At 40.9% G+C, this 72,089-nt stretch overlaps 1 protein-coding gene across 1 annotated transcript; it reads right to left on the bottom strand.

The window, feature by feature from the left end:
• Positions 1–3,907: 3,907 nt before the first annotated feature.
• Positions 3,908–28,753, bottom strand: GLDN (gliomedin). Its single transcript, XM_075855222.1, has 10 exons — positions 28,338–28,753; positions 24,351–24,402; positions 21,806–21,823; positions 18,039–18,155; positions 13,793–13,939; positions 13,442–13,570; positions 7,908–7,991; positions 7,705–7,833; positions 7,296–7,446; positions 3,908–4,462 (listed from the first exon to the last, which is right to left on the bottom strand). The coding sequence occupies exons 1-10, from the start codon at positions 28,710–28,712 to the stop codon at positions 3,997–3,999; spliced, it is 1,668 nt and encodes a 555-aa protein (XP_075711337.1). The 5' UTR covers positions 28,713–28,753; the 3' UTR covers positions 3,908–3,996.
• Positions 28,754–72,089: the final 43,336 nt, after the last annotated feature.

Consider the following 72,089-nt stretch of genomic DNA (forward strand, 5'->3'; position numbering starts at 1 on the left):
ACAGGGACACAACTATACAATACAGTCTATACTATGTTTGCACTTACCTAATTTAGATTTTTCAGCGGGTCTGGCACTACTCCACGGTGTTGTAAATAAAGTTTTCGGCTACGGCCTCCCACGCATTGTCTTTACGGTGACGGTCGTGGTATTCCTCCGACCTCGTGTCCCAGAGCTCATGCCTCTCCTGCACCAAGGTGATCAGCTTCTCTACATCCATGGGGCGAGGCATTGTAGCTGGCTGCGCACAGGACTGGATTCCAGTTTATACTGTACTTGCTGTATCTGGCCACGCTGCTGTGCTCTGCAAACACTTCCTGTTTTTTTACCCAACAGCCTTTGCTACTCTGCGTGAATTACGCACAGCTCACGCAAGTGCAAGTGTTCTGTGCTCTGTTTTCACGCACCCATTAACTTCAATGGGCGTGTAGGTGCGTGAACTGCTCATCAATATAGGACACGCCGTGAGTTTTACGCAATGGACTCACGCTGCGTGAAAAACAACTCATGTGTGAATGGCCCCATTGAAATGAATGGGTCCGTGTGCTGTGCGTAACTTTCACGCACAGCACACGGACGAGTTTAACACTCATCTGAATGAGCCCTAAGTGTCTAGCACACAAGTAACATCAGAAACTTAAAATGGAAATAACATAAAATAACAATGTGACATAAAAAATAACAGAACTAGAGTATCTACGTGTAGAAAGATAAAGTCCAAAAAATATACATGATCCGTATTGCTGCAGGTGAGACCAACTCCTCATGCGCATCGCTGCCTTCCAGTGCAGCTTCGTCAGTTTCTAGTGCAGTTCACCGCTGACAAAGCTGCACTAGGAGGCAACAATATGTGTGAGGAGTTGGTCTCACCTGCAGCAATACGGATCATGTATGTTATTTTGACCTGGTCTTTCTAGATGTAGATTGTCTTGTTCTGGGTTTTTTCATGTCACATTGCTATTATACATTATTTACATTTGACGTTACTTATGCACTAGACACTTTATTATCACAGCGCCGTGTGGTTTGTATATTTTCACTATATATAATTGGGTATAGTTCATATATTGATTATTGATTGTAGTAAGAGTATTCTTGCTATCTCTTGACCCCCATACATTGTGTATCCTATTATGGATTTATATTGTAGTGTTTAATTTTGATTTGTTATGGATATTGATATCATATTGTTTTTTTTAATGTTTTTAATGGTCTGTGGAATTACGTATCTGTACAATAAAATTTATACAATTTCTTAAGAAGGTACGTAGGGTGTGCTCATTTCTCTGGATATGTTTCTTTTCTTGTTGGCATCAATTTATTGGTTTTCTACATTCATTGCTTGACCCCCAGACTTTATAGCATACAAGCGGTGCCCGTTCACTGTCATTCTATTATATGGTATAAAAGGCACAATATACACAAAATAAATCTTAAATATGTGTGTACACCAATCAGCCATAACCACCTGCCTAATAATATGTAGGACCCCCTCGTGCCACCTGAAACAGCTCTGACTCATTGTGGCATAAACTCCACAAGACCTTTATAGGTGTCCTGTGGTATCTGGCACCAAGACATCAGCAGCAGATCCTTTAAGTCCTGTAAGTTGTGAGGTGAGGCCTCCATGGATGGAACTTGTTTTTCCAGCACATCCCACAGATGCTCGATCGGATTGAGATAAAGGAAATTTGGTACAAGTCAAATCTACTCCAGCTGCGGGCTGGAGTAGTTTTGTACTGTACTGTACATCTGGCCTAAATTATAGTAAATTTGTCGGTATGTGGAAGGAGATAGAAATAATAACAAATTCCCTCCTGCACCCTGTACTTGTTTGGTACCTCTCTAAAGAAAACATGTTGTAGAATATAGGGTGAAAATAAAGCAGAGCTTCTCAAACTGTGAGGCACCCCATGTACTGGAGATGGTGAGGTGCAGCTGGGGAGGCAGTTTTGATAGAAGTGGTTATAATCTGCACAATCCTTTATCTGGCTGCACCAATCTTTTCTTTAGAAATGTAACGGACTCCTTTTGTGCTGAATATGATAATATAGTTTGTTCAGGAGACAAATGAAAGGAAAATGTAGCAATATTTTTAATTTTGGCATCAACTTCGACCACGGATGGTGAGAAAAAGAATTGAGAAGTCCTGCAATAGAGCAAAACAGTTCTTTCTAAACACCTTAATGCGTTTTGAGAAGTTTTATAACACAGGTTATACATTTCTTCGTCTCCAAGAGTCTAAAAATGTTGAATATATAACCCACACATGCAGCAGCTAGTGTCGATGTTAGGAAAACACCTGTTCGATTTACACTGCACAATAGATGTTGTGCCGGTATTGCTAAATGTACGTTCACCTAATTCATGAAAGTATATCACTGCCTTAAAGAACGTTTAAAACTTGATTTTTATTATAGATATCAACACTAAAATTGGGCTATAACAGCCAAAGTTGAACTAATAAAGGCGTAAGCAGAAGGACCAGTAAGGAATGCAGTACTGCATGTAGCACAGCCTGCGTGTGTGTAAACAGTCCCTTAAATTTATATTATAAACCTGGTATTTCCTGCCACTAAGTCTGTGTCCCTTGTGTCTGCGTCCCAACGCGTTTCTGCTATCCTCAGTTTATGGGGTGCATCATCAGGTGTCACAGTGGTTTAATGTATAAACAGATACACAGATCGGCCGGGTGACTAGTGTCGTGCACGAGCCGGGTGAATGTGAAAGTTTAATGGCACGCAACATGTGTTAACCGGCCGATCTGTGTATCTGTTTATACCTTAAACCACTGTGACCCCTGATGATGCACCACATAAACTGAGGGAGCAGAAAAGCGTTGGGACGCAGACACAAGGGACACAGACTTAGTGGCAGGAAGTACCAGGTTTATAATATAAATTTAAGGGACTGTTTACACACACGCAGGCTGTGCTACATGCAGTACTGCATTCCTTACTGAAAACACCTGTTCCCTTAAGATAACCATAACTACTGTTCTAGCTTCTCGGCGGTTCTGGTTTTACTTTGAGCCTATCCCTATTATCTGTCCTTCTGTCTATCAGGTGTAGGGTTAGTATTTATACCTGGTTCCTCCACCAGTTCTTTGCATGTGATTTTCCTGTTTGCATGTGTTTTGATCAAGCTACTTACCTACACCCTCTATCTCTGACTTCTGGACTTCTTGGAAATTGAACTTGGCGTGTATTTGAATAACCCTTTTTTTATTTACCGATTTTGACTATCTGCGCCCGGCTGGTTCTGAGCCGTTTTTCATTGACTCCAATGAAGAACAGCTCCAAATTACGTCCGTAAAAGACGACCCGAAAACGCGAGTACGAGCAATTACGTCTGAAATTCAGGAGCTGTTTTCTCCTGACAAGAGCTCCGTAATTTCAGACGTAATTGCAGTTATCGTGTGCACATACCCTTACAGCCAAAAGGACCTTTAGACGTCTATGTACACAATGGAACACATTTTATATGTATGCAGCACAGTCATAGCTACACACCCCTACAGCACTACCTCCCCAAATGTTGGCTCAGGTATTGAATTTGCAGGGGAACGTAAATAAGAAGGTTTTGAAGCTTTCCTTGCTGAATCTACTTACAATAGTTTTGGGGGACTGTCTTTCCCTTTAACTACCTTTACAAACCTGTTTACTCTACTTTGTTCATGCTTCATGTAGCATAACCCTGTGCTTCAATTCCTACACCATTGATTGATACTGACAGCAAAATTACTGTATACTTTATTCTGTCTACAAAGGTATTACGTGCCAAATCAAACACTTGCATCAAGGCAGAAAGAAGTAAACAGTATTTCTCATCAATTGTATATTTTTATTAAAAATATTTTCTACAAACGTAAACTGATGATTTGAATTCCAGAACTATAAACCAGAGCTGAATTCATCATGAAACATCTATATAAATGTGAGATGTGAACACATTTAGTTATTATTGTAGGTACTATAGCTGCTTGTAGGTCCCCCACTAAGTGCTAGATACAAAGCGCACAGGATATAACATCAGATATCCATCTTCCCATGCATATAATTGCTGATCTTTAGGGTTGTAGGACAGCATAGAAAGAACTGATGTTGATGACCTAAGGTCAAAGCTAGCATCAACCTGCTTATGTTTCAAGAGGTCATATGCAAAGGTCACCCTCAAATCTTTGGTGTCTGTAACATAAAGAATTCCACATGCAATAAATGCATTGCCTGCTTTGGACTTTGGGTATGTTGTGTTGATGTTCTGGGTGACAGAGAAGGTTTTGTCATCCAAGTGAGCAACCATGATACTTTTATCCGTGTCAGAGGAGTAGATTATCCAGATATCCTTCTCATCAGATGCCAGTTTAAAGTAGGATTTGGAATTTGAGAAGAGGTAGCTGCGATTGTGATACGCTGCATTGTCAATGCTGAGAGTCTGGAAAGTTTCAGTGTCAAGTTCATACCTGAAAGATATAAAACAATCAATATTATTCCCAAAGTTAATATAATTTAGTTTTTGGCATTGTTTCGACCAGGGGCAACACCAGCTTAGGCAGTTCTCCTGGTTTGCGTTGGTTTCCTCCGAGCACTAAAGTTTTGTGCCACACTCCAAAAACATACGCATAGGTTCATTGGTCTCCTATGAAATTGGCCCAAATGTGTGTATGAAATAGGGAAATTGGATTGTGAGCCTCATTGATGTGAGTGATGACAGTCTCTGAACAGCGCTGTGGAATATGTTGACACCATATAAGCAACAGGAAATAAATAAATTGTTCCTAGTAAATACCAGATTCGTTTCTCAACAGTTGTAGACCCCTGGTATAATGTATGCACGGTATGACCTGGCATTAGCTGCCCAACAGTATTTTAGAGTAGAATATATTGCCCAGTGTTTATAAATTATGGTCCACATTTACCAAAAGTGGCATCATTTTAGCAAATTCCTAAATTAAAGCTAGACCGTTTTATTGACATATGTTGCAACTATTTTTTTTAACTGCATTTGTCACTTTTGGTAGATCTGTCACAACATACGTCACTGCGATTAACATTCACACTGGCTAAAATGAGAGCACATCTTCTATGATAGAGTCTGTGTGGAGTGGAGATGCAACTTTTTTTTTCTTATTTGCCAATGTGTCAAAATACAAGCAGTAAGCCACACCCACTTTTTAGTCAACTTTTAGAAACTGACGTGCATGATGCAAATGGCTCTAAATGCACTTGCAAAAGGTTAATAAATATGTCACAAAGCATATGTGCCGTGCATGATGCAAATTTAAAGTAAAATGTGTCAAAAAATTGCACAAATACATTAATAAATTAGGTCGATGAGTAGGTCTATGACATTTTTTATACCTCCCAACCGTCCCGGATTCATCCGAACAGTCCTAGATTCCATGCGCTGTCCCGCTGTCCTGGGCGGCCGGTGGTATGTCCCACTGTCAACAGTATCTGCGTCCTCCGGACGCATATACAGTTGAGTCTAACACTGAAGCAAGGAACCGTCAGCTCCCTGCTTCAGCATTCATTGTCCAGTCGTCGAGGACTCCCCAGGCACAGCGCTACTTTAAGCGCTGAGCCCGGGGAAGCCCTTGATGTCACAGTCCATATATGGACAGTGATATCAGGATTTCAACTATGGAGTTCCCGGCCAGAGCAATGCAAGCTCTGTGGCCGGGGACTCCTGTCTTGGGAATGCCCTTATATGGACAGTGACGTCAGTGGCTCCTCTTGGAGCAGAATCCCTGGCCATGGTGTTGCTGACATCTCAAAGCCCCTAACATCAATGTTTATACATGGACAGTAACTTTGGTGGCTACTCCTGCAGCGGAATCCCCAGCAAGAGCTTCGGCAACGCTCTGGCCGGGGATTCTGCTCCTGGAAAAGTCCCTGGTGTCACTATTCATTTATGGTCAGTGACACCAGGGGCTACTCCTGGAGCAGAATCCTCTGGCCAGAGCATTGCCTAAGCTCTGGCTGGAAATACCGCACCAAGAGGGAGCCCCTGACGTCACTGTCCATATATGGACGCGCGTTTCGGCTTCCGCCTTCATCTAGACCCCCAGACAAAGGCTGAAGCCGAAACGCATGTCCGTGCAGGACGCCAATCTTGAGATCTAGCAACATGGGTTAGTGTTTCACTCTCCATTCCAGATTTCTCTTGAATTATTTGCACTTTGCACTTTATATTAAGTATACGGAACTTATTGGAGTAGTGGCACATGCATTATGCTGGATCCCCTGTGGGGACTGTTAACAGCCCTGGTTAAATATCTTTTTAATAGGATGCATAAACGTCCGATATTTAATCTGCACTACGTACTTTCTTATTGTGTTTTCTATAACATGTATTCTGTTATATATTGATATTGAATATTTATGCAATACTCTCTCTTGCTTGGCGATCCTTTTTTCATCTGTGGAGATACATTTTTAATCTTTTGTGCATGTAATTTTTTAGAATTGATGAAATAAAAATTTCTATTTTATATTTGACTTATAGACTCTGCGGTCTCACTTATTGGTATTATATTATATATATGGAGTACAGTCGTGTTACTTGGGGTATTTACTATGTAGAATGGTGCATGTGTATGCCCTGTGTATAGCTTCTATTGAATCTATGGAATCGCCTACCGCAGGAGCTGGTCACAGTAGCTACAGCAGATGGCTTTAAAAAAGGATTAGATAATTTCCTAGAACAAAAAAATATTAGCTCCTATGTGTAGAAATGTTTCCCTTCCCTTTTCCCATATCTTGGTTGAACTTGATGGACATGTGTCTTTTTTCAACCGTACTAACTATGTAACTGTGTGGGGGGCAGCTATAGGGGCATTAATACTGTGTGGAGGGTTCTATGGGGGCATTATACTGCTGGGAGGCACTATGGGAGAATGATATTGTGTGGGCTGAAACGGGTGTATATGGGCGGGGTTAGAAGTGGGGCTTAAATCTTAAAATATTTGCAGTGCCGCGCTACTCGTGCCACATCGGTTTGACCCTTTTTGCGATTCTTGAAAGTCGGGAGGTATGCATTTTTGACCATAACCACAAATAGAAAACTCTAGGCTATGAGAAAAAAAAAAAAGAGTAAAAAGTGATGGCCAGGCGGTATGTATAGATATGGCACATATACACTTGTCATTTTATGCCCTCCATTTCTACTCCGAAATATTAGTGATTTTCTATCATAGTAATTATGTTGAATATTACTACTTAGTGTAGAATAGGTGTAATGATTGGTTGTATTGTATGAAAAATTCTTATAATGTGGGTGAAGAAAATCCCTACCTTACAATTTTATTGGATCCTCCCTTGTGGTAATACAGTGAATTGTCATAGACTAGATGACCGCATCCATGGTAGAACCAGCGTAGTTTTGTGGTCTTGTAATTATCACTCAGCAAGGTAGTTATATTTTCATATTCCTTTACTATTAATCCTGCAGGAAAAATCCATGTACAATTAATTACCAGACATAGGGCAAAATTGTTCACAAAAGCTTGTCATTTTCTGCCAACAGAATTGCAGTACAGTTTTAATAGGAGAATCCTATTTCATTTTTTGTGAAGCTGAATATAACCATAGATTTTTATTTTTGGCTCCTTCCCCCACATCTCGTTTAGCAATTATTAAAATATTTCTAGTATTGATTCAAGAGATTAGCATGATTGGATTTCATTATTATTATTTTTTGTACCTGAAAAATGAGCCACAATCCAAATTCTTTCATCACTGGTTCGGTTTGAGAAATCCATCATCCAAGCTCCAAAAGTCTCTTTTACTTTTGCAATGTGAATTGGATTCTCTATGGCCTTTATGGTGCAGTCTAGTTAAGAAACACTTGTTATTAGATAAGAGCAGGATATTAATGGCAATGATTAACATAGGAAGATTATTTACCATCTTTCTTCAGGGGAACGACATTGGTCTTCTCACCAGATTTACCAGCCATGGTGTCATCATTAGGGACGGCACAGCTTTCGCCTTATAATTTAACATTATATCAGTTTAGCACATATCACAAAACTAAGCTTTGTCATATCTTTCTTATTAAGAAAAAAAAAGGCCCAATCATAATTAACTAGGGCGGTAAGTTTATTTGAAAGTAATAACTTGTCTGGGAGGTAGATGGAATTATACAGTAATACTCTTCTACACACACTTCTACAATACTCTTTTGTATTTCAAGGGCCTGCCGACACAGTTTGTTAGCGCCTTAGAATCCATCCATGAATTGGTTTTCACCTTAAACGGGTTTTCCCATCTTGGACATTTATGGCATATCCACAGGATTCGATAGAAGTGAATAGGAACTATGGAAACAGCATAGCACGGGGAACTACCCTGTTTCCGTAGCTCCCGAGTTTCGGAAACAGCGCAGTTCGCCGTGCTACGCTTTTTACATACCTCCCATTCACTTTTATGGGAGTTCTGGAAACAGCGTAGCTCAGCAAGCTTGGCTATTTCTAGAACTCCCGACCACCTAATCAGGAAGTGGCCATGAGGCAGTGGGAGCCGAACAAGATAGAACGGGATTTAGGGGACCCGTTCTAGAGATAGGTGCGGGGGACCCACATGTATCAGACATTTATGGCATATCCTATGGATATGCCATAAATGTCCAAGATGGGAAAACCCCTTTAAGTCATGTATGGCTTTAAAATGTCTGTCTGAACTTACAAAAAAAGCTGAATATTGCGGTGTACTTCTCGCAACATCTAGCACTCTCTGCTGCCTTTCCTTATCCCTCCCTGGGTGTCTTCCCATCATTCCCACAGCACAGCGAGTATCTACTTTACTTATAAACGTTTGTCTATTAATATGCTCTGTTCAGTGGATTCATATGTAGAAGTCACCTTCAGCAGGTGCCTTCCCTTCCCTCACGGTGACTACTGTGCCTATATGTAAATCTAGCCCTCTACTTACATATTAGCACTACCAAGCATGTACATATCAATTTACATAGATAGCAATTCTTTAATAAAATTATATTGCTACTATTTTGCTCTATAGGACAATGATAGGTGCTGCCCCCTCCCCTGCATTATTGAAAACATACCTGCTGTTTTTGTTAACTCTTCAATTGCTACTTATATTAAACTTTGCGCTCACTAAAAGTATAAATAGGCCAAACAGATTGAAGTCCACATGATGACTCGAGTTTACTGACCCCAATTTACTACAGCCTTGCTGATACTCCGCAGCAGCAGGTGACCCTGCTACAAACATCCACCTGTTGTTCTGGAGTATCCTGCCTATGGCATTGCAGTCAAGTTGCCCTAAGATTAACATTTATTACCTATCCATAAAAAAGGTGATAAATGTTCCATTGCTGGGTGCCCCACTACTCGGGCCCCCACTTATCATTAGAACGGGGTCCCAAACCCCCGTTCCTCCCCACTGTACCCCCGCAGTGAGGGGTAGCTTGAATGGAGCGATAGTCTAGTATACGCCCACCACTCCATTCATTGTCTATGGGGCTGACGTAAGCAGCCAAGCGCTGTACTCGGCTATCTCCGTCAGTCACAAAAACTTTGAATGGAGTGGCACCGAGTATGCTTGTCCACCGCTCTATTTAAAGATTACCGCACTGCAGTCATGCAGTGAGGAGGAACCCTTTCTGGGCATCCGCTATAATTATCAGTGGGGGTCCCAGCAATCGAACCTTTTGCATTTATCCTATGGATAGGTGATAAATATTAATCTGGGGACAACCCCTTTAAATGGAACTTGACTATGGCAGAGAGTTGGGGCCACATTGCGAAGCGCACATTGTGTGTGGCTCAATGCAGACCTATTTTTTATTCTCCTGGAAGCTAATACATAATAATATCTAGCTGACGATACATAAATGCTGTCTTAATTAATAACGTACACATTAACATTGGAAGTAATCAAAAATTGCTCTCTCGAGACGTTATCTGTCCCAGCAAAAGTGTCAAGGACAACGACAGCAGCACATCTAAAGTCATCAGTGCATATTTGGGTTTCAATGAATAAATCACAAGTTTTCAAAATAAACATAAATACTGTAGTAGTAATGTTAACTCTATGTGCGAGCTGTTACATAGTGATAAATATTGTGTATGTGACAAACAGTCAAAAAAATAGGATTGATTTCAAATATCTCAATAAATGTTTATGAGAAAACCAAATCTGCAGAGATCTATAATATATATTCAGGCGATCTCTGGGAGTAAAACATTAAATTGATAGGGAAATGGTAACACTAAAAAATTATTTTAATATAAAGTAGCTGGTTCTACAGGCGCATCTACAGTGAAGGAAATAAGTATTTGATCCCTTGCTGATTTTGTAAGTTTGCCCACTGTCAAAGTCATGAACAGTCTAGAATTTTTAGGCTAGGTTAATTTTACCAGTGAGAGATAGATTATATATATTTAAAAAAAAAGAAAATCACATAGTCAAAAATTATATATATTTATTTGCATTGTGCACAGAGAAATAAGTATTTGATCCCCTACCAACCATTAAGAGTTCAGCCTCCTCCAGACCAGTTACACGCTCCAAATCAACTTGGTGCCTGCATTAAAGACAGCTTTCTTAAATGGTCACCTGTATAAAAGACTCCTGTCCACAGTCTCAATTAATCAGTCTGACTCTAACCTCTACAACATGGGCAAGACCAAAGAGCTTTCTAAGGATGTCAGGGACAAGATCATAGACCTGCACAAGGCTGGAATGGGCTACAAAACTATAAGTAAGACGCTGAGTGAGAAGGAGACAACTGTTGGTGCAATAGTAAGAAAATGGAAGACATACAAAATGACTGTCAATCGACATCGATCTGGGGCTCCATGCAAAATCTCACCTCGTGGGGTATCCTTGATCCTGAGGAAGGTGAGAGCTCAGCCGAAAACTACACGGGGGGAACTTGTTAATGATCTCAAGGCAGCTGGGACCACAGTCACCAAGAAAACCATTGGTAACACATTACGCCGTAATGGATTAAAATCCTGCAGTGCTTGCAAGGTCCCCCTGCTCAAGAAGGCACATGTACAGGCCCGTCTGAAGTTTGCAAATGAACATCTGGATGATTCTGAGAGTGATTGGGAGAAGGTGCTGTGGTCAGATGAGACTAAAATTGAGCTCTTTGGTATTAACTCAACTCGCCGTGTTTGGAGGAAGAGAAATGCTGCCTATGACCCAAAGAACACCGTCCCCACTGTCAAGCATGGAGGTGGAAACATTATGTTTTGGGGGTGTTTCTCTGCTAAGGGCACAGGACTACTTCACCGCATCAATGGGAGAATGGATGGAGCCATGTACCATCAAATCCTGAGTGACAACCTCCTTCCCTCCACCAGGACATTAAAAATGGCTCGTGGCTGGGTCTTCCAGCACGACAATGACCCGAAACATACAGCCAAGGCAACAAAGGAGTGGGTCAAAAAGAAGCACAATAAGGTGATGGAGTGGCCTAGCCAGTCTCCAGACCTTAATCCCATCGAAAACTTGTGGAGGGAGCTGAAGATCCGAGTTGCCAAGCGACAGCCTCGAAATCTTAATGATTTACAGATGATCTGCAAAGAGGAGTGGGCCAAAATTCCATCTAACATGTGTGCAAACCTCATCATCAACTACAAATAACGTCTGACTGCTGTGCTTGCCAACAAGGGTTTTGCCACCAAGTATTAAGTCTTGTTTGCCAAAGGGATCAAATACTTATTTCTCTGTGCACAATGCAAATAAATATATATAATTTTGACAATGTGATTTTCTTTTTTTTTTTTTTTATATAATCTATCTCTCACTGGTAAAATTAACCTAGCCTAAAAATTCTAGACTGTTCATGTCTTTGACAGTGGGCAAACTTACAAAATCAGCAAGGGATCAAATACTTATTTCCTTCACTGTATATCTACAATGCATATGTAGAAATTTATGTGCACAATTCACATCTATGGACTCGCTCCATGTAAACAAATGAGTACCATGGTCCTTGAGCTACACTCTTTCCTATATCTAATGTAAAAGCTTTAATATAGAATTGGCCTGTCGCTTTAACATAGGAGGAGAACGGAGCACATAGCCATATATAAGCACTGATGCCATTACCGGATTGCTGCTCATTGTACATGACATTGGTGGGATCTCAACTACCACCCCATGACCTTGAAAATGTTTTTATAGGAGAATCCTTTTAATATTTTCTGAAGTTGAATTAATATATATTCATGAACCATTTAAAAAAAACAAAAAAAAACCCGCATATAAAGTGAGATATGCAGTTTTAAAGGCATTTATCACAATTTGTATCATCCTAATTGGAAGATAACGGAAGATATCTAAATTGCATAATTAATCAAGCCAAGAAGTAACATATACAAGAAACAAAAATATAATTCCAAATGAACATTTAGCTCTGAGCTTGATGGCACAGCACAAAAAGTCTAATTGGAAATATATATTTATTGCAAAAAGTCACAAAAACCGTTGGTAGTATAGACAAAAACAGGAGATAAAACATCACTTACACCGAGAACAGTTTTCCTACCGGGGTCCATAGTTTATGCAGTAAAGACATACATGTGAAATACAATTAATGACATAACCTAGCAGAGGCAAGAAAAGATTCCATACTAGAGATGAGCAAATAGATTCTACACTAATCAAAAGTTTTGGATTCAGAAAAATTTTGGGATCCTTGCAGGCAGTCTTCCCAAAATGCACTGTGGTTATCCCTCCCTCTAGCACAGCCAATAATGAGGGCTATAGGTGGATGACATGACTAATGCTGTCTTTGTGTTAAAGAACTTGAAAGGGGTTGGATACAGTCCTAAAATACATCATAGAGTTATGTACGAGTTTTCAGAGCAATCGGGGCACTATGTGGTGAATTTATTCGGACCGAATCCAATCAGACCTGAAACGAAATTTTGGTAAATTCGCTCATCTCTATTCCATACTATAAATAAACAAATACTAACTAGATGTCACCAAAGTGGCAAAATTGAGCACGCTGTCGCAACTTTGGTCTGTATGCAATTATACTTTTTTACTCTACTATTATTTGAGATCTAGCCGGTATTTAGCTTTAGTATGGAATCTTTTTCTGCATCTGCTAGGTTATGTCATTGGTTGTATTTCACATGTATGTCTATACTGCATAAATTATGGACCCTAGTAGTTGCCTGCTCTCAGTGTGAGTGGTGTTTTATATCCTATTTTTATCTATATTACCAACCATTTTTGTGACTTTTTGCAGTAAAGAAATTATATTTCTAATAAGAGTTTTTGGACTGTGCCCTTTTTTTGTCTATTGTTATCTAGGTTGGCTTCACAGTTTATAATTGAGTTATTGTGCGCTATCTATATAGGTTTATTCACCTACATAGAGAATTTAGCTAAATTCTGTATCTGCTATTAAAGAAAACAACAATATTTGTAACATCTGTAAAGTATTAACCTACCTGTGCATTTATTGCTGAACTCCTGGATGGCTTGCTGAGCTTTGACTTTCTTCCTGCCTGGAGGACCCATAGGGCCTGGAGGACCAGGTGGGCCCGGTGGTCCAGGAGGTCCCAATTCTCCTTTCATACCTGCAGTATTGTTTACATATTATCAGAATATTAAGAATTGTGAATAATCTCCACTTTTTATTTACCTGTGTTGGGATTTATAGATAGAATACATGAAAGTCAAATCCTTGTGTGAATACATAAAAGTGTACTGTAAAGTCGGGTATTTTATGAGATTCATAATATTCAGTAGAGAGAAAACATTGATATTATTAAGGTTACAGAGAATATATTGACATCTACCTTCACTAAGGACGTCATTGGATGTGTCCCCTTTGTCCCCCTTCTCCCCCTTTTCACCCCTTTTTCCTGGCATGCCTTCCTTTCCAATTTCACCAGCGTCTCCTTTGTCTCCTTTTTCGCCGTGTTCACCTTTCATTCCTAGTTCACCTAAATAGTAAAGAAACAAAACACACCCCATGTAATGTTACATTGTTATATGTGACTTCTTATACACGGTCTCCAGTCAGCAGAAAACCTGCAGCTGCCCGTTGTGTGATATGAATGTCGTTTGCTGATTCCATAGTAATTAAAGCAGTCAATGTCCTCGGCACCATATTCTTCTTCAGTGCATGTCATATAAAATGTGTCTGTGGCTGAATGTAAAAACAAATGACGTATTATGTGTCAACTGATGGACTGAGTGAGGTAGCTGAGCCTAAGGCCTAATTCACACCAGCGTGTTAAACGTCCGTGTTTCAACGGCCGTCCCACGGACCTATGTAATTGAATGTGGCCGTTCACACAGCCGTTGTTTCAACGGACTGTGTGAAGGGTCCATGGGAAAATAAGACATGTCCTATCTTTTCACGCATCACGCATCCCTCCATAGACTCTCAACTAACTATGGGGGATGCGAGACATCGCGTCCCGCAGCGCCGAGCTCGGATACACCTTGGCCGTGAAAAACAGTTTTTTCACGTCCGAGGTACGCAACGCTCGTGTAAATAAGGCCTTATTACGAACATGATCGTCCTTGGATACTGGAACATTGTAAAGTTGATTGGGCGGAACCTAGAAAAGAATTAGCAGTTGCCGGGGACCAAGTGAGGTCTTCCAGACCATGATCAAACATTTCTTAGTTACTCTGCAAGGGAAGTGGCTGCCTGCCTGCGACAGAGCAATAGGCTCCAGACATATTTACCTGATACCATTTTGGGCCTCTTTCACACGGTAGTATTTTGCATCAGTATTTGAAAGCCAAAACCAGGAGTGGGTGCAAAACAAGGAAGAGTTAAAAATATTTATATTATACTTTATTTTTTGTGTAGGATCCACTCCTAGTTTTACTAAACAGAAAATAGAGCGAAAAACAAAGCGCACATTGTGCATGAAACTGTAAGAAAAAGTTGTCAAGTAGGAGAAGACAAGGTAATGCTCACCTTGAGGAGTTATCCTGAGGGCATAACATCCATAATCATACGAAGAAACGTTCCTCAAAGGGTAATGGAGACTTGCGAGTTGGTGCAGCCGGAGATCCGATTCGGGATCCAAAGAATGGTCCCGATATATCAATTAGGAAAAGATAGGAAAAAAGACGGATTTTTTTCCTCCTGGCGCAACCTTCATGAGAAACGGTGAGTAAAAGAGCAAGACTTTATTTGAGTACTAACTATAGTTTGTACTCAAATAAAGTCTTGCTCTTTTACTCACCGTTTCTCTCACGGAGTAGAAACATACTTACCAATCCTATGAAGGTTGCGCCAGGAGGAAAAAAATCCGTCTTTTTTCCTATCTTTTTTCCACCCCTAGTTTTGACTCTGCCGTGTGAAAGTATCTTAAAGGGAACCTGCCACCAGCATTTCACCTATTAAACCAGAAATCCCTATTGGAAGTGGGTGAAAAATGATTTTTATGTAACCTATAATTATCTTCTAAGTAGCTCTGTACCTTTTAGTATTCAGTTTTTTAGTTTCCTGTGCCGTATGCTAATGAGCATAATGAGTCATATCTTCATTTGAAAAGAGTCATATTTTCATTCCTCAAGCCTTTCTGAATTAACCCCGCCTCCTTATTTTTGATTGACAGCTCCATGCCTCCCCCAGGACACAAGAAATCCTGCACTTGCGCACTGATGTCCTGATGGGTGCGCACAACGGAGGACCAAAGTTGCGCTTGTGCAATAACTAGATTTGAGGCCTGTACACATTAGGGAAGGGTGTCGGACCATACATGACGGGTGCATGCTCGCTATCTCGAGATTTCGGCATTCAGGGTGGGCCAGTTTTCAGCGGTGGGTGGGCATACGAATAGGAACGAGCTAAATGTTTGCAGACCGTTATTTACAGTTGGAGGAGGAGTTTAGAAGAGTGGATAACGGCAATGCACTTTTTGGTGACAGATTCCCTTTAAGAAGGCTATTCTGAAAAGGACATCCTAATAAACAAAAATACTTGCTGAAAACTCTTAGGCTGGGTTCACATGGAGTTTTTGCAGGCGGAAAATCTGCCTCAAAATTCTGTTTCTAATTTTGAGGCAGATTTTGTTCTGCCTGCACGCCGATTTTCGCTCGCGGCCATTGAGCGCTGCGGGGAAAAAACACAGCGAAATACGCATTCTCTGCCTCCCATTGATGTTAATGGAAGATCAGAGACGTAAACGCCCAAAAGATAGGGCATGTCACTTCTTTTTCCTGCGAGACGGTATTTCCGCTCGCGGGAAGAAAACACCTCCGCCTCCCATTGAAATCAATGGGAGGCATTTTTGGCCGTTTTTTAACGCGTTTTCCGACGCGGTTTTCACATGAAAAAACTCTGTGAGAACTGGCCCTTAGAACTCAACAGGATCATGTTCTTTATATACACAAATAGAGTGACGGTAAAAATGTAAAAAATAAATTCTAGATAAACTGATCAAAAATGTTCTGATATCCATAATATAAATCATAGCATAGTAGAACATAGCAGAGATTTATTTATCCTATCAAATATAGTTATTTTAGGAACTATTGATCAATAACCAAGTAAAAAAAGCTTTAAAGAGAACCTGTTTTAGTAAATACTTGTATTCCCCATAAAATCATAATTCTGCCTCGTGCCATTCCTCTGTTATTCCTTCTATAAATTTTTGAAGAAATTGACAACTGGGTGTTAACATTCCCCTTGTCAAAGGGGTGTGTCCCTACACAGTCTGAGACTGTGTGCCCTGATTAGACAGTGTTAGGCCTCATTTACACGAGCGTATTATACGCGCGTGCGACGCGCGTGCTTTTCACGCGTGTCGTACGCACCTATAATAGTCTATGGGGCTGTTTAGACGATGCGTGAATTTTGCGCAGTGCGCGTGCGTTGCGTAAAACTCACGACATGTTCTAAAATCGTGCGTTTTTCGCGCATCACGCACCCATTGAAGTCAATGGGTGCGTGAAAACCACGCATGCCGCACGGAAGCACTTCCGTGCGAACTGCGTGATTCGCGCAAGAGCTGTCAAACTCCTGAATGTAAACAGAAAAGCACCACGTGCTTTTCTGTTTACAAACATCCAAACGGAGTGTCAAATTCGAGATGAGCGCACCGAACTTCACCGGGTTCGGCCAAACTCGTTTTGACCGAAACCGGTAAAAAATGTTCGGGTACGCGACGTCAGGAGACAGTCTCTGTCCACGGTGCTGAAAGCGTTAAACTGGTTCAGCACCATGGACAGTGACTTCCGCTCCGAAAATCCATGAACCTGTAAAAAAAAAAAGACGTTCTGACTTACCGATAACTCCGGTCCGACCTCCCGGGATGACAGTTAAGTCCAAGTGACAGCTGCAGCCAATCACAGGCCAAGCACAGGCTGCAGCCAATCACAGGCTGCAGCGGTCTCATGGACTGCGGCGTCATCCTGGGAGGTGGGGCCGGATGACGAGAGAGGGACGCGTCACCAAGGCAACGGCCGGGAGACCGGACTGGAGGAAGCAGGCAGTTCATGGTAAGTTTGAACATCTTTTTTTATTCACAGGTTGGTGTATATTGTGATCGGCATTCACTGTCGCGGGTGCTGAAAGAGTTACTGCTGATCAGTTAGCTCTTTCAGCACCTTGGACAGTGACGGGCGTCGACTAGCCTCATCTCTATGATGGCGGCTGCGCGAAAATCACGCAGCCGCGCATCATACACGGATGACACACGGAGCTGCCAAGTGCCTTTTGCGCGCGCAAAACGCAGCGTTTTTGCGCGCGCAAAACGCACACGCTCGTGTAAATGAGGCCTTAGACTGTGTAGGGAAACACCCCCAAGTGGTAACACCCAATTATGAATTTATTCATAAATTTGTAGGAGGAATAACAGAGGAATGGTACAACACAGAATTTTAAGAAAAAATTCTACAGAAACTTTATTTTACGGGGAATGCACATATTTACTAAAACAGACATGTCAGTAGAGGTCCATTTTAAGCATACTTGAGTGACCAGAGTGACAAGTAATAAGGTATATGAAACACAGTGTTACTTCTGTGACACAATCATCCTAATTGGAACACAACAGTAAAGAAGAGACATTTTACCAATTTTTCCTCTTTTTCCAGGAGCACCAGCTTCCCCTTTTTGTCCTGGAAGACCAGGTACTCCATCAGAACCATTAAATGATGGCATCCCATCTATTCCATCAAGTCCAGGTGGTCCTACAAAGAAACATGTAAAAATCACCGTTTTAAAACAACATAACACTTGTTATATAATGCACTGTTTCATACTGTATCTTTATATCACACATCATGAAGCATCGTAATAAGGATCCTTTTTACCCACACAATGCAATCAATACCGCATTCCATTTCACAGGAATTAAACTTTTTCTAACATGGTACACGTTGAAAAAAGTGGCATAGGGACTTTATAAATATAGGGTTGACCTTACAAAATATTTTTCCATGATTTTATGCAGGATATTTTGGGATCTCTAGATCATCCAACACCTTTGGAATGAATTGGAGCGCAGATTGTGAGCTAGACCTTCTTGTCAAACATCAGTGTCAGACCTCACAAATGCTCTTTTAGCTGAATGGGCAAAAAATCTCACTGACACACACCAAAATCTTCCCAGAAGAGTCGACACAAAATAGGGCCCAACCTTATATTAATGCTTGCGGTTGTGATGGTCAGGTGTCCATATACTGTTGGCCGTGTTTATTGCCTTAAACTATAATTGGCTAATAAAGTTTTTTCTTCTTGTAGCAATTGCTAACATTTCAAAATCCTGGAGGCTACGTTCACACAGGGCGGATACGCTGCGTAAAGTTAGACAGCGTATTTGCCCTGGTGGCCACAGGGAATTCCAGCCAAGAAACTGCACCAAATTGTGGTGCAGTTTTTCGGATAGAATGTCCGCTGCGGAAAACTGTACGCAAAAAACAAAAACATACTTATCATTTGACGTCCTGCACACCGGCCTCCTGGGATGACATTTCATTCCATGTGACCGTTACAGCTTTTTCTCCGTTGGCCACCCTTGATAAATTATTTGACTTTTTTTTCTCAGTTGGGTTTTGTTGTGGTAGAATTGCAGGTTTTCCACCGCAAAAACCGCAACATCTGCTATTTGTTGCGGGTTTTACCTCCACGTTGAATTCAATGTGGAAAAAGCCTCAACAAAAATGCAGCGATTACGCAAATACAATTGCCATGCTGTTGATTTAAAAAACGCACCAAAGGTAAATTTCTGAGCGTTTTTTCCGCTCATTATTTACACAGCATGTGGATAAGATTGGTTTAACTCTTATCCACTTTGCTACTACCGTATCATTCTGCGGATTTTCTGCAACTAAATCCGTTGTGAAAAATTTGCGGATAGTATAAAACACATGTTAACCTATGGGCCAATGCACACGACCATGGTTTCCACGGTCCGTGTATTGCCCGGAGCCCGGACCGCAAAAAAGTAGCACATATATTTGCGTCCAGACTCATTGAAATCAATCTGTGCAAAGTCCGTGATTTTTGGACGTCCCACGGATAACGCTCTGCGGCCTGTCGGTGCCGTAATCACTGACTGTGCACACAGCTAAGGCCGTGTGCATGTGGTCTTAGGCAGGGTTCCCATGTAGCGTAAACGCTGTGGAATTTCCGCAATGGAATCCTGTGCGGAAATTCTGCAGCGTTTACAGTAGAAACAAAAGGGATAAGGGGGGATTCACACGAGCGTGATTTTCGCACGCCACGCACAGCCCTATAGAAGTCAATGGGGCAGTTCAAACAGTGCGTGATTTGTGTGCAGCGTTTGTTCGCTGCGTACAAAACGCGACAGGTTCAATATCTCCACGTATTTCGCGCATCACGCACCCATTGAAGTCAATGGGTGCTTGAAAACCACGCAGGTCGCACGGAAGCACTTCCGTGCGAACTGACAGAAACAGCGCACCAGCTGTCAAAAGGATGAATGTAACCAGAAAAGCACCACGTGCTTTTCTGTTTCCAAACATCCAAATGGAGTGTCTTTGATATGAGCGAACCCGGACAATCGAACCGAACTTCACCGGGTTTGGCCGAACTCGTTTTGGCCGAACCCGGCAAAAAAATTTCCGGTACGCGACGTCAGGAGATAGTCACTGTCCAGGGTGCTGAAAGAGTTAAACTGTTTCAGCACCATGAACAGTGACTACCGATCCCAATAAACATGAACCTGTAAAAAAAACGAAGTTCTGACTTACCGATAACTCCCGGCTTCTTCCTCCAGTCTGACCTCCCGGGATGACAATTCAGTCCAAGTGACAGCTCCAGCCAATCACAGGCCAAGCACAGGCTGCAGCGGTCACATGGACTGCCGCGTCATCCAGGGAGGTGGGGCCCGATGTCAAGAGAGGCGCGTCACCAAGGACGCGTCACCAAGGCAGCGGCCGGGAGGGAAGATCTCGGTAAGTACGAACTTTTTCTTTTTTTTTAACAGGTTTCTCGATATTGTGTTCGGCATTCACTGTCGAGGGTGCTGAAAGAGTTACTGCCGATCAGTTAGCTCTTTCAGCACCTTGGACAGTGACGGGCGTCGACTAGCCTCATCTCTATGATGGAGGCTGTGCGAAAATCACGCAGCCGCGCATCATACACGGATGACACACGCAGCTGTCAAATGTTTTTTGCGCGCGCAAAACACTGCGTTGTTTGCGCGCGCAAAAACGCAACGTTCGTCTGAATCTGCCCTAAGATCTAGAAAATCTCATGCCCATGCTGCAGAAAAAAAAACCTAGCGTAAACAAATTGACCTTGGGTGTGGAATTTGAATCCACAGCATTTCAATTTATGATGCGTTTTCGTTGCTTTTCTGCTGCCGGTTTTCCCCATTGAATTCAACGGGGATGTAAAACCCCATTGAAAGCCAAGTGTTGCGACATTTGCGGCGGAATCGAAGTGATTCCGCCGCAAAGATCACAACTCAGGAAAAAAAAATCATACTTAACCAGAACTCCCTGCTTCTTCCTGCAGTCCGGCCTCCTGGGATGACGTTTCATTCCATGTGACCGCTGCAACCTATCACAGGCTGGAGCGGTCACATGGCCTGAAACGTCATTTTAGGAGGACGGACTACACACAGAAGAGAGGGAAAGGGTAAGTATAATTTTTTTCAGTGCGGTTTTTCAGACGGAATGTGGTGCGGTTTTTCGGACGGAATGTGCTGTGGGTTCCAGGTCGGATATACTGCGTGGTTTTTTCGCAGCTTATCTGACTTGTAGGAACCCGGCCTTATGGTATGTTCCCACACACAGGATACGTTGCGGATTTTCAGCAACAGAAAATTTTAAGCATAATCTCAAGAAAAACGCTGGTAAATCTGTCACAAAAATGTGCACCAAATAGTGTTTTTTTCCTGCTCATATTGCTCCGGAAACTCTGAAAGTTAACATGCCATTTTTACCGCACGGCAAACGCCCTAAAAACAAAACCGCCCAAAAGATGAAAGAGGAATCGCAGTTTTTTTGCCATTCCACCCCACAAATATTTTTACTACATTATGCGGTACAATAAATGCTGTCGTGAAAATCTACAATTTGTCTTGCAAAAAACAAGCCCTCATACGGCAATATTGATGGAAAAATAAAAAAGTTATGGCTTTTGGAATGTGGGGAGGAAAAAACGAGATGAAAACCGAAAAAAGGATTAAAGTTCATATACGATTAAACAAAACTACAGGCAAATGTCTTAATCATCACTCAAAGTGATTACCAACATATGGGCCAGATTTCAGATCGGATTACCAGGATTATACTTTCTTTGATTCAATAAGTGATAGTGTATTATCAATATAACAGAAGAATCATTAAGAATGTTTGATATAACTTACCTGGAGGCCCAGGTGGACCTGCAAAGCAAATCAAATTTATAAACATTAAAGTCGTGAAAGTCACTTTATGGAAAAAAAAATTAAACATGCTGTACTGCTAGATTTTAACATACACTACTATAAGAGAATATGGAAAATAAAAATAAAATGAAAAGCGCAAATAGCCAAAAACTGTGGGTAGGATCTACATACAATCTTTCATTATTGAATATTACTGAATCATTCAGTATTCCTTTGTATAGTTTGTATAGCTATTTCACTGTGTACTTAGCGCTAAACGTTGCTTTTGCATCCCCATCTGTGCGAAATTACAGTGATTTGGCAACAAATTTTGTGGCTGATTTCTGGACTTTGTCACTTTATCAATAAGGACACACAATTGTCTTTTAATACCATAGTGCTATGAGACTGACTTCTGTTACTGCATTGTGAGACGTTCATCACAGCTCCAGGCGGGCTTGCCTTCACTAAAATACACAAGCCTCAAGAAATAATCTTAGGTACCACGGGTGGGAGTATTTTATTTAACTACATGTTGCTTGTCTGTACAGGCAACTCAGTGGAAAGGATCTGTAGCTCTCTAAGGACAAGCTGCATAAATACATTTTTCCTCCTATACCCAAGATCAACTCATAGGAATTAAAGGGGCTGTCCACTTAGAAGAAATTGAGGACCATCCTCAGGATAGGCCATCAGTATCTGATTGGTGGGGATCCGACTCTCTGCATCCCCGCTGATCAGCTGTTTTGAAGGGGCCGCGGCGCTCATGCAAGCGCTGCTATCTCTTCATTCCTTACCTACTCCGTACAGTAAATTGTTGGCATACTTGTAGTGGCGGTTCACAGTATTATAGCCTTCTTCCATTCAAGTGAATAGGAGAAGGCTGTAAGGCTGAGTTCACACGGACGGATATGCTGCATAATAGCATGTAGCGTATCCGCCTTGTGCTCCACAGGGAATTTCCGGGCGAAAAAACGCACCAAACTGTGGTGCAGTATTTTGCTGGAATGTCCGCTACAAAAACTGAAGCACTTAACCGGACTTCTAGCAGGCCAGGCTCCTGGGATGACATTTCATCCCAGGAGACCGTTGCAGCCTGTGATTGGCTGCAGCAGCGGTCACGTGGGATGAAGAGTCAACTCAGGAGGCCGGCCCTCTGACGTCATCCAGGCCGACCTCCTGGGATGAGGTTTCAACCCATGTGACCGCCGCTACAGCCTGTGATTGGCTGCAGTGGTCACATGGGATGAAAAGTCATCTCAGGAGGCCGGCCTGAAGGATGAATCACAGTCTCCTGGGTAAGTATAAGATTTTTTTTTTTTGCAGAGTTGTGTTTTTTGTGGCGGAATCGCTGCCAGCCTGCCGCACACAACAACTTCTATTTGTTGCGGGTTTTACCGCCCATTAAATTCAATGGGGAAAACGTGCCACAAATAAGCGTTTACGCCAATACAATTGACATGCTGCAGAATAAATTTCTGCACCGCTGGTCAATTTGAGCGTTTTTTCCGCTCAGTATTTACGCAGCGTGTGGATGAGCTGTTTTTTTTAGTACTTACACAGCGTGTAAACTGACCCTAATACTGTGAACCGCGGCTACAAGTGTGTCAGCGATTCACACTACGAATGAAGGGGAAGCATCACTCGCATGAGTGCCGTGGAACCTTCAGAACAGCTGATTGGTAGGAGTGCCAGGAGTCAAGCCCCAACTGATCAAATAATGATGGCCTATCCTGAGGATAGGCCATCAATTTCTTTTAACTGGAAAACCCCTTTTAGTATTATGGCTATGGACACCTTTGATAAGAAGTTTACATATGTTAGTGGTTATCAGAGTTAAAAAAGTTTTGCGTGTGTTTAACTTCCTGCCTGATGTTTTTTTTCTACTAACCTTACAATGTGCTATTATGAGAGGAGGCAAGTCCCAAGCAGAGAGAGCAGGCTCTCAATAAAGCAAATAGTTAACGTCAGCCCGGAGCGGTGTCTGCTGTCAGCAACTATGTCAGAAGCAGCAGCACAGTCAGCCACGTAAAGAAGTTGCACACACTCTACAGCAACCAAATAGTAGGAAATTTTTAATGAAGACTTTTTAGAAGGTTTGTGCATTTAGGAAGCAAATGAATAAAAAATGCAAAGGTTTACTATGTACATTGAACCTCTGTAAAACAGACCTTTCTCCAGAAAGCAGACCCTGCAGCGATACCTTCCAAACATCCCATTCTTTGCGGGATTGTCCCTGTGAAAATACTGTATTTCTCAAAGTGGGCATTTCTGGGTGAATTTATGGAAGTTCCTGTATCTGTATGTATGGTCTATTTTGTCCTGCCTTCTGTTTGTGGTCTGTTTTCTGGGGATAGGTCCAGCTTAACAGGTCAGCTCCACTATATTTTATTAATTTATCTGTAAATTCTTATAAAGGGCAAGTAAAATAAAACTAAAATTGTACTAGGCACATGAACTGACATACAGCTGTATTCATATGGACTAACTCAGGGTCTACAGTCAATTCTTGTTATGTACTCTGAAATTTAAAATATCAACATACCTGTTAGACAGATTCCTTTTGTACTGTTGCATAAACCAAGCATTACACGAACCTTTAAAAAAAATAAAAGTGCATGTTATAAATAGCATGTAACTACATGGAGCCCTAAGAGACGAGCAGAAGAACCAAAAGAGAGAGAGAGGGCAGTTAGAAGGAAGAAGTGATATAGAAGAAAACTTCCTATTAAATGCATGCAAATCATCACTAACAATGAGCATAGCCTATTTGGTGGTAATGGGTAGGACTAAGTGGTGGCCCATTACAGTAGTTACTCTTGGGCCCCATTAGGGACATAGCTAAAATTTATAGGGTCCTCATGCCCACGGTTGGTAATATGGCACCCATTTGTACCTTTAGCCAAATGTTGTAAAACTGTAAGATAAATGTTGCAGTATAAAAGGTATTTGATGAGACTCATAATCTGATGGTGTAGTAAAGTGTTTCTCTAGGTCACGAGCTGATATAACTGACTTCAATGTGTCTCAACATGTTAACTTCAGTATAATGAGTATTTGATCTTTTAATAATGAAGGATTAGAATTCTATATAATTGTCTATATAATTAGAAAATGAGAAAGGCAGAACAACTGTCCCTGCATGAAAAAAGGGTGTGGATTCACTTATTGCAATATAAACTTGAATTTCATTTTTCAGATTCATCTAGTTACAGAATTAACTTTGAATTAGAGAATTAAGGCATCAATAAGTAATATGTGAAGGCCTAAAGCCAGGTTCACACAGTGCAAAATATTTATAGGTCTTTTTTTAGTGGTTACAAAACAAGAGGATATTTATTTCCTTTATACATTTCTTATTTTAGAATCTACTTGTGATTCTAGCTTAGAAGAAAAAAAAATCTAAAACTTCACTAAACTTCCTTCTGGGAGCAAGAAAAATATAAATCCACTTAACTAAATTTGGAATAATTTGCATAAATCAGTTTGCATTATATTCCAGTCAAACGTATGGCTCATGTCCACAGAGTCCAGTGCTAGGGGCCCGTATGGCTCCGTTAGGAGAATACCTCCGTACATACGGCATGTGATAGAGCATGCCACGTTTTTGTTTTTTTGGGAGGGGGCATTTTATTCACAAATTTTTTTATTGAAAAATTTTAACTGGAAGAAAAAAGGGGAAACAAAATAATAAAGATAAAAAGGTAGTCAAGAACAGATAGGTGCCAAATGTACATTTACAATCATTCACATATCAATCCAAGTACAATCCTAGTAAAGACAACACATTTTGTAATTTTAGGAGTTAATTACAATAGTGGACACCATGTAATAGGAGACTCTTAAAGGGAACCTGTCACCAGCATTTCACCTATTGAACTTTATTTCTCCCTCACTAGCTGCTGCTATAAAAAGTTCATTGCCGTTATCCCCTCTCCTAAACTCCTCCTCCGACTGTAAATAACGGTCTGCAAACGTTTCGCGCCTTTTATCGTAATAATCCGGTGTCCCTTTGTGCGCACACACCAAAGGAGGACATCAATGCACAAGCGTGGGATTTTGTGTGCTGGGGGAAGGCGAGGAGCTGTCAATCAAAAGTAAGGAGGCAGGGTAAACTCGGAAAGACTTGAGGAATGAAGATTTGACTCTTTTCAAAACGAAGATTTGACTCTTTTCAAATGAAGATCTGACCCTTTTCTGCTCATTAGCATACGGTGTGGGAACACTAAAAAGCTAAATACTAAAGCTACAGAGCCGACTAAGAAGATAATTATAGGTTATATAGAAATGATTTTTCACCCTCTACCACCAGGTATAGTCGGTTTAATAGGTGAAATGCTGGTGACAGGTTCCCTTTAAATTTGTTTTCTTCCTAAGCCTCACAGGAGGGTAAAAGAGATGGGAGGGGGCACAAATAAAGAACATAATAAGAACAATAATTTTTCTCTCTTGCAGTAATCGTATCGTTTCTACTAATTCTTTTTCCCTTCGGTAAGTGGCTCCCCAGGCACAGGCCTATCGTGGTCCTCAGCAAACATGCCAATTGTGCATTTTGGACAAAGCCAGACACTTTGTGTTCGCTGCCATATTTATCACAGTGTCCCACAGAGGGAGAGGGAGGATGATGGAGAGCACGGATCGTGCCGACACCAAGTAGACCCTGAACACTGACAAGTCACCTGGAGCACCCCCTCTTGAAACCATATTTTTGGTTGAACGCACATTTTTCTTTTGGTCAGAGTTATACAGTATCAGGCAGAAAAATGTGCCATACAAAATCGGAGCCATATGGAAATACAGTAGAGGCCTCATACAATTCTATGGAAGGCCGATTATGGCTTTGTACAAAGTGGAGCCATAATATGTCCGAGTGTATAAGCCCTTAGGGTATTTTCACACGCTAGACTAAAAACGTCTGAAAATACGGAGCTGTTTTCAAGGGAAAACAGATCATGATTTTCAGACGTTTTTTAAGCCACTCGCGATTTTCGCAGCGTTTTTTACTGACATTTTTGGAGATTTTTTTAATAGAGTCTATGAAAAACAGCTCCAAAAACATCCCAAGTAGTGTCCTGCACTTCTTATTCGCGGCCCGCGGAAAAAAACGGTTCATTGGAACAGAAGGCCGTTTTCCCATTGATTTCAATGGGAAGATGTTTGGAGGCGTTATGCTTCCGATTTTTCGGCCGTTTTTCGGGCGTTTACGGCCCAAAAAACGGCCGAAAATAGGCCGTGTGAACATACCCTTAGGCTGGGACTGAATAGTCGAAACAAAGATTTGCAGTGGAACTATACTATACGTGCAATTGGAATACATTAATAGCAAATCCTTGCGTTGTTTGAATGATCAACATTTTCATCTATTGATTTGTGCAGGCAAACTCCTTCAAGCAAGCTAAATCCTGCAACAAGATCAGACATAATATACAGGGGTTTTTGCAGGACAATTTCGTTTATTATGCCAAACCAGTAAAATTTGCACTGCGATACCGCAATCCATAGAGAGGGTGGAGAAGCAATTTAATGCAGTCATGGAATGACAGAAAATTCATGTCACATTCAAAATCACACACTGTTAAGACAATTTTTTGTGATGTCACATGACTGAAAATTGTCATCATGTGGCCCTAACCTTATACTGGTCAACAAATTAAAATGGAATTGGTCCCAGTGTATACGATGAACTTATCCTTATACTTCCATTTAAGCAACATATGCGTCTGGGTGGTATGCATCATCAAACCTTTTTGTTATGTAACTGTATTGGAGAACGTACTTTTTAATGCAAATGCATTCCACATTAAAAACATAAGGTTTTTTTTTTTCAATGGGAGTCTACTGCAGACATACGCAACTATACGCCATACAGTTGCATACTTCTGGGTCATTCATTTGGTTCAGTGTTAACAGATAGAGAAAACAAAAAGCATACTAGAAAAACGTTGAGAACCGTCTGGTCTAGTAACATTGCCTATAAACCAGCGTACAATTTAAAGTAACCAAGACAGCATTGTCCCAGGCTGCAATGGTGAAGTGTCCTTACCCTGGATGGGTTGTAGCAGTCCTCCTAATTCTATTTATGATCAAGGAATACTATAGTCATTGTAGATTATAATCAGGCAAAAATCGCTATCATGCTGTGATGTTATTTACTATAACATTTTATATGACTAATAGTATCTGATGCACAATATTTCTATGTAGTCAGTATATGTAACAATCCTGTGTAATAGGTGACAGTAACTGTAACCTAAATACACCAAAAGAAGCAGTTGTCATAAAAGATTAGCAATGGGGTTGAGATTTTCGGCAAAATATACAATTTGTAAAAAAAAATTAATTTGGGAAGACATTTACTAGTCCACCTTGTACAACTGTTTTAGTACTTGACTATATAAATAATATAATCAAAAGAAATTGGAAAAACTACTAAATGAAAACATCAAAACAGGAACATATTTCACGAATACTAATATTACTAATTACAATCTAACTGTATGGTGATATATATATGGATATATTTCCAGATTACCGGAACCATTGAATAGGTCATCATCATAAGCATGTCTTCATTCTCAGCTCGGATGTAGGATTCTTGTTGCCTGTAGCGATGGCTCCTTTTGTTTCTTGAGACCTGTGTCCTTGCTTCTTCCAAATCTTTCTCTTTTATTTCGGATACTAGCTGGTTCAAGTGAGTGGTCAATATATCCTCCTGGGATGGTCGTTGATAAGATTCCAGTTCCTTGACTCTAGATGCCAGGTCTTTCCATTGCAGTAGAATGAATAAGGTCCCACCTACATTGAGCACTGTGATAATAGCCAGCACAGCTATCACACCTCTGAGGACCACACTATATCTTCCTCTTTCAGAACAAGCCACCAAACTCACAACCCTTTCGGTCCCCATTCCACTGGCTGTTCATAGGCGAGCACAATCTACACAGCCTCCTTTCCTTAAGAACAGTGTCTTCTTATGGATAACAAAGCACATTTTTATGGGCTTGAGTCAGTTTAAATGCCTTGACTAGCCGTGGGCTGTTCAACAAAGATTATACTTTCAGATCGAAATTAATGATGTGGAAGTGATGGCAGAGGCGTGTGTCTGGGAGAGGCAAGGAGGGGCCCTATTAGGGAATGGAGGGGGTCTTGGAAACAGCAGTCACAGTCTCAGCTTTTCTTATACAGAGAAGTAATTAATTTAAAGAAAATGCCCGAAAACATTACAAAAATATGGTATACAAATATTATAGACAATAAGTCTATTAGGAACAATGTTTGTTATTAGATTAAATAAAAATGATCTGTCATTATTCAGTATTTAAAAAAACACACAAACATATTCATACGTTAATGTTCTGAAAAATATAGTTTTCTGTTTTTCCTGTTTCCTTGGATTGCTCATTTTATAAACATGTCATTGAGACTCTTGTATGTATTTATATACAAGGTGCCCTTGTGGGACAATATTTTTGGTTCTACCTATAACCACAGTTTTATATAGTCCCCCAAATCTCAACTCTATACATAATCAAACTCCAATTGTTTCCTATGATTAAATGTTGAATGCTTACATGACAGACACATGTATCATTAAATTTCATAAAACGTAATCCAACAATTATTCAATTCCATTTAAAATCAATAGCCTCCTGAGGACACTGCAATAACAGTAATAAACACTTACATATTTTCCTCTTGTGAACCTTTCCTTGTATATTAGAGCAGTCGGCAACTGAAAAAAGAATGTAGTATTACATAAAAGTTATTCAAATGGATGGTTTACCATGTAAATAAATGGTGACTCCAAGTCCTCCAGAGTAAGGCCTCATGCACACGACCGTAGTGTTTTTCTGGTCCGCAAATTCCAGGACCGTGTTCCGTGAAATGTCCTCCGCAGTTCATCCGTATGTAATCCGCAGTTCATCCGTATGTAATCCGCAAAATGCGGATAAAAAAAAAAGCCTAGGTAAAACAGGATGACGACAGAACTCATTCCCGGTCGTCGCCTAGCAACACTTCCGCAAATCCGAAAACTGCGGTTGACACACGGAGGTGTACCCACATTTTCCACGGGCCCATTGACTTCTATGGGCATGTCCGCATCGAATTTGCGGGCCGTAATAAGACATGTCCTGAGTTTGTGCTGCACGGATTTGCGGACATGCGGGGACCCGTGAAAACACGGATAGTGTGTATGGGCCCATAGAAATGAATGGGTCCGCAATTCTCCCGTGGATTTTCGGGGGAATTGCGGACGCAAAAACACGTTCGTGTGCATGGGGCCTAAGAGTAGAGTGGTTCTCCGCTCTAGCTTATTAGACGTTTGTATTGAGCAGGGGACCCTACTCTCTGAAGTTAAAATGTCCAAGTAGGGCATATAAAACGGGGTTGTTCTGATGGGCAAACTAAGATTGCATTATCAACAATTCCTAGGTATACCTCTATTACCAGAATTTCTCTCTTTGCAACCAAGAATGATTCAGGCTAGGGCACATGTACCATCGAGGCAGCTCATCCAACTGCTATGGTGCCCTTGGAGAGCAGAGGCCGAGTACTAATTCTACCTGTCCCTTTAACTATTAGGTGGCGACAACCTATGCAGGACTCCTCTCGAAGGAACTGCATTTTTAGCAAACAAGGGCGTTGTAATGATGCCAGCTGGCCACAAGATGACAGAACTAGGCTTCACTTATAGCAATCCCCTTTCCCGGGACTTACATAGTCTCCAGGTACTCCGTTATACCCAGGACTTACAGTAGGGTCGAATTGTGAACTCATACCTCCCAACTTTCAAGTATCGCAAAGAGGGACAAACGATGTGGCGCAAAGCAATTTTTTCCTTTTAAGCCATGCCTCTAATCCCACCTATACACACCCGGTTCAGCCCACGGTATGATGCTCCCATAGTACCTTCCCACAGTATAATGTCCCCATAGAACCCCACATATAGTATAAAGCCCCTACAGCTTCCCCCACACAATATAATGCCCCATAGTGCCTCCCACACAATATAATGCCCCCATAGATGCACCCATACAGTATAATGCCCACACAGATGCCCCTATACAGTATAATGCCCACACAGATGCCCCATACAGTATAATATCCCATAGCTACCCCCATACAGCATAATGCCCCCACAACTGCCCCATACATTATAATGCCTATAATGCCCCAATACAGTATAATGCCCCCATAGCTGCCACCATACAGTATGTCTACTTAGCTGCCCCCATACAGTATAATGCCTCCTTAGCTGCCTCTAGTGCCAGTGCCCATATAGATTGTGCCACAACCCCCTTGAAGATAGTGCTACCCCCCTGTGTATAGCACCATTTGGGCTCCCTCTAGGAGCGGAAGCCCCAGCCAAAGAACAGACAATGCTGTGTGAAAGGATTCCGCCCCAGCAGTAGCCCCATATGTCACTGTCCATAAATGGACAGTGACATTAGGGTTTCCTTCAAGGAGCGGAATCCCCGGCTAGAGCTCTGGCCGGGCTGTGGCCAGGGATTCATGAGGAGGCAGATACAGTTGACACCGGGACATAACACTGCCCGCCCGGGACAGCTGGACACCGCCTGGAATCCGGGACTGTCCCACTGAATCATTGGGACGGTTGGGAGGTATGGTGAACCATCCCGAACAGTCGAGGGAAAGGGAAATATAAAGCATGTATCACAATACTAGCAGGCAACAGTAATACAAGAAACAGGAACTCAGGGATTCTTAAGGAGAGGCAGACCAATCTGATGACTCTCTCTAAATGAGCCTCAGTGGCTGACATCAGTGTGGTCATCGGTGCTGTGCAGCAGTTGCCTTATAAATTTCCCCAGCTGCTGATTAATAGTGAGGAGATGTTGAGCGTGTAGGAAGAGACATGCTGCTCGTAACTGGTGTGAGGTATTGACCAAAGGGGAAAGTAAACAAAACCCAAACCTTCTGTCCTGGGTGGCCAAACCTGACATCTCAATGAGGGTCCAGTTTGATATTTGCTACCGGTCCCCTCATTTCTGTGTACGCCACTGAATTCAGGTAATATAGAAGAACAGCCATAGGGACAAATCAAATTCTCAGTGGCTGCCCTCCTGGCCCTGTCAGAAGTTATCTTTCAATGATGATTGCAGAGTGGCTGTCATAGCATGCTGACAGCCATCGTAACTGCCCTGTGCTCTCTCTTTATTAATAGAATATAGGTATCATAAACATCACAAGTATTCTGCTGAAGCTGCCAGGAAACTAGTGACAAATTATTTTTTTCCTCTCTTTGCTACACTTAATTTTAGGGGTGCTCTGGGGAGCATGATTACTAATAGGGAACTCTGGAGGAGCATTATTACTAATGGTGGCACACTGATGGAGCAGTATTACTAATGGGGGCACTCTTAGGGAGCATAATTACTAATGGGGGCACTCTGGGAGCATGATTACTAATAGAGACAGTCTGGGTGAGCATTACTATAAGGGACATTCTGGGGAGCATAATTACTGTTGGGGGTACTATGAGGAGCACTATTGCTAATGCGGGAAATTTGGGAAAGCTTTATTACTATTGGGGGCACTATTGGTAATGGTGCTCTATGTGGGAGCATTACTACTAACAGGGGCACTCTGGGAGAGCATAATTACTATTGAGGGTATTATTAGGAAGCACTATTACTAATTGGGACATTCTGGGGGAGCATTGTTACTATTAGGACACTAAGAAAGCACTATTACCAATAGGTGCTCTTTCAGGTAGCATTATCACGATTGGGGGCACTATTACTAACTGGGGCACTCTGGGGAGCATCATTTCCATTAAGGGCACTATTTCTAATGGGGACACTTGGGGGAGAGGCACTACTTTTGAGGGCATTATTATTATAAATCGGAGAACTCTGGGGGGAGCAGAATTACTATTGGGGCACTATGGGGGGAGCACTATTACTAATGGAGGCACTATGGGGAAGCACTTTTACTTATGGCAGCTTCGCAAAATTATTTTTGAAGCACTGCTTGAGCAGTATTAATGTGAGAGGCACTATCTACCTGAAAAAATTATTTGTCGGGGCAATTAGTGGACATTAATAGCTTGGCACAATTATTTTTGGGGGACAATATGTCTGTTGCACTTTTACAATCAGGGGCACTATTTGCTGCGCACAATTCTTTAAGGGAAATATGTGTGCCACTAATTAAAGTAGTAGGTTTTCAGGGGGACTAATAGTATGGCAATAAGATTTCTGCAGCATAGTATTTGGGAGGACTGGGCAGCAAAGAAGGTAGAGTATTAGTGGTAGCAGCATTATGACACTGTTAGGACACCAGGATGAGGAGTTTGTGCTAAGATATTGGGGAGGATGATGGAAAAGTGAGGTACCTAAGATGTCTGAACAGCAAATTCTGCAGAAACGAGTCATGGCTGGAAGTAGCATTCATAGTGGTCTGGGTCGAATGGAGAAGATGAGAAAAGAGAACGTCTGGATTTTCCTATATGTTCTGTAGTGCTGAGTTTAATTATCTATCCAGCAACCATGTATTTTAAGACCCTAGCAATGCCCCTGATATCTTTCACACCATTCCTCCCATGGTCCGGTCACCACTTGGTATATTTGGGTGCACTTATCATGGCTTGCCCAATTTCCTTTAAAATGGCCTGGAAAAATGTAGTTCCAGAGAATATACATTGCTGTAGCACAGAGTTTTTCAAATGGGACAGATTATTTTCTGTCTCTAATGTCTGACTAACTGCTGGACATCTTACATGATAATTGGAAGTCTTACATAATCTTATTGAACACACAGCTGATGGAAGGATCATGGCGTGACGCTCTGATAACAGTACTTAAATGGCCTTCTCAGATATGAAACAACGGCCTTTTTTGTGACAGTTTAGGTATTTGAATAAAACTTTTGCTTCACATTTACAGTGAAGTTATCAGGATATGATATATAAGGGATATGCATTAATAGTATTGGTTGCATGACAATTTTGTTTTAAAAGGAGTTCACTCATGAAGACAACCCCTGTCCCTATTAGGGTATATAGGCATCAGAGGGGGGTCTCTGGCTTGGGATCATTAATGAGCCAGAACAGAGAGCCACTCTGTAAGGCCCCATGCACACGACCGTAGAATGTGTCCATAATTGCGATCCGTAGATTTCATGCATTTGTAAATACGGTCTGTAAATACAGATCCGTAGTCATTTATAGTCATCCGTAAATCATCCGCATATATGGAACAGTGTCTGTAAATACGGTCCGTAAAGCATCCGTATTTACGGATCCGCAAAAAGAACAGGGAGGAATCTCTGGTGATCCCCTTGCGTCACATAGCAACGCTTCCGTAGCCGTCTGTAATTACGGAAGCGCCAATAGACTTCTATGGGGATTCTGTGCCATAATAACGGACAAAAAAAAGGACATGTTCTATTATTTCTAAGGCACGGACACTCATCCATAAAAATATGGAAAGGTGTCCGTAGCCCATAGCAATGCATGGGTCCGTAATTATGGATGAAAAATACGGTCGTGTGCATGGGGCCTAAGAGTTACTACCATTCTTGCATACTCAAGCTGTCCAGATGTAGCTGTAACAAAACTCTCAAAAAGCAAGCGTGTTATTATTGGTGCATGCAATCGGCATAAAAAAAATGGCAAGTTATTGCTGTCAAAATGCAGTGGGGTAAAAAGCAAAAAAATATTGTCCTAATACATGGATTTTAAAGGGGTATTCTGGCAGAACAAAATCTTTGCTAACCATCTAATTGCCTAAAACGAGCTCCTTTACTAATATGGTTATTCTTCTTTTGGGTGTCGATTCCCCGTTTCACAAGACTTTCAAGTGACCCCAGAAATTCAGTAATTACTTTCCGTTTGATGGCGCTACAACACAGGCCCACGAGACTCAGAGCAGGCTCCCCCTCCCGTTTTTTTTTGAACATTATCAAAAACCTCTAGGGGGTTGGCTTTGTGATAATATGTAGGAAACACCTATCTCGTATGCTCTATCATTAACCAGCATATGTACATTTTACCTGCTAGTGGGTGGGCATTACATGAGCTGAGGGGAAAGAAAGGGAGGACCAGACTTGTAGTATTTAGAACACGATGAAACTGCAAGTGCTGGCAATAACTGGCAGCTTGTGAGTGGCAATATCATTACAACCGGGTGTGGTTAGTAACGCTAAAATATATATCTTTTTGCATAGAGGGCCTGTGGCAATTTAGAAGGGTGTTTAAATGTATTCGGGGGAGGGGCTTTGTGGCCCTGGATCACAATAGACACAAAGCTAATTTATTGCATATTACCATTAACAAGAGTTTGTTCCCATCAGTTATGTGTCTATGGTAACAGTTCTTTAAGCAACTATCCAAGATATGTTCTATTTGTATATTTGTCCTATCCAGTTTGTCCTTCTGTGCATCACTGCGGGACATGCTATAGTTAAGGAACCCAATAAATATAATAATCATCACATATTTCAAAACAGTAGCACAACTTTAATTTGTTATTACATGTCCCTATGTGGGGCTTCGCATGATATGACACTGCCACTCAATGTTTAAAAATAGACACCTTAAAAGATTGCACTTGACAGATGTCTAAGAGGAGCGCGCAATTATTGGATTACAGCTAAAGCCCACTCTGCCCTAGGGATCTCACTATCCATACAACTGACCCAGTTTTTATATTGTAAATCAACAATAGCAGGCCATGTGTTTCACAAAAGCTAAATACATTTGGAGCAGAATGCTCCCTATGTTAACAACACTCTTATACACTTGCTAATTTAATATTGACATATAATGCACTAAGCACAAACCCAAGACGTCTTTTGGGACAAATTGCCAATACTTAAATACTTGTATGTTCTATATAACTTTGTGTGTGAACATGAAACCATTATATTATATTACAAAGGGAAAGCCATTAAAATTAGATAAGATTTAATCTTTAACTCATTTAAGTATTTCGATTTATGGTCATTATTAATATTCCTTGGAAAACAGTGTTGCTACATTCAGTATTTGATCATTTAGAAATCAAGAATAAAACATGTTTGGCTAGCCTCTACCTTACAAAAAAATATATATAATATAACTTTATATACAAGTAAAGCAAGGTTTACACTGCACTCCGGCCATATGCTTGGTGTATATGTCGGGAAATTCTTGTGATTTATACGTTTAATGTGCCCAAAGAATTCTATTGGGCAGATGTATGCTGAAAGTGTGCTTGGGGCATATATTTGGCGAGTATATATCAGTATACCCTTTTTCACCGGAATTGAACAGGGACAACTCTTCCCAATACAAATTATTTCCACAAAAAAAGAATACATATAATTACGTTATTCAGCAGTATTCAGCAGACATTTGCAGCTGAATAGACATACAGTTGTTTATATTCGGCGGCACTATTCAAATATGTATACAGGACATGTAACCTGAACGCATATAGCTTAAGACATACAGTAAAATATACTTTCCATGGAATATATATTTCAGTGCATTACCTAGAACATATATTATTAACTGAAAGTTCTCTTATTACATATATCATTTGATAAAAAAAATAATTCTCAATCAACAAAATTAACCCCTTCCAGCTGTGGCCAATTTTGACTTTGCAGACAGAGCCTCATTTTTCAAATCTGACATGTTTCCCTTTATGTGGTAATATCTTCAGAATGCTTTTACCTATAGAAGCGATTCTGAGATTGTTTTCTCATGACACATTGGACTTGCTCAATACATTGCTCGATACATTCAGTATTTAATTCTGAAAAACAGCAAAAATTTGCATTTTTCTAAATTTAAATGCATCTGTTTGTAAAACAGTCAGTCTTAGTTACTATTTAACATCCCCCATATGTCTACTTTAGATTGGCATCGTTTTTCAACATCCTTTTATTTTTCAGGGACGTTACAAGGCTTAGAACTTTAGCGGCAATTTCTCACATTTTCAAGAAAATGTCAAAAGCCTGTTTTTACAGGGGCCAGTTCAGTTGTGAAGTGGTTTTGGGGGCTTATATATTAGAAACCCCCACAAAGTCACCCCATTTTAAAAACTGCACCCCTCAAAGTATTTAAAACAGCATTTTTGAGTTTTTTAACCTTTTAGACATTTCACAGGAATTAAAGCAAAATAGAGGTGAAATTTACAAATTTCATTTTTTTTAAATAAATTAATTTTTAATCGATTTTTTTGTAACACAGAAGGTTGTACAAGAGAAACACAACTCAATATTTATTGCCCTGATTCTGCAGTTTTTAGAAATATCCCACGTGTGGCCCTAGTGTGGTAATGTACTGAAACACAGGCCTCAGAAGCAAAGGAGCACCATGTCAGGTTTGAAGAGCTGTTTTGGTGCCAAAACAGTGGAAATCCCCCAAAAGTGACCCCATTTCCAAACTACACCCCTCAAAGAATTTATCCAGAGGTACAGTAAGCATTTTGACCAAATATTTGTACCACAACATTTGTAAAGCAATTTCTCCCGAGTAAAACAATACCCCATATGTGGTAATAAATGGCTGTTTGGACACACGGCAGGGCTCAGAAGGGAAAGAGCGCCATTTGGCTTTTGGATCTCAAATTTAGCAGGAATGGTTTGCGAAGGCCAGGTCACATTTGCAAAGCCCCTGAGGGAACAAAACAGTGGCAACCCCCATAAGTGACCCCATTTTGGAAACTACACCCCTTGAGGAAATTATCTTGGTGTATAGTGAGCATTTTGACAACACAGTTTTTTTGCAGAAATTATTGGAAGTAGGCTGTGAAAATGAAAATCTAAATTTTTTCAAAGAAAATGTAGGTTTAGCTAATTTTTTTTCATTTCCAAAAGGATTAAAAGCGAAAAAGCACCACAACATTTGTAAAGCAATTTCTCCAGAGTAAAATAGTACCCTATTTGTGGTCATAAACGGCTGATTGGAAACATGGTAGGGGTCAGAAGGGAAGGATCACATTTGCTGAGCCCAGGGGCGGATTGGGAACTTAAAGAGGCCTTGGAAAAATGTAAAAGTGGCCCGATGTTGGGGGTGGGTCTAAATTGGCAGCAGTTCTCAAGATCGGTGGTAGTCCCAAAGGTGGGACCCCCATCGATCAGACAATTATCAACTATGCTGTTGATAGGTGATAATCGATGATTGTAGGAAAACCCTTTAATTATATGATTTACCTAAAATGGATGGGAAGCCTCTGAGGCATTACTGAGCTAGTAGGCAGCAGCCAGCCAGTATAGTGCACGGCAGAGAGCAGCACAGACAAGGTGCGAACGCACCACTGTAGTAGGGGGTCCTTGCCTACTACAGTGGTGCATTCCTGCACTGCCTCTCTTGTTTTCAAGAATTCTAATTTATTTATTATATTCATTAGGTCTCCACAGTTCCACGCCTCAGTAGTCCTTACCATTGGGAACTTTCCTGCGAATGAGAGGCGCAATCTAACCGTGTCTCATCTAGGAGTACCGTTCTGCAGACTTCTGTGACTGTGAAATATATGGGACAATAATCAGTAATAATCGGTTTGATCAGATTTTAATCAGTTTTTTTGGTAGCCAAGATGAAAAAACAAAAAACACACATACACGGTAATACAAATTATTTGTAGTTCTTTTTTTCCATAAAAAAGGCATTTGGTTAAGGACTTGAAGATGCCATCATTTGATCACGGTGTATTGTGCCGGTCTCCTAATAGGAGACTTAGACCAAAGGGCCGCAAAAATGAAGTGCTGTAGCCTAAGGCACTTTCACCCTTGGCCTTAAGTGTGTCTCTCCAAATTTACTCTCCCGCCCGATGTGACAAAGCGTGGGGAGTCAGTAACTGCATGCTGGGTGGTGCAGTTGCTGAGGCAACCATACAACGCCCTGTGCATATCGTGCACAGGTCCTAATAATTAAAATAGGATCTGTGCACGATACTTGCTGGGCGTCGTATGGCTGCCTCAGTAACTGCACTGCCCAGCTTGCAGTTACGGCTCTCCACGCCCAATGTCATATCGGGCAGGAGGGTAACTTTGCACTATAACCCCTTCCCGACATCCGCCGTATATACACTACTGTTCAAAAGTTTGGGGTCACCCAGACAATTTTGTGTTTTCCATGAAAACTCACACTTATATTTATCAAATGAGTTGCAAAATGACTAGAAAATATAGTCAAGACATTGACAAGGTTAGAAATAATGATTTTTATTTGAAATAATAATTTTCTCCTTCAAACTTTGCTTTCGTCAAAGAATGCTCCATTTGCAGCAATTACAGGATTGCAGACCTTGGGCATTCTAGTTGTTAATTTGCTGAGGTAATCGGGAGAAATTTCACCCCATGTTTCCGAAAGCCCCTCCCACAAGTTGGATTGGCTTGATGGGCAATTCTTGCGTACCATATGGTCAAGCTGCTCCCACAACAGCTCTATGGGGTTGAGATCTGGTGACTGCGCTGGCCACTCCATTACAGATAGAATACCAGCTGCCTGCTTCTTCCCTAAATAGTTCTTACATAATTTGGAGGTGTGCTTTGGGTCATTGTCCTGTTGTAGGATGAAATTGGCTCCAATCAAGCGCTGTCCACAGGGTATGGCATGGCGTTCCAAAATGGAGTGATAGCCTTCCTTATTCAAAATCCCTTTTACCTTGTACAAATCTCCCACTTTACCAGCACCAAAGCAACCCCAGACCATCACATTACCTCCACCATGCTTGACAGATGGCGTCAGGCACTCTTCCAGCATCTTTTCAGCTGTTCTGCGTCTCACAAATGTTCTTCTGTGTGATCCAAACACCTAAAACTTCGATTCGTCTGTCCATAACACTTTTTTCCAATCTTCCTTTGTCCAATGTCTGTGTGCTTTTGCCCATATTAATCTTTTCCTTTTATTAGCCAGTCTCAGATATGGCTTTTTCTTTGCCACTCTGCCCTGAAGGCCAGCATCCCGGAGTCGCCTCTTCACTGTAGACGTTGACACTGGCGTTTTGTGGGTACTATTTAATGAAGCTGCCAGTTGAGGACCTGTGAGGCGTCTATTTCTCAAACTAGAGACTCTAATGTACTTGTCTTGTTGCTCAGTTGTGCAGCGGGGCCTCCCACTTCTCTTTTTACTCTGGTTAGAGCCTGTTTGTGCTGTCCTCTGAAGGGAGTAGTACACACCGTTGTAGGAAATCTTCAGTTTCTTGGTAATTTCTCGCATGGAACAGCCTTCATTTCTAATAACAAGAATAGACTGTCGAGTTTCACATGAAAGCTCTCTTTTTCTAGCCATTTTGAGAGTTTAATCGAACCCACAAATGTAATGCTCCAGATTCTCAACTAGCTCAAAGGAAGGTCAGTTTTATAGCTCCTCTAAACAGCAAAACGGTTTACAGCGGTGCTAACATAATTGCACAAGGGTTTTCAAGTGTTTTCTAATCATCCATTAGCCTTCTAACACAGTTAGCAAACACAATGTACCATTAGAACACTGGAGTGATGGTTGCTGGAAATGGGCCTCTATACACCTATGTAGATATTGCATTAAAAACCAGACGTTTGCAGCTAGAATAGTCATTTAGCACATTAACAATATATAGAGTGTATTTCTCATTAATTTAATGTGATCTCCATTGAAAAAAACTGTGCTTTTCTTGCAAAAATAAGGAAATTTCTAAGTGACCCTAAACTTTTGAGCGCAGGTCGGGTGGGGGAGTTCGGAGTGGGCTCACGGGCTGAGCCCGCTCTGTGGGACAACCGTGTCAGCTGTGTGTTACAGCCTACACTTCCGGGTAACAAGCGGAAACCTGCTGGAGCGCGATGCTGCTGCGATGTTGCTGGAGCGCGATACCGCTTGTTTATTCCGTTAAATGATGCGGTCAATAGTGACCGCGGCATTTAAATCACTGAAAACAGGGGGCGACCACCTGTAACAGTCCAACGGGATCGTGGGCCCCTAAGTCCGTAATCTTTGTACTCCTATAAAGCCCTGCCGGAGGTAGGATTTCATAGGAGTCAAAATCACAATATACCGCAATACATTAGTATTGCAGTATATCATGCAAACAATCCAACGACAAGTTAAATTTTTTTTTAAAAACTAACATAACTGGTAACTACGCGTACATAAAAGTCTAAACTATTACAATATATCATTATTTAGTCCTCACGGTGAATACCGTAAAAAAAAATAAAAAAATGACAACTGTCAGAATTGCAATTTTGTTGTCACTTCATCTCCCACAAAAAAATTAAATAAAAAGTGATCAAAAAGTCCCATGTACCCCCAAAATTGTACCAATAGAAACTACAGCTCGCGACACAAAAACAATAATCCCTCATACCGCTTAATCGAAAAAAAAATTGAAAATGTTATGGCTCTCAGAATATGGCGACAAAATTCTAATTTTATTTTTAACCCCTTCCCGCCGCAGCCCTTTTTCAGATTTTCATTTTCGTTTTTTCCTCCCCACATTCTAAAAGCAATAACGTCTTTATTTTTCCGTCGATAAAGTACTATGAGGGCTTGATTTTTGCGGGACAAGTTGTAGTTTTCCGTAGCACCATTTATTTTGCCATATAATGTACTAGGAAACGGGGAAAAAATTATTTGAGGGGTTGAAAATGAAAAAAACTGATTCCTCCATGGTTTTTTGCGCGCCGTTTTTACGGAATTCACTGTGCAATTAAAACATGTTAACTTTATTCGGTGGGTCAATACGATTACAGCGACACCAAATATATATATAGTTTTTTCTATATTTTAGGTTTTTACTTGTAAAAGAAGTAAGTGTAAAAAAGAAAATTTATTTTGTGTCGCCAAATTCCGAGAGCCATAACTTTTTTATTTTTCCGTCGATTAAGGGTATGAGGGCTTATTTTTTGCGGGATAAGCTGTAGTTTTTAATAATACCATTTTGGTGCACATGCGACGGTTTGATCACTTTTTATTTCATTTTTTGTGGGAGATTAGGTGACCAAAAAAATAGAGATTCTGGCGTTTACAATTTTTTTTTTACGGCGTTCACCGTGCGGGTTAAATAATGATATATTATAATAGTTCAGACTTTTACGGATGAGGCGATACCAATTATGTTTATTTATTTATTTATGTTTTACTATGCTCTAGGGGAAAAATGGGAAAAGTGTTTTTTTTTTCAACTTTTAATTTTTTTATTTTTTTTTTACACAAAAAAACACAAACTTTATTTAACTCATTTTTACTTTTTTTATTAGTCCCTCTAGGGGACTTCAACCAGCGATCGTTAGATCACTTGCATGATATACTGCAATACTAATATATTGCAGTATATCATGATTCTGACAGGGATATATTAAACCCTGCCGGAGGCAGGGCTTAATAGGTGCACAAAGATGGCAGACCTGGGAGCCTTCATTAGGCCCCCAGGCAGCCATAGCAACCATCGACCCCCGCTATTGCGTTGGGGGGGGCGCGATGAGCTGTTAGAGGGGGTCGGTCCCCTCTTTCTAACGATTTAAATGCTGCTGTCGCTATTGACCACAGCATTTAACGAGTTAAACGAGCGGGATCGTGCTCGAGCGCAATGCCGCTTGTTACTCTGAAGTGTCGGCTGTAACAAACAGCCGACACCCGCATCGTATAGCGCGTTCACTCTGTATGCTCGTTACATACTTCCCCTACCCAACTTTGGGGTATGGATATGTTAAATGTCGGGAAGGGGTTAACAATCAGTTTTTTCCTTGTAAAAGTAGTAAAACATAAAAAAGATATACATTTGGTATCGTTGTAATCGTATTGACCCACAGAATAAAGTTAACATGCCGTTTTTACTCCACAGTGAACACCGTAAAAATAAAACCACCCAAAATATTGAGGAATCGCTGCATTTTCCCTATTCCCCCCCACAAATATATTTTTTCTAAGTTTCCCCACTACATTATATGGTACAATAAATGGTGCTGTGAAAATCTACAACTCGTCCTGCAAAAAACAAGCCCTCAGACGGCAATATTGATAGAAACAAAAATAAGTTCCGGCTTTTGAAAAGTGGGGAGGAAAAAACTAAAGTGAAAATCCGAAAAATGGCTGTGGCGTAAAGGGGTTAATGACCAACCAATTTTTTCATTGTCACATTCAAAGAGCCATAACTTTTTTATATTCCCGTAAACATAGCTGTATGAGGGCTTATTTTTTACAGGAGTTGTATTTTTTAATGGAACCATCTTGACTTGCATATAGGGGAGAAAAAAAAAAAGCAATTCCACAATTATTTTTTGCAATTTAAATCTACACCGTTCACCGTGCGGTGCAAATAACATATTACTTTTATTCTATGGTTCGATACAATTACGGTGATATTAAATATGTAAAGGGTTTTTTTCATGTTCCACAACTTTTGCACAATAAAAACACTTTTGATAGAAAATAATTAGTTTTTGCATCGTTGTGTTCAAGGAGCCATAAATTTTACATTTTTCTGTTGATGTAACTGTATGCAGGCTTGATATTTGCGGGATGGGATGTCGTTTTGATTCGTATCATTTTGGGGTAAATGGGACTTATTAATTAACTTTTATCACATTTTTTGTGGAAGGGAGGGGTTGAAAAAAAAGCTATTTTAACGGATGCGGGATACATGTATGATCACTGGGGTCCGACCGTTGGGACCCCCAGCGATGAGAAGACCGGGGGAATGAAATTCCCCTGAAGTGCTCGATGAGAATACTGGTGCGTATGAACAACATGCGCTCCTTTCAATTCTATAGAGCTGCTGGAGACAGAGGTCTCAGAAGTCCCGCTCGTTCTGCTCATCGCTGGGGCTCCCAACAGTCAAGATCCCCAGTGATTACACATGTATCCCCTATCCTGGGCTGACATAATTTCTGTACTAGGTACAGAAATCACCTCAGCCCATACATAAGAAATCAGCCTCTAGTCTAGGGGCTGACATTATTTCTGTACTAGGGAGACTCGTCACTTATGTAGCTTATAGATGGGCTGATTATCAGCCCCTAATACAGAGATTATGTCAGCCAAAAAAAGGCATATAGGCAGACACACTCACAAATTGTCACACTCACACAAGTAACATTTCTGACTCTGACTGGCTGCTCTTCTTAAATGTTGGCTCAGCTCAGGAGCCGGAAGACACAGAGTGTTCGGAGAAAAGGTGGCAGAGACAAGTTATGAGTGTGACGGCAGCGCTAGCTCCGCACAGAACGTCCTGACGCTGGCCTGGTCAGCGTCAGGACGTTGTGTACACAGCAGCGCCATGGCCGCTCATAATTATGTGACACTAGCCAGTAGCTGGGCGGCCGCAGAGAGAGGAGGAGGGATGGGCGGCCATGCAGCACAATATGTATAATAAACGAGCGTCCCACCGGGAATTTTCCCGGTAATTACAATGGCCAATCCGCCCCTGGCTGCGCCCCTGTAGTACTAGTTTAGTGAAAACAACCCAAAAGTGGCTACATTTGGGAAACTACACCCCTTGAGGAATCATCTAGGGGTATAGTGAGAATTTTGACACCAAAAGGATTTTCCTGAATTAATTAGAATTAAGCTGCGAAAATGAAACATTTTTTTTTTCCAATAAGATGTAGTTTCAGATCAATATTTTTCATTTTCACAAGGAATAAAGAAGAAAAAGCCTCCCAACATTTGTAAAGTAATTTCTCCAGAGTATGGTAACACCCCATATGTGGTTATAAACTACGGTTTACATATATGGGAGGGTTCAGAAGAAAAGGAGTGGTATTTGACTTTCAGAGCGTAGATTTTGCTGGAATGGTTTACAGATGCCATGTCGTATTCGCAAAACCCCTGATGTATCTTCATAAGCCTGATCAAGACCAAAGTCCTAGGTCGAAACGCGTAGATTCCTGAACTATATATAGAGACATATGCTGTTTACCCACACGTCTTTTTTTTATAAAATAAAGCTTTATTAATACTTCACCTACTGAGAGGCCTTTCCATTACTGGGGATTTGGCATACTTTCAACGTGAGTGCAGGAGCGCCTTCAACAAGGAGTGATCATTTTTCAAGTGCTTTTGAACCTATTCTCCACATCGGATCCTGCTGATTTTTCAGCCAACGATGTCCACTCCGACAGCAGACTGCCTAAGTATGGAGCACAATGGCTCCAATTGCTAGATGATCGAGTTGTGCCGACCTTCCAGCACAACTATAAAAGGTGAGTGCATTTTCTCACAAACACACCTTTATTAGCACTGTCCACTCTGAATCGATGGTATCACCCCAGAGGAGCTGTCTTTTTCTCCCTCTATCCCAATCTCGAGGTTTGTAATGTCCATCCAGTTCAGCATCTTATTCTGCAATGTTGATTCAGAGGAAGGCAAAATTCCCATGAGGCAAAAGCCAATTTCCCTCATCTTAGGGAAAAATTTCTTCCCATTTTCAATATGGCAATCACAATAAATCCCTGGATCAATGACCCATCTACATTAATCTAGTAAACATAACTCGTAATATTATTACTCTATGGGAAACTGCATCTTCTTACTACCTGCAAAATAGTTTTACATGCAGATGTATTTTTTTTAATTGCTTCGTATTTCTATTAAAGTGAATGGAGACAAACAACAACAAAAAATACAGTATTTTTCTACTTCATTATGCAAAATCTCAAAAATCGATAACATCTTATATAGATGAAAAAGAAAATGGAAACTTCATATATTTCGATAATTGCAGTTAAAATAGTCCTGTGTAAATAATGGAAACTCAATTTATTTATGTATAATTATTATTTATCCTCAATATTAATATTATTTGTAAAATAGATTGTATACGAGGAGAGAACTATATGTAAGTATTTGACTAATTATTTTAGAAAAATAAAATTCAGATATCAGTTCTATGAATAAGTTAACAACAAGCCTTTATTATTATTATTTATTTTTTTGCCCTGAAGCTAAATAAAAACACATTTCTTATAATAGCATTCCCTTTCATAATGAGTAATTACTTTTTCTGCTTTTTGCAATTGATAGAAGTTTGTAATGCTTCCTTTGCAGGGGCAGCGTGGTCTGATCTATGTCAATAAAATCTTGTCCGATGACTGCAATGGTTCATTATACAGTTGCTTTTCATTATGAACTTGCTGGCTTCCTTTGTCCGTGACACGTGATTTAGTCAGCCAAGGGAACATGCTGTGCTCTAGTGAAAAACAGAGTGGTACAAACAAACCAAAAAACAGACTCACGACAGACACTTATACTAGCAGATGATAAGACAAGAAATTATTTTCTCTCTGTAGAATACCTGTAAGGCTTCTCAAAAAAGATTTTATACAAAGACAAACTAATTTTGCTAATTATTTTTACATTAGTAGAATGGGATTAATGAACTAAGAGGTGTTGGGACAACACACTAACAATTTAATATGTTCTAGAAAAAAATTAAAAAAGTAATCTCCTTAGTATTATTGTGTAGATTATATTTCTTCAACCCCTCCCCCCCACAGCCATTTTTCGGATTTTCATTTTAGTTTTCCTCCCCACCTTCCAAAAGAAATAACTTTTATTTTTCTGTTGATAAAGCCATATGAGGGCTTGATTTTTGTGGAATGAGTTGTAGTTTTTCATGGCACCATTTTTATCGTACCATATAATCCACAGGAAAAAATTATATGACGGGTGAAATGGAGAAAAAAAACAGTTTCCGCCATTGTTTTTTGGGTTTAGTTTTTTCAGCGTTCATCATGCCATAAAAATGACATGTTAACTTTATTCTGCGGGCCAATACAATTACGGCGATACCAAATTTATATTGTTTTGTTTTTTTTTAGATTTTTACTATTTTTACAAAACAGTGAATTGTTAAAAATAAAATTAGTTTTGTGTAGCCATATTCTAAAAGCCATAATTTTTCCTTAGATTGAGCAGTGTGGGGGCTTATTTTTTGCGGGGCGAGCTGTAGTTTTTATTGATACCATTTTGAGGTATATTCAAGTTTATCACTATTTATTTCATTTTTGTGGAACATGAGGGGACTAAAAACCAGCAATTCTAGTATTTATTTTTTAATAATGTTATATTATAATAGTTCTGACTTTTATGGACACGGCAATGCCAATAATGTTTATTTTTATTTATTCATTCACAATGCTTTAGAGGGAAAATAGAAAAAAAGGTTGTTTTTAAACTTTTATTGTACATAAAAAAACGTAAGTCTTTTTTTACTTTTTTCATTAGTTCTGCTACAGGACTTGAACCGGTGATTGTTGGATCATATGCATGATATACTGAAATACTAATGTATTGCGGTTTATCGTCTCTGGCAGGGTGTACATAGGAGTACAAAGATAGCAGACCTGGGGGCCCCAAGGCTGACATGACAACCATTGGGACCACGTAATCATGTTGCATGGGGGCCAGTGGGCTGCCAGAGGCGGTCTCCCCCCTCTTTCTAATGGCTTGGATGCCGCGGTTGCTATTGACCGCAGATTCTAAGAGGCTAAACAAGCGGGATCCCGCTCGTTGCAGTGAGGTCTCGGCTGTTTCATACAGCCGACACCCATTTAGTATGGAGTGGGCTGAGCCCAAGAGTCCGCTACATACTTAAATTTTCACTAACTTTGCAACAAACTTTTCATAAATCAATAGTTCAAACTAATTTAAAAAAACGGTAATATATCTTATTAGAGAAAATGTCCTCATTCTCTATTTATCAGGCTCCCACCTCCAAACTGTTAATTTACTAAATGTACTGCTCTCAGATCACAGCTGCCTGTAGAAGTCTTTGGAGAGGGGCAGGGGATAGAAAATAGGAGCAGAATATGAGAGAGAGAAAGATAGATAGAGAGAGAGAGGGAGGCAGAGAGAGACACACAGATGTGCTGAAGCTTCTAGTAAGTGCTGGATTCTCAGCTACACTGCTCATTACTGCTGTATAGTATCCTCACTGCTACTGCATATATATATATTATATATATAATAATATATATATACACTACCGTTCAAAAGTTTGGGGTCACCCAGACAATTTTGTGTTTTCCATGAAAACTCACACTTATATTTATCAAATGGGTTGTAAAATGACTAGAAAATATAGTCAAGACATTGACAAGGTTAGAAATAATGATTTTTATTTGAAATAATAATTTTCTCCTTCAAACTTTGCTTTCGTCAAAGAATGCTCTATTTGCAGAAATTACAGCATTGCAGACCTTTGGCATTCTAGCTGTTAATTTGCTGAGGTAATCGTGAGAAATTTCACCCCATGCTTCCAGAAGGCCCCCCCACAAGTTGGATTGGCTTGATGGGCACTTCTTGTGTACCATACGGTCAAGCTGTTCCCACAACAGCTCTATGGGGTTGAGATCTGGTGACTGCGCTGGCCACTCCATTACAGATAGAATACCAGCTGCCTGCTTCTTCCTTAAATAGTTCTTGCATAATTTGGAGGTGTGCTTTGGGTCATTGTCCTGTTGTAGAATGAAATTGGCTCCAATCAAGCACTGTCCACAGGGTATGGCATAGCGTTGCAAAATGGAGTGATCGCCTTCCTTATTCAATATCGCTTTTACCTTGTACAAATCTCCCACTTTACCAGCACCAAAGCAATCCCAGACCATCACATTACCTCCACCATGCTTGACAGATGGTGTCAGGCACTCTTCCAGCATCTTTTCAGCTGTTCTGCGTGTCACAAATGTTCTTCTGTGTGATCCAAATACCTCAAACTTCGATTCGTCTGTCCATAACACTTTTTTCCAATCTTCCTCTGTCCAATGTCTGTGTGCTTTTGCCCATATTAATCTTTTCCTTTTATTAGCCAGTCTCAGATATGGCTTTTTCTTTGCCACTCTGTCCTGAAGGCCAGCATCCCAGAGTCGCCTCTTCACTGTAGACGTTGACACTGGCGTTTTGCGGGTACTATTTAATGAAGCTGCCAGTTGAGGACCTGTGAGGTGTCTATTTCTCAAACTAGGGACTCTAATGTACTTGTCTTGTTGCTCAGTTGTGCAGCGGGGCCTCCCACTTCTCTTTCTACTCTGGTTAGAGCCTGTGTGTGCTGTCCTCTGAAGGGAGTAGTACACACCGTTGTAGGAAATCTTCAGTTTCTTGGCAATTTCTCGCATGGAATAGCCTTCATTTCTAAGAACAAGTATAGACTGTCGAGTTTCAAATGAAAGCTCTCTTTTTCTAGCCATTTTGAGAGTTTAATCGACCCCACAAATGTAATGCTCCAGATTCTCAACTAGCTCAAAGGAAGGTCAGTTTTATAGCTCCTCTAAACAGCAAAACTGTTTACAGTGGTGCTAACATAATTGCACAAGGGTTTTCAAGTGTTTTCTAATCATCCATTAGCCTTCTAACACAGTTAGGAAACACAATGTACCATTAGAACACTGGAGTGATGGTTGCGGGAAATGTGCCTATACACCTATGTAGATATTGCATTAAAAACCAGACGTTTTCAGCTAGAATAGTCATTTAGCACATTAATGTATAGAGTGTATTTCTGATTAATTTAATGTGATCTTCATTGAAAAAAACTGTGCTTTTCTTGCAAAAATAAGGACATTTCTAAGTGACCCTAAACTTTTGAACGGTAGTGTATATATATGTAAAAAATGCTGCATAGTAGGAGTGCTTTCAAAAATAGAAATGTTAATAGTTCTTTTTATCAAGTAACAAAATACAAAGTGAATGAACAGAAGAAAAATCTATCAAATCAATCTATGAAATCAAATCAATATATGGTGTGACCACCCTTTGCCTACAAAACAGCATCAATTCTTCTAGGTACACTTGCACACGGTTTTTGAAGGAACTCTGCTGCAGGGAGATTGTTCCAATCATCTTGGAGAACTAACCACGGATCTTCTGTGGATGTAGGCTTCCTATAATTCTTCTGTCTCATCACGTAATCCTAGACAAACTCAATGATGTTGAGATCAGGGCTCTGTGGGGGCCATATCTGCACTTCCAGGACTCCTTGTTCTTCTTTACACTCAATATCGTTCTTAATGACATTGGCTGTATGTTTAGGGTTGTTGTCCTGCTGCAGAAGCCACCATTTGGAGCCAATCAGACGCCTCCCTGATGGTATTGCATGATGGATAAGTGTCTTCCTGTATTTCTCAGCATTGAGGACACCATTAATTCTGACCAAATCCCCAACTCCATTTGCTGAAATGCAGCCCCAAACTTGCAAGGATCCTCCAACATGCTTCACTGTCGCCTGCACACACTCACTATTGTACCGCTCTCCAGACATTTGGCTAACAAACTTCCTTCTGTTACAGCCAAATATTTCACATTTTGACTCATCAGTCCAGAGCACCTATTGCCATTTTTCCGCAACCCAGTTCCTATGTTTTCATGCATAGTTGAGCCGCTTGGCCTTATTTCCACGTCAAAGGTACGGCTTTTTGTCTAAAATATTTCCATGAAGACCACTTCTGCACAGACCTGTCTGACCAGTAGAGGGTGTACCTGGGTACCACTGGTTTCTGCCAGTTCTGAGCTGATCTTCTGATTTCAAAAGAGAAGTAAACATAATGTGACTTTGATCTGTTGCATTGTTTCCTTGGTCGACAACTCCGTCTACGGTCCTCAACGTTGCCAGTTTCTTTGTGCTTCTCTAAAACAGATTAAAAAGCACATCTTGAAACCCCAGTTAAAATCTTTTCCTGGGAGAGATCTTGCTGATGCAGTATAACGGTTCCTGTGCTCAGTCTTGCCATGATAGACCTGTGACATGAAACGGTCTTCCACAACCTAACCTTTGTGGCAGACTTTGGCTGTTTCTCACCCAGGTTTTAGTCTCCTACACAGCGGTTTCTGTTACTGTGTTTTAACCTGCATATGAAAACGATGATCATTATCACCTGTTGGATATAATTAGTTAATCATACACCTGACTACAATCCTACAAAATCAATGACTTTGTGCAAGTGTACCTAGAAGATTTGATGCGGTCATGAAGGCAAATGGTGGTCACACCAAATATTGATTTGATTTAGACTTCTCTTCTGTTCATTCACTTGTATTTTGTTAATTGATAAAAAAAACAACTATTAACACTTCTATTTTTGGAAGCATTCTTACTTTGCAGCATTCTTACACAAGTGCCTAAAACTTTTTTGGGCTTAAAATGCAGAATCTCCGCTTTAATTTGAGGGTGTTCACATCCTAATTTGAGGAAGGGTTTAGGAATTACAGCTCTTTAATATGTAGCTGCCCTTTTTTCAGGGAGCAAAGGTAATTGGACAAATATCTCAAAAGTTATTTAATGGGTTTCATGGGCTATTCCATCGTTAATCCATCATTAATTAAGAAGGTAAAAGATCTGGAGTTGATTTCAGGTGTGGTATTTGCATTTGGAAGCTATTGCTGTGAATCCACAACATGAGGTCAAAGGAGCTCTCAATGCAAGTGAAACAGACCATCGTTAGGTGGAAAAAAATGAAGAAATCCATCCAGAGAGATAGCACAAATGTTAGGAGTGGCCAAATCAACAGTTTGGTATATTCTTGAAAAAAAAGAGCGCACTGGTGATCTCGTGAACTCCAAAAGGCCTGGACGTACATGGAAGACAACAGTGGTGGATGATTGCAGAATCCTATTCATGGTGAAGAACAACCCCCTTCACAACAACTACTCAAGTGAAGAACACTCTCCTGGAAGTAGGTGTACCAGTATCTAAGTCTACCATAAAGAGAAGACTTCATGAGAGCAAATACAGTGGGTTCACCACAAGGTGCAAACCATTAATCAGCCTCAAAAACAGAAAGGCCAGATTACACTTTGCCCAAAAAAATCTAAAGAAGCTAGCCCAGTTCTGGAACAGTATTCTTTGGACAGATGAAACGAAGAGCAACCTGTACCAGAATGAAGGGAGGAAGAAATTATGGAGAAGGCTTGGAACAGCTCATGATGTAAAGCACACCACATCCTCTGTAAAACATGGGCATGCATGACTGCCAAAGGCACTGGGTAACTAATGTTTATTAATGATGTGACTGAAGACAAGCAGCCGGATGAATTCTGAAGTGTTCAGGGATATACTTTCTGCTGGGATTTAACCAAATACAGCAAGGTTGATTTTGAAGTCGCTTCACAGTACAGATGGAAAATTACCCAAAACATACTGCGAAAGCAACCCAGATGTTTAAGACAAAGAAGTGGAATATTCTGCAATAGCCAAGTCAATCACCAGATCTCAACCCTATCAAGCATGCATTTCACCTGCTTAACCCCTTAAGGACGCAGCCTAGTTTTGGCCTTAAGGCTCAGAGCCCATTTTTCAAATATGACATATTTCACTTTATGTGGTAATAACGTCGGAATGCTTAAACCTATCCAAGCGATTCTGAGACTGTTTTCTCGAGACAAATTGGGCTTCATGTTTGTGGTAAAATTTGGTCAATATATTCAGTGTTTATTGGTGAAAAATTGCAAAATTTAGAGAAAATGTTGAAAAAATAGCAATTTTCAGAATTTAAATGCATCTGCTTGTAAAACAGACGGTTACACCACCCAAAATAGTTACTAGTTCACATTTTCCATATGTCTACTTTAGATTAGCATTGTTTTTTGAACATTCTTTTATTTTTCTTGGACGTTACATGGCTTAGAACATAAACAGCAATTTCTCATATTTTTAAGAAAATTTCAAAAGCCTTTTTTTTAAGGTACCTCTTCAGTTCTGAAGTGGCTTTGAGGTGCCTATGTATTAGAAACCCTGATAAAACACCCCATATTAAAAACTGCACCCCTCAAAGTATTCAAAACCGCATTTAGAAAGTTTTTAACCCTTCAGGCATTTCACAGGAATTAAAGCAAAGTGGATGTGAAATTTGCAAATTTCATTTTTCTTGCTGACTTTCAATTTTATTCAATTTGTTTTATGTAACACAGAAGCTTTTACCAGAGAAAAACTACAAAATATGTATTGTCCAGATTCTGCAGTTTTTAGAAATGTCCCACATGTGGCTCTAGTGCACTCGTGGACTAAAACACAAGCCCTGGAAGCAAAGAAGCACCTAGTGCATTTTGAGGCCTCTTTTTTATTAGAATATATTTTAGGCAGCATGTCAGGTTTGAAGAGGTGTTGAGCAGCCCAAAACAATAGGAATCACCCAATAGTGACCCCATTTTGGAAACTGCACCCCTCAAGGAATTCAAATATGGTTGTTGTTACAATTTTGACCGCACAGTTTTTTCACAGCACCTATTTGAATTGGGCTGTGAAATGAAAAAAATTTAATTTTTTCCAATAAGATGTCATTTTTTATCAAAATTTCTTATTTTCACAGGGAACAAAATACCCCATTTTGTTGCCCAATTTCTCCTGAGTGCAGCAATAACCCATTTGTGGTGATAAACTGCCGTTTGGGGCCATGGGAGGGCTCAGAAGGAAAGGAGCGCTATGTGTTTGTTGGAGTCCAGATTTTGCTGGATTGGTTTTCGGGTGCCAAGTCGCATTTGCAGAGCCCCAGAGGTATCAAAGCAATGGAAACCCACCAGAAGTGACCCCATTTTGGAAACTACACCCCTCAAGGAATTAATTTATGGGTAATGTGACCATTTAGATCCCATAGTTTCTTCACAGAACTTATTTGAATTGGGCTGAGAATTTAAAAAAAATATATTTTTTCCAATAATATGTAGTTTTGGCTAAAAATTTCTATTTTCACAAGAAATAAAATACCCCATTCTGTTGCACAATTTGTCCTGAGTGCAGCAATACCCCATTTGTGGTGATAAACTGCCGTTTGGGCCCATGGGAGGGCTCAGAAGGAAAGGACCACCATTTGGCCTACTGGGGATTTTCTGGTGCGAAGTCATGTATGCAGAAGCTCCTGAGGTACCAGTACAGTTGAAACCCGCAAGAAGTGACCCCGTTTTAAAAACTACACCCTTAAGGCATTCATCTAGAGGTAACAAACACTTGAGAACAAGGAGTCATTACGCCACAGATCATAGAAAAATGTATACATTTTATTACACACAATAATATAAGCACAGAACATATAAAAACACAACGAGGTTCTAAAAAATGGAATCAATGTGTGGATCACTCACAGAACCATAGTACAACCAGAGGTGTGATGTTATTGCTAAACACTGCAAATATCTATACTGGCTCGTGACCACGGGCACTAGAAGAATATTGACACCCCCTGAGGAAGCGATACCTGCGAAACGCGCGTCGGGGTGCTTAGGTACCGTGTGGACCACTTCACCTTCAACTTCATGGGTAAGACTTGCTAAACCAGTCCACCTGTTATCACCAGTCGGACGTAGCCTTTTATTTTTTCGGCCATTTCAGGTTAATTTCTCCCCTGACTTGTGTCCGGAATCATGTATAGAATATTTTTATACAGCTCTCTATACAGGACCTAATATGTGTCTGACATGTTAAAGCTGGGTATGGTGACATTTGAAACAGATGACAGTATATTCACTTAGCACCAGTTGTACTAGACAATATTCTTCTAGTGGCCGTGGTCACGAGCCAGTATAGATATTTGCAGTGTTTAGCAATAACATCACACCTCTGGTTGTACTATGGTTCTGTGAGTGATCCACACATTGATTCCATTTTTTAGAACCTCGTTGTGTTTTTATATGTTCTGTGCTTATATTATTGTATGTAATAAAATGTATAAATTTTTCTATGATCTGTGGCGTAATGACTCCTTGTTCTCAAGTGTTTGTTGTGTTATATTGGAGTTTGCTGCTCTGTGCTGATATTTTGGAGGTGTTTTGAAAACTTATTTAGTACACCTAACCAGCTACTGCACCTGTGAGAGAATTTTGTTGATAATTCATCTAGAGGTGTAGTGAGCATTTTGACCGGAGACATACACCCCATAAACTGTAATGTGGGTTCTCCTGGGTACGGCAATACCCTACATGTGGCTGTTATCAGCTGCCTGGGCACACAGCAGGGCCCAGAGGGGAAAGACGAGGGGGGATAAGCTGTGCGGAGTACATCAGGGTAAGTAAAATTGGGGTAAATTATAAACCAAGGGATGTATGATAAATTTTAAAACACTCTTTCATACAGAGCTCTGGTTTTTCGGGACATGTGTCACATTGATATATTGTGTCCTCCCTTATCCCCCTCTTATAGCAGACTTTGCACCTCTTTTGACTTTTTCCTTTCTTGCCAGTTTGGGGAACTTCTCCTGGAAAGTGTTGCCCTTCTACGATGCATGTGGCCTCGCTTCCAGAAGTACTGGGTGTCCCCCCCCCTTCTTGGTCCCTAAAGATTAGGTTCTTGATAATCACCTCTTGAAATTCCAGGAAAGTTCCCCTCTGGCCTGTACATCGACGTAGCACGTACACATTGTACAATGCCATCTGTATGACGTGCACGGCCAGCTTCTTATACCACACCGCATGGCGCTGTAGGGCTTCAGGACTTGATCTGACAAGTCCACCCCTCCCATGTACCTATTGTAGTCCAGGATGCAGTCTGGTTTGGGGGTCTCTGTACTGGTACCTCGTACAGGTACATGGGTACTGGCGTGACATCTCTCTTGTCCTTGTACTTGACACACAACATGTTGCTGCTAGAATGTGCCCTGCTCTCACCCCTTCTTGTTTGCCCAAGCAGAGTCTTAGGGAGGCCTCTCAGATTTCTTCTAGCAGTGCCGCATGCCGCAGGACTGGAAGCGAGGCAGTTGAAGAGTAGGACGCTGGTATAAAAATTATCCAGGTAGAGGTGGTAACCCTGGTCCAGCAGTGGGTGCACCAAATCCCTCACAATTTTTGCATTAATTCCCAGTAAGGGGGGGGGGGGCATTCTGGGGGCTGAGCACTGGTGTCCTTCCCTTCATATATTCTAAATTTGTAGGTATACCCTGATGCACTCTCGCACAGCTTATACATCTTCACACCATACCTTGCCCTCTTACCCGGCAGGTACTGGCGGAATTGAAGCCTCCCTTTAAAATCTACCAAGGACTCATCAATAGAAATACAATTCTCGGGGGTGAATGCTTGGGAAAACCAGGCACTGAAACGGTCTAATAGGGGTCTCCGTTTATACAAACGGTCAAAACTGGGGTCATCTCGGGGTGGGCAATGCTCATTATCAGTATAATGTAAGAAGCGAAGTATTGCCTCATTTATTTATTTTTTTAGGTTACAGTTCAGTTCTGAAGTTGCTTTGAGGGACCTATATATTAGAAACCCCTATCAAACACCCCATATTAGAAACTAGACCCCTCAAAGTATTCACAACAGCAATTAGAAAGTTTATGAACCCTTTAGGTGTTTCAAGGAAATTTAGAGCAAAGTAGAGGTGAAATGTAATTATTTTTTTTTGTCAGAAAATCCTCTTTATACCATTTTTTTTTAGGTTTTACCAGAGAAACGCAACTCAATACTTATTGCCCAGATTCTGCAGTTTTGAGAAATATTTGACATGTGGCCCTAGTGCGGTAATAGACTGAAGCACCGGCCTCCGAAGCAAAGGAGCACCTAGTGGATTTTGAGCCCTCCTTTTTAATTAGGCACCATATCCGGTTTGAAGAGGTCTTGTGGTGCCAAAACAGTGGAAAACTCCCAAAAGTGACCCCATTTTGGAAACTAGTCCCCTTGAGGAATTCATTGCAGTTTTCTTGGGGTGCATGCGACTTTTTGATCAGTTTCTATTCTATTTTTAGGTGGCGTGGTGACTAAAAAACAGCAATTCTACTATTGATTTTTTATTCTATTTTTTTTACAGCGTTCACCGTGCGCTATAAATGACACATTCACTTTATTCTGCGGGGCGATACGATTACGGCGATACCAGATATTATTTATAGTTTTTTTTATGTCTTATGACGTTTGCACAATAAAATACTTTTTGTAAAAAATCATTTACTTTTTGTTTTGCCTTATTCTAAGAGCCAGAACTTTTTTATTTTTCCATCAAGAAAGCCGTGTGAGGACTTAATTTTTGCGTAACGAACTGTAGTTTCGATCAGCACCATTTTTAGGTACATGCAACTTTTTGATCTCTTTTTATTCCATTTTTTGGGAGGTGATGTGACCAAACAATTGTGATTCTGGTACGGTTTATTATTATTTTCTTTTACGGCGTTCACCGTGCGGGATAAATAATGAAATAATTTTGTAGTTCAGGCTGTTACGGACGCGGCGATACCAATTATGTATAGTTTATTTGTTTGTTTATATATTTTTATTAAAAATAAAGGACTGATAAGGGAAAAGGGGGGATTTTTACTTTTATTACTTTTAAAACTTTATTTTCTTATTTTGACACATGTTTTTTTAACTTTTTTTTAAACTTTATTACTTTGTCCCACTAGGGGACTTGAGGGCAGGAGGCCCTGATCGCTATTCTAATACACTGCACTACATGCGTAGTGCAGTGTATTAGAGCTGTCAGCTACTCACTGACAGCAAGCATAGTGGGTCCTGACTTTGTCAGGACCCACTAGGCTTCCGTCGATGGCATAGCCGGACGCCATTGTTTGGTGTCCGGTTGCCATAGTTACAATCGCCGGCCGCTATCGTGTAGCAGGCCGGCGATTGTAGCTTAACCCCTAAAAAGCTGTGATCGCTATTGAACACGGCTTTTAAGGGGTTAATCAGCGGGGACACAGCGATCGGTCCCTGCTGTAGGAGCTGTGGCAGCTGCTGTACGAGACAAATGGTTGCAATTCCTAAACGTTTCACAGGATATTTTTGTTCAACCCCTTGAATTAAACCTGAAAGTCTGCACTTCAATTGCATCTCAGTTGTTTCATTTCAAATCTTGAAGATTGTGTCACTGTCCAAATAATTCTGGACCTAGCTGTATATGTGATAGAGACAGGAAAGCAGGATTCTCCTCTTCATAGTGTGTGGTGTATAAAAGACATAATAGTATTTCTCAAGAAATATGGTACCATTTTAGTCATCCAATGGTATTTTACACTTCTTCCAACTTCTTAGTAGTCTCCAAATAATGTCCTTTACCTAGTCCAATCAATTTTTGTTTATTATCAAAGTTCCACAATATCAAATTAATTACTAAAGAACTAATTGGAAAATGTACTTACCTGAAATTTTCATTTCCTGGAGTCCGAAGGCAGCAAATACACAGGGGGTGAAGTTTAATGACTGCCGGATAGCAGAGACAGGGTTAATAAGTAGTAGATGCAAAAAACCAAACAATCAGCAATCCCCTATAAAGCACCCAGAAACCAGAAGGAAGATGCATAGTTTCAAGCAGTACAAATTTATTGGAAGGAATATTGTGCTACATTCGGACTCCAGGAAATGAAAATTTCGAGTAAGTAAATTTTCCTATTCTTGTTCCTCCTACGGCAGCACATACACAGGGGACTTATAAGCAGCATATCAAGGGAGGAAAGACTTAGTAGCAGCATTAAGCACGCACTCATTTGCCAAAGGCCGAACCCCCTGCAGAATGGACATCCATGCTTCACGAAGTTGGATGGTGATGCCCATGTTGCTGCCTTACATATTTGATCCAGAGAGAGATTTGACTTTTTGGCCCATGAGGCGGTGATGGATCTGATTGAATGCGACCTGATATTACGGGGTGAATCTTGACCACCTAGATTTATAGCACTTTTTTGATAAGATCTCTAATCCACCTGGCAAAAGTTCACTTGCTACCTCTATTCCCTTTAATGGGCCTGTGAAATTGAAGGAATAATGCCTCGGAACTCCTGAAGGGTTGAGAGTGCTGAAGATATGCCAGGATTGCTCTTTTCACATGAAGCAAGTTCAGGTTCGAGGATAGCACTCGACTTGAAAGGACTATTTCCTGATTTATGTTTGAGATAGAAGGAACCTTTGGAAGGAACACTGGCATGGTTCTCAGGATGACAGTCAGGAATGTATGGGACCTTAGACGACAAGGCTTGTATTACACCAATTCTTCTGGCCGATGTTAGTGCCACTAGAATCAGAGTCTTAAAAGAAAGCTACTTCAGAGGGGCTTCCTCAATTTGTTCAACGAGAGGATTACATAGGTGACTCAAAACAATAGAAAGGTCCCACGATGATACACGTCTATGGAATATAGGGCTCAGTCTATTAACAAGAACAAGAGGCAGCACTCCAAAGTAGAAAATCTCAAAAATGTGATTTATTCTCCCACATGTGTAGACAGGTAGTGCAACGTTTCAACTGCTCAATGCAGCCTTTGTCAAGCAGCTAAAATGTTGCACTACCTGTCTGCACATATGGGAGAATAAATTATTGAGATTTTCTACCTTGGGGTGCTGCGTCTTGTTCTTGTCTGTATATTGTGGGATCTTCAAGTCGGATTCCTGGAGGCTGGCACCGGTTTGCCCTTGAGGATTTTTGTTCTTCTGTGCTGCCTATACTTGTGCGCTTTGGGTCTCAGTCTATTGATTCCCTTGAAGAATCTGGACACCAAGGGGTGACGAATAAACCTTTCTTCAGAGAAGGCATTAATTGCTGTTATATGAACTTTTAAGTGTGTCAGGTATGAGGCCCTTCTTGCAAAAACAGAACGGAAGTCACATCAAAGAGGTTTGTTTCTCTGAAAACACCAAGATAAGAATATATTCAAAATGCCAGAATAGACTTTGGAGGTACTTGGTTTCCTAGAGGCTTGTAGAGAGTGTGGACACCTCTTCAGAAAGGACCTTGGATTTTAAGGAGCTCTGCTCAGCCTCCAGGCTGTCAGGTGCAGGTATTAGAGATTGGGATGCAGGAACCTTTGTTGGAACAGTAGATTCTTGTGTGATGGTAGCATCCATGATCTTCCTCTTGATAAAGATAACATACGTGGAAATCATGCCCTTCTGGGCCAATGGGAATCGATGGCTTCTGCCTTTTCGTCCCACATCTTCCTCAGGGCCAGGGGAATTAATGGAGGAAACACAAAAATCAAGGATATGGATAGGTTGATCTATGGCTACAGGATGGTCCTTCTTGTAAACAGAGCAAAAGTTGATAGGCTTGATATTGGATCTGGTTGCCATGACATCCAGCTGAGGATTGCCCATTCTGGATGTGATCTGTAGGAATACCTTCTGATTGAGGCTCCACTCCCATGGACGTAAGGAATTTCAGCTTAACTAGTCCACTCTGATCTTGAGGTGTTGATGTGTATTGCTGAAATATACAGGGAGGTTGTTTTTTGAAAATTCCATGATTTGACTGCATCCCTGTGTCATAGAAGCACTTCTGGTACCTCCCTGTTTTTTCGGATAGAACACAGTCGGAAGGTTGTCAGACTAGATCTGGATGGGCTGCTGGTGTAGAAGTTGCTGGAAATTAAACAGGGCTAACTTGGCCACTCATTTCTTTGAGGTTGGAGGATAAGGACATTTACGTTCTGGACCATTTCATTTATACCCAGTGTGTCCCTACATGAGCACCCAAGCCCGAAGCGGAGGCATCCAAAGTAAGGGGTATCGTATGGGGAGGTATCCAAAATGAGGGCTATGGGATGGGGAGCCATGAGGGACCGTCCCCTGGAGAGACTATGAGGTGACAAACACCACTTGAGATCCAACGTGGCCTTGGCAGAGATCGGCATAATGAGATCCAGAGATTTCGAATTTCTGTTCCAGAGACTTAAGATATTTGACTGAAGGATTCCAATGTGGGCTTTGGCCCATTTGACCAACTCGATGGATGAGTTTAGTGCACCCAATACTCATGGCAAAGCGAACAGAGTAAAAAAAGAATGAAGATGTTCATGATGGCTTCTTTGGTGCTCTGGTCCTGTCCTCAGTCAGAAACAACTTTATCTGTCAAATATCAATAATAAACCCCAGATATTTCAGCCGAGATGATGGAAGGAGGTGGGATTTTTTGTAATTGATCAGAAACCCATGACTTTGAAGCATCTGCGACGTGGTATTAGGGTTGATCCTGAAGAACTTCCATAGAAGGGGCTCTAATGAGCCATTCCTCTAGGTATGGGTTCACCAAAATACATTTCGTTCTGAGGGCTGCTGATAATACCACAGACACCTTGGTAAATACCCCAGGGGCAGAAGCAATCCTGAAGGGTAGGCAGGAAAATTAGAAATTTTAATTTGACCCTGAATAAGAACTGTAATGCGAAGTAACATCCTGTGAGCCTCAAGGATGTGAATACGTAGGTACGTGTCCATGAGGTTGATAGCAGCCATCATATCGTTGGGCTGAAGGATTTTGATCACCGATTGGATGTTTACCATCCTGACTTTCCATTTGACAAAAAACTTGCTCAAATATGTCAAACTTATGACCAACCGCCATCTTCCTCCCGCTTTGGGAACAACAAATATTGGAGAGTACACTCCCTAGCCTATTTCTAGTGGTGGAAATTCTTCCAAAGCCTCTTTTTGTATAAATTCCTGTAAAAATTTAAGGACCATGGAGTTTGTTTATATTTAACAGGAACTGACCTGGTAAATGAGTTTTTAACTCCAGGGCATACCCCCGCTGGATAGTCCAGAAGACCCAGGCTTCTGATGAAGTTTTGGACCACTGAGCTGCAAAGGTCTGGGGTCTGCCCCCTATGGGTGGATCCAGTAGCCTGGCCTCATTGGCCAAGACTTTTCTGGTCAGAGGACCTCTTGGTCTTGAAGTTTTTATCTCTGTTGTATCTGGAACACCTCTGTCGATTGTTAGAAATTGCGCCATGTTCTAGGTGATCTTGTCCTTTAGCCACAAAGGGATCTCAATTTGATCTCCTGGGGGGAAGAAGAGAAAGACTCGCCTTTGTCTTCATTTAATATTTCAGCATGCCTTCCAGTTCAGTACCCAAGAGGGATGATGGGTGAAAAAAAAGTCAGCAGAAATGATTCATTCTTGCGTTTTTTCACAATCTTTTTTTAAACCAGTCCATGAGTACCAGATGGGATGGAGAAGATTTGTCCTTCTAAACCAAAACGTAAAAAAAACAAAAACTACTGCTTTTTTTTTTTTTAATTGTCTGCCGTTTTTTAAAAGACTCAATTTTGTTGTTTTTTTTACAGGATTAATCATGTCAGGAATTTTCTCCTTTTTGACTAAGTGGATGTTATCAGGGGAGTCATCCTCTGACTTATCAGAATCTGGAGACAATTTATTCTCAGATCTGGCATCATCATATGTATCAGCTAGGACAGGAGTGGCACTCCTGCTCTTTTCCTGGAGCTAATGCAGACCTCATACCCTGGAAGGTTTCATACAGTTGATTGTTAAAACAATGCAATGAGTCCATGTGCTTCAGCAGCTGGGTATGAGATACACACAAAGAGCGAACACCATGTTCCCAGTCATCAGGAATAGGCTGCTGACAATTGCTGCATACAGTATATTGCGCCTATACTTCATTCACTTCTTTCTGCTTTAGGAAGGGGAGGCCATCTGAAAGATAAGGAGGAACTGTTTAATAAAGCAGGGTATTGCACATTGGAAGACGCAGGAAAAAATACCATGCAGGCACATTTAAACTGCAAAGGATCCTGCTGCCCAGGCAGAGCACGGGATCACATCTGCAAAACCAGACTTTAAACGCAGAGATCTCGCGAAAAACGAGATCCCAGTCATGCGCACATGTCGCCAGGCACTGAGAAACAACTGCGCAGTGGACATTTTTGATAAGGGAGGCATATACGCCAAACTACCAACTCCAGTAGGGGCCAAACTGAAATGCCTTAAAAGGAAACTTGAACGGCGGCCATGTTGGTGCACCCGATGTTGGACAAGAGGCGCAGGTAAGTTGGGTCTCCAGGTATCAGAGGGTAGAGAACCTTAAAACATACATTTCAAAGGCGTCCAGGAGCCATATACTGGAGTTCAGGATGGCTATGTTCCGGTGCTGAGGGACAGGTATCACCTGTATACATTGTCAGGGGAGTATGATACATTCAACCCTGTATCCCAGGCCTAAGGGACAGAGAAACACTCCCTGTATAGAGGACCCGAAGTAAGGCTGAAGGTCTTTGTCTTCTATCCACAGCAAGAGACAATCTTGCGATGCATCTTCATTCTGGTCCCTGGGTGCTTTATAGGGGAATGCTGACTGCTTGATTATTTTGTTTTTTGCATGTACTGCTTATTAACCCTGTCTCTTCTATCTGGCAGTCAATAGACTATGTGCTGCCATAGGACGAACAGGAATTTTGGACTACTTATCATGAATGAGGAACTATTAGGGTTTTTAGCCGAGTTCCAAGACAATTGATTCATACTATATTAGTATAAGCAATAAGTGTGTGTGGGTTCTAAGTACTTTCTATGTATAAGAAAACAATATATACACCAGTGATGCCAATACATTTCACTGTAAATCATTATCTATGAAGAGGAGCACTTGATAAATGCATGTTACTCAAATGAAAAGGGATGTTCCACATATGTAACTTAAGGGGTTTACAAAGATTAAATAGAAATGTGCCTTTTATCTCCATCTTACTTGTTACTCTATAACCAGGTTCGTTCCCATTTAGCGATGTTGTTGGCATTGCCATACCATACCTTTTCATATTTCTTAATTTTACCAACCAAGCGCAGCCAGTTTTGCAGTGTTGGGTGAGAGCTAGACCCCCACAGTCTAGCAATCAGAAGACGGGCCAAGAAGAGCAATTTCCCCAATAAAGCTCTTTTGTCCTTTGACATCTGCAAATCGCTTAAATTGCAAAAAATCAGGTACTCAACCTCTAATGGGACAACCAGTCCATAAGAACCGCTGATCTCCGAGCGGATCTCCCTCCAAAATTGCCTGAATAGAACGATTAAAATTGAATTTTAATAGTAGAATATAAAATGTGGCTCATATAGCCCAATTCCAACATATGTTCAGGCTCAGACAAAGTGGTCAGGGATAGGAGATGGTAAAACCCTCCTCCTATAGTATAAAGCCCTGACGACAACTTGCTGAGAAAAAATGAATGATTCCAACCCAAGTTGTTACAAGTATTACAGCAGTGATCGGAGTGTTTTCTAGGAGCAGTCTTACAACAGGACTGACTTCTTTCACTTTGACCATATGCTGTGAGCCCGGTGGGCTGGAATCATTCATTTTTTCTCAGCAAGTTGTCGTCAGGGCTTTATACTATAAGAGGAGGGTTTTACCATCTCCTATCCCTGACCACTTTGTCTGAGCCTGAACATATGTTGGAAATGGGCTATATGAGCCACATTTTATATTCTACTATTAAAATTCTATTTTAATCGTTCTAATCAGGCAGTCAATTTATCAATTAAGTGAACGGCATTCATATAACTAGCAATTGGATTCATTATCCCTCCAAAATTGGGCTATTCCAGGGCAAGCCCAAATTAAATGCAAAAAGGCCGCCTGAGGGTGTTGACAACGTAGGCAGAAAGAGTTTGCCTTCAAATTCATTGACTGAAGGGATATAGGCGTATAATACAATCTATGCGTTATATTAAATTGAACCATCCTATGGGCGGCACTGAGAGAGACCGTGCTAATACTCCTATAACAATGATCCCAGTGAGATTCATCCTTTGGTCCTAGATCTCTTTCCCATTTGGCTTGTGCTCTAAAGTGAATTTGCTTTCCGAATGTGCTCATAATAGAGCGGTAAATATGTGAAAGTGATTTTTTTCCTTTGTGAAACTACTAATAAATAATCAATTACCCTGTGAGATTCCAATTGAGTCCGTGCTACATCAATATGCTTACATGCGTGCTGAATCTGGTAATATCTAAATAAATACTTCTCTTCAATACGATACCATTCTTTCAAATTATCAAAAGTGACTATTTGTTTATCCATAATAATCATAAAAATCCCTCTATTTTTCCAGAAATTTATATCCGGAATTGTCCCAAATTCTCTAACATTATAATTATCCCAAATTGGAGTAAACTTGAGAATTCCTTTAAAACCTAACATCTCTCTCAGTGCTCGCCATGAACGGGACAACATCAGACTCAGGGGTCATTTATTCAGTGGTTTATTTTTATCTATCCACACTGGTGTTGCGGTCAGAACATAGAAGACCTGTGGGAGCACCACAATTTAAACCATACCAATCCTATCAGCCCTGGATAAGGGAAGTTTCTGCCATACCGCTATTTTTGATCTGACCTTCTTGATCATTGGTAGAATATTCAGGGCACTAAATCTCTCAACAACTCCTGAGACAGTTATACCCAGATATTCAAATGGCTGGCCCAATCTTAGGATAGTAAGATCTCCGAAAGGGGAGTCCTGTTCCTGATCCAATGGGAGAAGAGATGATTTGGACCAATTGATTCTAAGACCCGAAAATCTACCATAGGTCTCCAATACCTGCATCGTTCTGTGAACGGAAGTTGGGGTTTCTTTCAAGCACAATAAAATATCATCAGCATACAGAACCATTTTATCCCCTTCCCCACCACAGCCGCATGCCTTAATCTCTTTATCGCCCCTAATCAACACTGCGAATGGTTCTATAAAAATAGCAAATAGAAGCGGAGGGGGCAGCCCTGCCGTGTTCCCCGAGACAACGTAATTGATTCAGATAGTTCACCATTTACATTTACCCTGGCCAATGGGGCAAAATACATTATTTTAACCCAATTTATAAATGTATCCCCTATGCCAAACCTTGTCATTACTCTCCATAGGAACGGACACTCCACCCTGTCAAACGCCTTGATAGCGTCTAAAGACAGGATGGAGCAGAGCTCCCCCTCTCCCATTTGTATATTAGTGTACAGTCTATGCAGACAATTACTAGTACTTCGACCCGGAATAAAACCGTTCTGATCTGGGTCAATGATTCCTGGGATCACCTGCTGTAGCCTCCTTGCAAACACCTTAGCTAACAGCTTCACGTCTGTATTTAATAAAGATATGGGCCTGTACGACCCTGTATCCGTCAAGTCCTTGTCCTTCTTAGGCATCAATACGATCGTGGCTTCCGACATAGATCTAGATACTCCCCCTACCGCATATGAATCCTTAACCGGTTAAGGACTAGGCTGTTTTACAGCTAAATGACCAGAGCAAATGTCACAATTTTGCTATGCGCTTCTTTAGATGACTATAACTCTGCAGGTGAATAAAGTTCATCTTTGAATTTTACACTCTTTTTAAAGGACAGATAGGGCTTTGTTTTAGTGGCATTTGTCAGTATATATCATTTTTATTTTTTTCTCTAAAGTGGGCAAAATTGGAAAAAAATGCAAGAATTTAGCAATTGCGTCAGTTTAGGCTAGCATTTTTCACACACAGTATGGACCACGGACAAAATTAATCTCCTTTCACATTCTTCCACTTCTCCCGTGCATGGGGACACCAAATATGTGTGCCTTATTCACTGTGCGGGCATGTGCCAGGGCTTGGCATAAAAGGAGGCTTTTTGGCCTTTTCGGTCCAGGAATTTTGCATTTGATTTTATAGCCGCATACTGTTTTCTGGGGGGCATAATGCTGCTGAAAGATTAGAATCACCCCATAAATTACTTCATTCACACAATTAGACCCCACAAGGTTTTCTTCAAGGGGTTTATCATATTTTTAGACAGTCCAGTTTTCTTCTGAAAGTTTCTTGAATAAGATGGATCAAAATAAAATAACCAATTTTTTAGCAAATGCGTCAGTTTATACCAGCATTTTTCACACACGGCATAGACCACGGACAAAATTCATCTCCTTTCACATTCTTCCACTTCTCCTGAGCATGGGGATACCAAATATGTGGGCCTTATTATCACATAGAGATGTAGGAGGGCGGACGATAGAATAAGCTTATTTCACAAATCGCTTTTTTTCAAAGCTGGTTTTACAAAACTCAACAGAGTTTCTATAACACTTCCAAAATATCTGCTCTTGAAGCAGAAATCCCAAAATATTCATCTAGGAGTATAATGGGAATTAATTTTTTTGGGTTTTCTAAAATAAGAAATTGCAGGTTTATGCAAATGGAGCTCTCCAGCAGATGAACTTTAGAAAATATGCAAACATGACATCCACCCCCCACCCATTCCCTCCCCCACCCTTGGAGTAAAATCATGGGAAAAATAAAAAAGTAATGTAGGGCAAATATATTTTCAACGAATTAACTAAAATCTAATAATGTGGTATTTTTAAAAACATGGCTCAATGCACAGGCCTGGTTGCAAGGGACATGAGGGACAGAAATATCGGGAATCTTTGCGGTGCCCGTCTTTTCTGCAGACGCGGCACTTTTTCTGGGGGTTGCTTCTGGTTGGTGTTGGGGGAATCCGACTGATGAAGTGTCTTTCAGTCAGTCGCGTGACATCCTCAGACTGGGGGCATTCTCAGGTGTCCTGAACATCAAATATGAGGCCTTCAATAATTTTCTCCTGGAAATGCAGGTATGTGTCTCTGCCTCTGTTTATTTTGTAGAGCACAAATGAGTTGTGGATGGCCACCTGTAACAAATAAATGGCCACTTTTTTGTACCAGGTTTTTGTTTTTCGCTTTACTAAATAGGGCTGTAAAACCTGGTCGCTTAAATCCACCCCCCCCCCATGTACTTGTTATATTCGGACACGCTCACTGGTTTGTGCTTGTCCGATGTTGCCCCTCTTTCCCTCACTGCCACTGTTCCTGCGGTATGAATCGTGCTTAGCACATACACATCTTTGCGATCCCTGAACTTGACCGCCAGCAATTCCTCGGATGCATAAGCACAGGAGTCCCCCTTTACCATGCGCTTCCCCACTAATTGCTGTGGAAAACCAATTCGGTTTTTGCGCATGGTACCACATGCCCCAGTCCTTGCAGCATGCAAATGCCTAAACAGGGGCACACTGGAATAAAAATTGTCGCAGTACAGGTGGTACCCCTTGTGAAGCAGAGGCTGCATTATCTCCCACACGGTCTTACTGCTGGTGGAAAGATCAGGGGGGCATGCAGGAACATTTATTGAGCGGTCCCGCCCTTCATAAATCCTGAAGGCGGTGGTATATCCTGACCCGCTTTCACACAATTTGTAAAGCTTAACGCCATATCTTGCCCTTTTGGAAGGTAGATATTGGCGAAAGCTAAGTCTTCCATGAAAGTTGAGGAGGGATTCGTCCACACTTACATTCTGCTCAGGGGTGTAGAGTCGCAGAAATAAATTATTCAGGGAATTTATTAGCGGTCTAATTTTGAACAATCGATCCCGGTTTGCATCGGTACTTGGGGGGGCCTGTGCGTTGTCGTTGAAGTGGAGGAACCTCATTATTGTCTCATAACGAGACCTGGGCATTACTGCAGAATATACTGGGGTGGCTTGTGCGGGTCTTGTTGACCAGTAAGACCTAATGGAGGGCTTTTTGACAATACCCATATTTAGGGTGAGCCCCAAAAATTTTTTTAATTCCTGCAAATTGGTGGGCGTCCAATCTCTGGCATGGGTGGATGAAGGTTTCTGCCTTATATATTGAGTGGCATATAAATTTGTTTCGTGGACAATCTGATTTAGGATGTCGTCCGTTATAAATAAATGGAAGTAATCCATTTGGACAAAATTTGTATTGTCCACGGTTATGCCAGGAGTGGCAGTAAATCCGTGGATTCTAGGCCCAAAAGATGGGGCAGGTGCCCATACAAGAGCCTGGACTGGAGGGACCAGGCTGTCCCGTGCTACAGCGCTACTTGGCCCTGCGCTTTCATGTTCTGCAGTTTCAACTGCATCAGGGACAACGTCCCCTGAAGATGAACCTGAAGTGACGCTATCATCGTCACTGCCCAAAACAGGTTCCATCTCTGACGCCATCTCTGATGCGGTCTCCGACTCAGACCACAGTATGGTAACTTCCTCGCCATAACGTCATTAACACTAACTAAACAATTTTTTTTTTTTTTTTTTTATAAAACACACAAACTAACTGGTATATATATCTACACTACCGCTAACAAAAAAATAAACCGCTATTGCTATATATATTATATATATGTGGATATATATATAATTATATACTCCCTACCTGCCTATTCTAATAGAATAAAAGAAAGAAAGGTAGATAGATAGAAAAAAAGATAGATGGATAGATAGATTTCTATCTATCTATACAATCTATCTATACAGAGAATGTTTTAGGGTATGTGCACACGTAGTGATCAAAAACGTCTGAAAATCCAGAGCTGTTTTCAAGGGAAAACAGACCCTGCTTTTCAGACGTTTTTTGACCAACTCGCATTTTTCGCGGCGTTTTTCGCGCCGTTTTCACGGCGTTTTTTACGTCCGTTTTTGGAGCTGTTTTCATTGGAGTCTATGAGAAAACAGCTCCAAAAACGTCCAAAGAAGTGTCCTGCACTTCTTTTGACGAGGCTGTATTTTTACGCGTCGTCGTTTGACAGCTGTCAAACGACGACGCGTAAATAACAGGTCGTCTGCACAGTACGTCGGCAAACCCATTCAAATGAATGGGCAGATGTTTGCCGACGTATTGTAGCCCTATTTTCAGACGTAAAACGAGGCATAATACGCCTCGTTTACGTCTGAAAATAGGTTGTGTGAACCCAGCCTTATAGTGTAACTGTATTTTTTTTCACTGTATTCTTCTGGCAGCAATTCTCTCGAGTCTCTTCTTCTCCTCAAACTGAAACAATGTTTGAGGAGAAGAAAAGAGGCAGGAGATTTGCTGCCAGAAAAGTAAAAATAAAACAAATGTGGTCGCTGTGATAGGTTTTCACAGCGACCACATGTTCAGGGACCATCAGATTGGTCCCTGATACTCTGCCCAGTGCCCAGAGCTGTTGGTAACAGCGTGGGCACAGGGCTGTGTGCACACGATCGCGTGCACACTGTTTTATACATACAAATGCATGTGATCGCTGTGATTGGTTGTCACAGCGATCACATGTTCAGGGGCCAAAAGATTGGCCCCTGACATTCTGCCCAGTGCCCATGGCTGTTAGCAACAGCCAGGGCATAGAGCTGTGTGCACGCGATCGCGCGTGCACAGTCTCTGAAGTGCCGCCGTAATTAGTCTATACGGCGGACTTCAGAGACCCTGACCACTGGCCGTATATATACAGCCAGCGGTCGGGAACCTGTTAAAGACTTCCAAAAGACAGGGGAGAAGCAACTCTCCATAACGTCTATACAGCTCAAAAGGTAATCCATCCTGACCGGGCGAGGAGTCCCCTCCAACTGACCCAAGTGCCTCCCTCACTTCCTCAACCGTCAGGGGGGCATCCAATTGTTCCCTCTGCACCTCCGTCAATCTTTCAAAATTCAGACCACCCAAAAATTTGTCTATGGACGCATAATCCTCAAGCAGTGTGGAGGTATAGACCTCAGAAAAAAAAAAAGAGTTAAATTCCTTTTGAACAACGTGTGATTTATTAGAGAGTGCCCCGGCGAGTCCTGATCACTGAGATATTATGGTTACCTTTTTGATTCTGGACAATAGATGCCAGAAATTTACCTGGTTTCCCAGACTCACAGAAATATTTCTGCCCTGAGAAGATGATCCTCTGCTGGGCTTTATTAAACAGAAATTCCTTATAGCTTTGTTGGGTTTTAAATAATTGTTGTTGGTTCAGCGCAGTCGGGTCGCCGGTGAACTCTCTCTCCGCATGAGAAGATTCCTCTCTCAATCTAGTTTCCTCTTTAGAAAAGTTTTTACGCAGGTGCTGGATTTTGTATCTAAACAAGCCTCTTATATATGCTTTAAAGGCATCCCAGACAAAGTGAATATGGGCCGATTTCAAATTAATATCCAAAAACATAGCCGGCTCTTGTTTAATCTCGTCATGATCTTGGATTATCGAGAACCAATGTGCATTAAGTTTAAACCTAGGCAAAGATTAGAAAAATATGGCTTCTTTGTTCCAAGTGAATAGGGCTGAGCTGGAATACCAGACACAACCCATGGACAAGAGAGGCACTGTTTCGGGAAGGATGCAGCCATGTTTTTCTAATCTCATACAACTCCTTTAATTGTAAGGGAAAAAATACAATTAGATCAAAGGAAGATTTTTTTTTTTTTTAGTCAAACAAAGATGTATTACTATTCATTATACATCAGACAGCTTTGACATAATTCAGTTTGAGGATGACAACTGTGCAATAAATATATTTTTAGCACCGTCTGGCTGTCCGGTCTCTAAATTCTGTTCTGACCATGTTCTTAGCTACCAAATTTAAAAAATCATTTAGTTAGCTACAATAGCAAATAGCCTTTATTGATGAGAAACAGGAGCAGACACGTTGAGGGGAGTTGATGTCCATGTTCTCTCTATAATTCCTGTATCCCAGGCCAACCAAATTCCAGGTCATCTTTCACCTAGCAACAAGTAGTGTTGTAGTCTCCTTTTCTAGTGTCAGAACAAACACAGGGAAAGTTATCACAAAGTGAACTAGACAGTTTTAAATAAAACTCACATAGGAGTAAACTAAAAGAGGACATGTGAAGTTGGACTATTTAGCAGTATTATTTAAAGAATTCTCAAAATATTTTTTTTCCCCTCATTAGGTTTTCAAAAGGTTTCAGACCTTAGCTATATTAGTAGGCTAAATCATTAGGGGGTCTTCTCCGATCAGTTTTGACTCATAAATTTAAATAAAATTGTTTTGCAATAAAACACTGATTTCAATAACGTGATAGTAGACCATGATATAGGCACCTCAGAGAGTTTTATAAAAACCTTAAACTGAAAGACCCCTTAACTGTGAATAAATAAAATTTTATAATTCAGAAAAAATTGTACTCAGACAATATTTAAAATTTGGTCTTATGTTTACAAACCCCAGTTGCCCCTTCAGTTATTTGTACAACACTTTTACACATTGTGAATAGAGATGAACGAAAATGAAAATTTGCTTCACCAACAGAAAACAACAATATAGGAAAGGGCTCTTTACAATTCCTATAAGGAAAACTCTGAGAGACCCACATAAAAAAAAAGCAAAAAAAAAACAATGTTTTCAGTCCTTTATGGTAGGGTACGTGGTGGATTTCCAATTTTTGCCTATCAGGAGTTTAACCAAAAGCAAGATGTGTAACACTAGGTGTAACATTGCTTTATTGACAACATACAGCATACAAGAATGGATAAGCAGATTTCAGGATAAAGCAACATGATTTATTAACTTTGGTAGTGGATCCTTGGGTTGCAACCAGTTGGCAGCCAGGAGCAGATGTGACCACAACATAAAGACAGGGATGCAGAAACAGGTAATGGGGAACCGGACAGTCCATAAACACACAGAAGGGACAACAGGCCCAGACATGGAAAACACCGGAGTGGCAGAGATGAAGCGGACCTCAGATGGAACCAGTAGCAGAGCTCAAACGGAACCAAGAGACACTAGACTTGGAACCAGGAGATGCCAGGAAGAGGATCCAGGAGTAGCCAGAGTCTGAACCATGAGATACCAGGAGCAGCGTCCAAGAGCAGATGGTGTTACAGCACAGGATTGAGGTCTTAGAAGAGGCAGGTAGAGGTCTCAGGTAACA

The sequence above is a fragment of the Rhinoderma darwinii genome, chromosome 3 (assembly GCF_050947455.1).
Source record: "Rhinoderma darwinii isolate aRhiDar2 chromosome 3, aRhiDar2.hap1, whole genome shotgun sequence".
In the NCBI taxonomy this organism is placed as follows: domain Eukaryota; kingdom Metazoa; phylum Chordata; class Amphibia; order Anura; family Rhinodermatidae; genus Rhinoderma; species Rhinoderma darwinii.

Coding starts and splice junctions, on each gene's coding strand:
- GLDN (XM_075855222.1), bottom strand. CDS start 28,712: ATGGGGACCGAAAGGGTTGTGAGTTTGGTGGCTTGTTCTGAAAGAGGA. Junction 24,403..28,337: donor TGACCTATTCAATGGTTCCG/GTAATCTGGAAA, acceptor TTTTTTTTAAAG/GTTCGTGTAATGCTTGGTTT. Junction 4,463..7,295: donor GGATCCAATAAAATTGTAAG/GTAGGGATTTTC, acceptor TATATCTTTCAG/GTATGAACTTGACACTGAAA.